The sequence below is a fragment of the Helianthus annuus genome, chromosome 8 (genome assembly GCF_002127325.2).
Source record: "Helianthus annuus cultivar XRQ/B chromosome 8, HanXRQr2.0-SUNRISE, whole genome shotgun sequence".
NCBI classification, from domain to species: Eukaryota; Viridiplantae; Streptophyta; class Magnoliopsida; order Asterales; family Asteraceae; genus Helianthus; species Helianthus annuus.
This window is the reverse complement of record NC_035440.2, coordinates 107376240-107448328: the sequence shown is the minus strand read 5'-3', so window position 1 is coordinate 107448328 and position 72089 is coordinate 107376240. Positions and strand designations below refer to the sequence as shown.

General features: G+C 38.3%; 5 protein-coding genes and 4 non-coding genes across 9 annotated transcripts; 2 read left to right on the top strand and 7 right to left on the bottom strand.

Annotated features, from left to right (window-relative positions):
* The first annotated feature begins 16974 nt into the window (after positions 1-16974).
* LOC110873593 (GDSL esterase/lipase At5g55050) lies at positions 16975-22875 on the top strand. Its single transcript, XM_022122543.2, has 4 exons — positions 16975-17309; positions 18271-18416; positions 21750-22236; positions 22357-22875. The coding sequence occupies exons 1-4, from the start codon at positions 17060-17062 to the stop codon at positions 22545-22547; spliced, it is 1074 nt and encodes a 357-aa protein (XP_021978235.1). The 5' UTR covers positions 16975-17059; the 3' UTR covers positions 22548-22875.
* TRNAF-GAA lies at positions 21633-21705 on the bottom strand. Its single transcript has one exon. It is a non-coding gene; the product is annotated as a tRNA-Phe (tRNA).
* A 1658-nt stretch (positions 22876-24533) lies between the features above and the next one.
* Positions 24534-24606, bottom strand: TRNAF-GAA. The gene has a single exon. It is a non-coding gene; the product is annotated as a tRNA-Phe (tRNA).
* Positions 24607-24714: 108 nt separating this feature from the next.
* On the bottom strand, positions 24715-24787 carry TRNAF-GAA. The gene has a single exon. It is a non-coding gene; the product is annotated as a tRNA-Phe (tRNA).
* A 1319-nt stretch (positions 24788-26106) lies between these two features.
* On the bottom strand, positions 26107-26179 carry TRNAF-GAA. The gene has a single exon. It is a non-coding gene; the product is annotated as a tRNA-Phe (tRNA).
* A 12474-nt stretch (positions 26180-38653) lies between these two features.
* LOC110870470 lies at positions 38654-40325 on the bottom strand. The gene is made up of 3 exons (XM_022119651.1): positions 40015-40325; positions 39290-39931; positions 38654-38693 (listed from the first exon to the last, which is right to left on the bottom strand). Exons 1-3 carry the CDS (start codon positions 40323-40325, stop codon positions 38654-38656), a joined length of 993 nt encoding a protein of 330 aa, XP_021975343.1.
* Positions 40326-43209: 2884 nt separating this feature from the next.
* Positions 43210-45691, bottom strand: LOC110870471. The gene is made up of 7 exons (XM_022119652.1): positions 45623-45691; positions 45480-45533; positions 44109-44177; positions 43839-44029; positions 43611-43746; positions 43339-43518; positions 43210-43257 (listed from the first exon to the last, which is right to left on the bottom strand). The coding sequence occupies exons 1-7, from the start codon at positions 45689-45691 to the stop codon at positions 43210-43212; spliced, it is 747 nt and encodes a 248-aa protein (XP_021975344.1).
* A 3481-nt stretch (positions 45692-49172) lies between these two features.
* LOC110870472 (ATP-dependent DNA helicase PIF1-like) lies at positions 49173-53494 on the bottom strand. Its single transcript, XM_022119653.1, has 3 exons — positions 53446-53494; positions 50051-50511; positions 49173-49952 (listed from the first exon to the last, which is right to left on the bottom strand). The coding sequence occupies exons 1-3, from the start codon at positions 53492-53494 to the stop codon at positions 49173-49175; spliced, it is 1290 nt and encodes a 429-aa protein (XP_021975345.1).
* A 124-nt stretch (positions 53495-53618) lies between these two features.
* LOC110870473 lies at positions 53619-55532 on the top strand. The gene has a single exon (XM_022119654.1). The coding sequence runs from the start codon at positions 53619-53621 to the stop codon at positions 55530-55532; it is 1914 nt and encodes a 637-aa protein (XP_021975346.1).
* The last annotated feature ends 16557 nt before the right edge of the window (positions 55533-72089 follow it).

Below are 72089 nucleotides of genomic sequence, written 5' to 3'. Positions count from 1 at the left end.
AGAGGACGGAGACAACTGTCCCACGATCTCCACTTGTCTGCTGATGACAGAAGGACAACAAGGCCGACAACAATGACACGTGGCTCCAATCAAGGTGCGCCAGCGCCGATGAACGTCTAGAAGCCACTAAGCGGTCGACGCCAGTGAGGCAAAGAGCATATCCGTTTTGTTGTCCGCTTCTGGCCCAAGGCCCATCAGCCCATAACCCCTTACACCTCTCCGGCTATAAATAGAGACCTCATTCCACAGGTTGAACATTCCATTCCCTCTACTCTCACTCTTTACATTTAATTACTCTAAAAGCGGTCGCTTATTCTCACGCCGGAGCCTGGTTAAGAGGGAAACCCCCACATTCCCCTCTTAACGAGTAACAGTGTTTTGTTTTGCAGGATTGTTTACCAAGTCGGAGCTCAAATATCCTTAAGAAGATTAACCATCATGAAAGGAACATAGACCAATCTAATTAACTCCCTAATTAGATTACTGTTTCTTCATTGGCGCCCACCGATTTTTTCTATAACCAACCTCATCTTCTTTTATTTGAGCCTTTGACATCTTTTTCTTCCTTCGACTATGACTGGTCAAGGAACCATTCCAGAGTTCGGTTTCGGAACCAACTCTAACATGGCGTTGGGTGAAGGAATCCAAAACTTCCAAGCCCAACAAATCGAAGAAATCGGCGAAGTTGAAATTACCAATACTGGGGGTCCGCGCGAAAGCATTAACCGCATCACCCAAGTGGTCACCCCAGGGAACAACGGTGAAGGACCATCGAACACAGCGCCACCTCAAAATGTATCTGCATTACTAGGCTTACCAGAAGGCGAAACCCCAGCCTCGTGGTATGCCAAGAACATCGCCACCATCAATGCAGCATACCAATCGCTGATCGCGCAGCAAGCAGTTTTGACGGCAGAACCGTCCTTGGTCACCCCTCAGAGTCAGGGGGCGCGCCAAATGCCTCCGCCAGCCAATCTACAAGGCAGAATCAACAGGCCTCCCCCTACAAGACGTTTAAGCGTACAAGACACGCGCGATACAAGAGGGGAAACGGATAGTTACTACGACTATCCGTCGAACCTTCAACGAGGCCCTGTTCACAGCCGGCTCACGCCGCGCAACATGAACAACGAATGGGAAGAAACGGACCCGTATGATCCCACATGGGAAGGTGACGAGGAATCGTCAGTCTTTAATTGTCTACCAAAAAACCATGAGTACTACAAGCCAAGACAACACATTGGCTACACAGAAGAAGCTGAAAGAGATTTCCGCCTGGCATACAGACCAGCGGAAGCTGCGGAACACTCCAAGTTTATCTTGAAAATTGCACTCGCGCCGCTTTCACGAGAGAAGCTACCCCCAACTGTCGGGAAATTCAATGGGTTGACTGACCCAAACGATCACGTCAGAACTTTCACGAGTGTGGGCTGCATGGGAGGTTGGAACATGCCCATGTGGTGCCACCTGTTCATTCAAACTCTTACCGGAGCGGCTCGCGCCTGGTTTGACAGCCTTCCACCTGGGAAGATTAAATCATGGACAGATTTCAAGACGCAATTCTTAAGCTACTTTAGCCAACAACGTCGCTACCAACGCGACACAGCCGAGGTAGAAGATATTTGGCGAAGAGATGGTGAAGGTCTGGAGGACTTCATCACGCGTTTTAACAAAGAATGTCTGGAAATAGGCGGCGTCAGTGAGCAACTCATGCGCTGCCACTTCAAAAAGGCTATACGATGCGATAGTCTCATTAGAACCATCACAGGCAAAGATGGAATGCCAAAGGAGTGGGATAAACTAATGGAAGCCGCAAAAATCGTCGCGCAAACTGAGGAGTCCCTTGCTGGTGGAAAGGGCTACTACCCAGAAGCTCGATTTTCAAGAGGAAGTACGCGCGACAACAACAACAAGCGTAACAAATACAAGAGTCATGACTGGAAGTCTGAGAGACCAAGAGGCCGTGACGACAGGCCACGCTACAGAGAAGATGCGCGAGAAACGATTGACCGAATCGGCTATAAGAAGGCGGTCAGAGACGACAATCGCGACAAACACTGGACTCCGCTCACAAAAACGCCAAAGAAAGTATTGATGACGGAGAATGTCGATTTCAAGGCGCCCAGACCAATGACAAACAAGAAAGGGCAAGACCCCAACTTGTACTTCGATTTTCACAAAGATTCAGGGCACCTGACCGACGACTGTTATAGCTTGCGACAAGAAATCGAGAGATCGCTCAAAAGCGGTAAGCTAAGCCATTTAGTGAAGAATGTACGCAAGGAAACCCGTCAACTCCAGCGCCACGACGAAGGGAACCACAAAAAGGTCCGACGACTAGAGACTCACATGGTCAACGGAACCAGGTATAGCGCGAAAGAGAAAGGCAAACGCCCTTACGAACCTTCTTGGCAAGAGCAGCAAGTTATATTTCCGGTACTGCGCGGCGGACCTCGCGCCACACGTCCCGTGGTCATTACCGGCATAATCGGGCATTATGAAACTGACTACATATTCATAGACCCGGGAAGTACTGCCGACATCATTTACGAACAGTGTTTCAATCAGTTGGATGAGGAGGATAAAGCGCGACTCGAACCAGTTGATTATCCTTTGTCTGGATTTTGCAACGAGATGGTTTTTCCTCTCGGACAGATCAGTTTCCCCGTCACGCTCTCTGACGGGAAACACTCAAGAACAACAAAGGTGAACTTCATGGTAATGCCAGTGAAATCGAGGCATGATGTGCTTATTGGGAGGGAAACGCAAGGCGAGCTAAACATGGTGACTTCAACGCCTCATTCTGCGATAGGTTTCCCAACCAAGACAGGAGTAGCAATCATATATGCCAAGAAAGAAGTAATGTCAACTGAAGAGCTGCGCCCAACAAAGGCGGCGAAGGTCTCCACGACCGAGCCAGAGAAATGGGTTTTAAACCGAAAATACCCTGAGCAGACTGTGACAATTGGCCACGCCATTTCGTCAGGCATCAGAACACGTCTAAAGCAACTGCTGTTTCGAAACATGGATATATTTGCCTGGACACCGGCAGACATGACCGGTGTCCCGCGCAACATCACCGAGCATTGCTTAAACACGTACCCATCGGTCGAGCCAAAGGTCCAAAGAAGGCGCAGCCTAGGGGCAGACAAGACAAAAGCAATGAACGAGCAGGTATGTGAGCTGCTCAAAGCCGGGATCTTGCGAGAGGTAAGATACCAGAGTTGGGTGGCAAACCCCGTGATGGTCGAAAAATCAAACGGCGGATGGCGCATGTGCGTAGACTACACTGATCTCAACAAGGCGTGCCCAAAGGATTGCTATTCCTTGCCTGAGATCGATAAAAAAATAGATTCTCTCGCGCCATACCGATGGAAGTGCTTTTTGGATTGCTACAAAGGATACCATCAAGTTCAGATGAAGCTAGAAGATGAAGACAAGACAGCGTTCAGAACAGATCTTGGAATCTTCTGCTACACAAAGATGCCTTTTGGCCTGAAGAATGCAGGCGCGACATATCAACGCTTGATGGACAAGACCTTTGCAGGTGACATCGGAAAGCATATTGAAGTTTATATCGATGATCTAGTGGTTAAAAGTCCTGAGGAGGACCAAATGTTGAAAGATATCGAGAAAACGTTCAACTCATTGCGCAGCGTAAATATGAAGCTAAATCCAGCCAAGTGTTCCTTTGGCATGGAAGAAGGGAAGTTTCTAGGCTTCATTGTCACGAACGGCGGTTTCAAGGTGAATCCAGAGAAAGTACAAGCTATAGAACGAATGTCCTCACCGCGAAACATCAAGGAAATGCAACGAATGGCCGGCCGGCTGGCCGCGCTTAATCGTTTTCTCTCCAATCACGCCGCAAAGTCGTATCCCTTCATTAGCACGTTGCGCAACTGTGTGAAGAAACAAGAGTTCAAATGGACCCCGGAAGCCGAAACAGCTTTTCAACAAATGAAAGCGTGTCTGATCGAACTCCCTACCCTGACTGCACCATTTGAGAAGGAGCCCCTCGTACTGTACTTGTCCTCCTCGGATAAGGCAGTAGGGTCAGTATTATTGGTCGACAGAAACGGGGTACAAACCCCGATCTACTATGTCAGCAGGGTACTCACTGACCCAGAAACAAGATATTCCACAATGGAAAAGCTGGTTCTTGCGCTATTACACGCCTCCCGAAGGCTGCGCCGATACTTCACAGGCCATGTGATAACCGTGCTTACAAACTTCCACATTGGCACTATACTACAGAAGCCTGAGACATCAGGAAGGTTGGCAAAATGGGCCATTGAACTGGGAGGCCATAACATCTTGTACAGGCCGCGCCCGGCCATTAAGGGTCAGGTCCTAGCCGACTTCATCACAGAAGTGCCGGCCGATAAAATCAAGGAGTGCGAGCTGATAGAGACTCCCGAAAAAGATGCAACAGATGAAACTTGGATGCTTTACACCGACGGGGCATCAAATGAAGATGGCGCGGGAGCAGGATTGCGCCTGGTGAGCCCAGAGAATCACGAGTTTACTTACGCCATTAAGTTGGACTTCAAAAACACCAACAACGAGGCTGAGTACGAAGCATTTCTGGCAGGCTTACGCCTCGCCATCAAGATGGGAGCTAAAAGCTTGCGCGCACATGTTGACTCACTCCTAATAGCCAGTCAAGTAAATGGCATATACGACGCAAAGGGAGAAGTCATGGCTTTGTATCTGGAACAAGCGAAAGAATTGCTCCAACAATTCAAATCTCACAAAGTTATACACATCAATCGCTCCGAAAACAAGCCAGCTGATGCCTTGAGCAAGCTTGCCTCGACTTCCTTTCAACATCTTGCCAAGGATGTAAGGATAGAGGTACTCAAGAATCCATCGGTGCTGCTGCGACAAGTGAATGTGATCGAAACGGGCCAACCTTCATGGATGACTCCGATAATCCAATACTTGCAAGAAGGGGTACTCCCTGAAAACAGAGCGGAAGCGAGGAAGATCCAAAACAAAGCCCTACAATATGAAATGAACGACGGTATTTTGTATCGAAAGTCCTTCCTGGGGCCACTACTGCGCTGTGTGGACCCCCAGGATGCGAACTACCTGATAAGGGAGATCCACGAGGGGATCTGCGGCATTCACTCCGGGTCACGGATGGTTGTCGCAAAGATCATGAGCGCCGGTTACTACTGGCCTGGTATGCACGTAGACGCGCTGAAGGAGATTCGCAAATGTGACTCTTGCAAGAGGCATTCTCCAAAAACACTGCGCCCAAAGAACGATCTTATCCCCGTATCCACTGCATGGCCCTTCCAGCAGTGGGGAATTGACATGGTGGGACCCTTCTCGGATGCTCCCGGCGCCGTAAAATTCATCATTGTGGCTGTTGATTACTTCACAAAGTGGGTGGAGGCCAAAGCCCTTGCATCCACCATAGCTATGATTGTGCGCAAGTTCATCTGGGAGCACATCATATGCAGATTTGGCCTCCCGCTCAAGATTGTAACAGACAATGGCACCAACTTTGCATCAGAAGATCTCAAGAAGTGGATGAAGGAGATGAAAATTGAACACACTTTCACATCCGTTGCGCACCCCCAAGGCAACGGACAAGTGGAAAGCGTGAACAAATGCATTGTCGAGGGGATAAGGGCCAGATTGGGGACAAGGCGACGAGGATGGGTTGATGAGCTCCCAAGCATCTTATGGGCTCATCGAACCATGCCAAAAACAAGTACCGGCGAGACCCCTTTTAGTTTGGTTTATGGCTCGGAGGCGGTTATCCCGGCGGAGATTGGCCTACCCTCACCACGCATGACAGCGGTCAACACAGTTGACAATGAAGCGGAAAGACGCCTTGACTTGGACTTGTTAGAAGAAAGACGCGAAATCGCGCGAATCAAAGAAGCCAAGTACAAGACCCAGCTAGAAAGGTACTACAACACAAGGGTCCGTATCTGTACCTTCACCCCAGGGGAATACGTCTTCCGCGACAATGAAGCGTCAAATGCGGAACGTCCAGGAAAGTTGGCACCTAAATGGGAAGGCCCGTACCTGATCCACGAGGTCCTGGGCAAAGGAGCCTACAAGTTACGCACCCTAGATGGCCACATCTTACCACGAACATGGAACGCGCAACAACTGCGCAAATGTTATATGTAACTTACTTCGGCCTTGCGCCCGTTTTTACTTTCCTATGACGGCTAAACGCCATTACAATTAATGTATGAAGGCCTATGCGCCCATTCCAGACTTAATGAAAACATACGACATGTTCTTCTACGACATTTTTTCGTTACAAATGCACGCTAAACTTTTGATTAGCGCGAAACCACTCCAGCATTTTAAAAAGTTGCTGACGAACCGCCTCCAAGGTCCTCCGCGAACAAAGCGCGAGACCGGGCGGTCACCTTTTACTTAAAAAATACTTCCATTTATTCGAGCTAATTTAACCTAAGTTTTGACAGCAATGCAATAATTGCAACGGAAAAAACGAAAACGGTTCATATAATAAACTTGCGCAACAGCGCAGCATTCACAATCAAGTTGCAAAAGACAATTATAAGGCACAAACGCCTATCAACAACCTATTTAACAACCTATTCTATTCACCACGTCGATCACCATCATCATCTCCGGCATCCTCACCATCGTCATCGTCGCCATCATCATCTCCATCTCCACCATCATCACCAGCTGGGTCTTCATCGGATAGTTCGACGGTAACTGGTGGGTCGAGGACTGCTTTAAGACGCTGGCACCAGTCGTCTTTTTTCAAAGATTCCACAACCAGATCCATGATAGGCAAGCTAAGGTTGTCATACGAGTTTTCAGCATGTGCAAGCGCAGCATCAGCACGATCAGTCACCGAGCAATGGCTTACATCAAATTCTTGCCCTAGTATCTGCTCAACGTGACTGGCACATTCCAAGTAACCTCCTCGATGACCCACCGCACGCGCCGCATCCGTGAGAGCAGCAACGGCGCGATCAAGCTCGCCAGCATTTAAGATGGAATTGGCAACCTTCAACAAAAGGGAAGCGTTAAGAACAACCCTTAACCAGATGGAATCATAAAAAACAGAAGTACAAACTTACAAGCGCTACTCCACGAGTGCGCATCCATTCAACCTCCGAGACAAGCGTATCAACGATTCCTTGGGCCTCGGAGTAGTTGGTTTGAGCCACGTTAAGCGCGGCAGTGCTGACAGCACGCGCCTCCTCAGCCGTAGCAGCCTTAACCCTCTCAGCCTCCAGGTCGATCTCCAACGACTCACATCTGTCGATTTGCTCGTTCAAGCGACGTTTGAGCTCCGCAATCTCAACGTCCTTGGCGTGGAGATCTCTGTCCTTGCTAGACAGCTGCACCTTGACCTCAAACAACTCAACCTGGAGACCGACAAAACAACTTAGGCTGGTTTGTTAACAACATAGCGAGAATAAAGGAAAACAAATAAACTAACCTCCATCTGCTGCTTGGCAGCCTTCTCTCCTTGCGCATCCTCTACCTTCGATGTCAAGTCAGCAACTTTAGCCTCAAGATCAACAATCTTCTGTCGAGCCGCGTAGGCGCGCTCGTTGTCTTGGGAGCAAATACGTTTAAACTCGGCCTTCTCTTTGGCCAGTTGCTCCTCGACATTGTGGAGTTTCTTTTGCAAGCCCTCGCGCCCCCATTCTTCGGCCTTCTTATCGGCTTCAAATTTGGCTCTCTCCTCACCAAGAGCAGCCTTGGACTTTTCAAACTCAGCAATACGTTTTAACGAGCGCTCACGATAAGCCTCCCAGTCGGCGCGCTCTCTAACCATTGTTTGCCATTCACGAACTATTTGGTGATTGGCAGCACGAGCGTTGGCCTCCCCAAGTATAAAGGTGCGATATAACATTTCATGGGGTTTCGCCCTTTGCCGGTTAACTTCTGCAGGGGTAAACGAATTCAAAAACCACTCGCGGCAAGGGGCAAATTCATGAAATGTATCTTTTTGCTTTAAGCTCCAAGGGGCTTGGTGAGGAGCATCGCCGCGTTCTTCTTCATTATAAGTTTTATAGTAGATATCGCCGACGGTATCCTTCGCCCCGATCACGTTCGGGTTAAAACCCCCTGCACCACCAGAGCTCGCACTGCTTGAAGCATATCGACCCGCACCCTTAGAAGTAACAACATGCGCGGAGTGGGTAGGGTTTGTAACCTCAGGCCCTTGAGCATTAACAGGCTGCTCCATAGCCTTCTTCTTTTCTAACTCCTCCAGGGCCCTCTTCTTCGCCGCTTCGGCCGCCCTCTCCTCCTCCGCCTTCCTTTTTCTCTCCTCCTCCTCCTTCCTCTTTCTCTCCTCCTCCTTCCCTTTTCTCTCTTCCTCATCCTTCCTCCTCTTCTCCTCCTCAATCTTCTTCATCCTTTCTTCCTCTCTCTTCTGATTCTCCTGCGCCTTTCGCTGAGCCTCAGCAGCCTTCGCGGCGTCCTGAGCAGCAGCATCAGAAGATTTGATGGTAATCTTCGGCCTCTTTGACGCAGCCTCACTGAACGTGACACCCTTCTCAGGGGTCTTCTTCTTGATCTCTGCAAAAATAATGCAAGTACATTTAATCAAAGAGAAAAGTATTGAGGAAGGGAAGCAAAGAACATACCCGGAGAATTTATACAAGGATCGCAAGTTGCTCGTTTTCCCGACCACGGGAAGCACAACAGCAGTAGGCGCGGAAGCCACACCAGCTGTGGTTTCGCTCCTACCTCTCTTCCTACTAATCAGTTGGGCAGCAACATCTTCTTCTTCCGCTTCATCATCCTCAGGGGTCGCGCCAGCATCAGGGTTACGAGAACCCGCGCTCCCAGAGCTTTTTGAGCCACCTGCACCAGTTTTTGCCTTAGCTGTACGCGACAAGCCTTCAAATGAATCGCTGATTATCACATAATCATCTAAGTCACTTTGACGAAGGCGGAGAGTACCTTTGACAGCAGCAGTAGTTGCGCGACTCGGGCCAGTACCCTTGCTGGTCACTTCCGGATCACCCTTGGTCTTCTTCTTCTTCAGAGGTTTCTTCTTCTTCTCCTCTGGGTCAATCCCCAGGTTGCGCAACACACCTGCAAAGATTTTAGACCACGAACTTAGCTCGCCGTTGGAAGACCCTACTGACTCCTCGCTGGAAAGATAGAGAATCTCTTTCCCAGCAGAAGTCACAGAGCGCAAAGGACGAGGTTTAGGATATTGCGCACCTTCAGTAGCGGTTGGCGGCGAAGCAAAGGCACCTTCAACCGGAAACATGAGGTTGCCCTTAATCTGGTCATACCAGCTTTCTTCATCATCACGCAAGGGGCGCACGCCCATGGAACCACCAAAGGTGGAGAAGGCAGCTTGATAGAGTCGCGCCTCTAAACATGAACATAAGTAAGTAACAATTAAATCAAGCTACTTCAAAAAAGAACAAAGAGATAACAAACCTTGATCACCGATCTTCAACACCGGAACCTCCCTGCTGTTGGGCGACCACTGGTCACTCATCTTAGCCGCGACCAAAACGTTTTCCCCAAACACTCGATTTGGGGTTGGGGTCAGCTGTTGATACCACTGGGCCTTCTTTGGAATCGGAAGGTCTTCCTTCGGTATAGCCTCAGTCCAATCCCTAAAGGGCATGGCAATTGGCAAAACCTCTTCCCGGATAAAGAAGAACTTGGGTTTCCAATCATGGAAACTCTTCGGTGGGTTTAACAGAATCTTCTTAGCCGCACCACGGCTTGCGAAGGAGAAGAACCCCATCGTCCTTTGCAACTGATAGAAGGCCCGGAATTTCTCTACAGATGGCTCAATGCCATGAGAATGGCACAAAAACTCGAAGTGTCGTACCCTAACCATGCCGGGTGGGCTCATCTGCGATAGATGGAAGTTGTAGTAATGGAGAATAGATCCCAAGAAATTTGTAGCCGGTAATCTGAAATTACCCTGAAGAAAGAAATCTTCATATAGGGTTATGTACCCAGGTGGTGCATCAGCCGCGGTCTGGCCCTGAGCCGGATACCGGGCATCCCACTCCGGTGGGAATCGAAAGCTCCGAACGATCTGTTCAAAGAGCCCTAGATCCCACTTGAGGACAGGAACTGGTCCTTCCTCAGCAGCAACTACTTCCTGATGTTCTTCACTCATCGTCTCAGAAAAGAAATCTGGAAAAAGCTCGAAGAAAAACTTGAAGATTTGAAGGAATCTTGAAGATATTTTGAAGATCCAAAGATGGAAGTTGAGAGAGAATAAGGTAACGAAGAGAAGTGAGAACCTCTCACCTCTCTTCGGCTATATATACCCATCGCATTTAATGCGATGGGTAACCGTGCCGCTTTCGCCGCTAGGCTAACCAACGAGAGGTTGCCACGTCAAGCGGGAAACCAGGGGTGACGGTTACCACGCGCACGTGGGCCTCACTCTCCTGACACGAAGTGCAACCGCCGCAGACGGCATGATGACACCCGTGCCAGAGGTCAACTCAAACGTCGCACTCAACGACTTATCCCACCAACTTGTCAGAAGTTCAAATTTCGAAGTTTCCCGCCATAAAATTACAAGTAACTTCATGCAAAAGTTACATGAGCCGCGCAAGCTACATGTCACCTCCAACAACCCTGCGCGACTGATCAGACAAACAACAATTCCTAAAAGACCTGCATGGGTACCTGCGCAATTGAAAACAACATTTTCCACATGCGCCACACCAATCAAGATCAAAAGAACATTTCACCTATTACACTTATTTCTCTTATTTTTATTAAGTCCAGAGCTCCAACCACTTGCGTTGCGCATGGTGCAGCACTGGACTGGGGGGACTTGAAGGGGTATGGTCCCAAAAAGCCGCGCAAACCTCCGCCCAGGTTGCGCGTGGAACCATACTCCTCATTTCAGAAAGCTTATTAATACTATCCACGCGCGGCCTACACGCATTGTAATTTACCCCGCGCGAAGCAAGGCCCACAAGAGGCTCACATATCAGCACTTAGCATAAAACAATGGAATAAATGAGCATACTAACCCCGCGCGGATTAGTTTGCGGTCCAACAAGAGCCACTCAGTAGGGAAGCGCACAGCTACCCACAGTGGTACATAAGGTACAAGTGGCAGTAAAAGGAGCCAATGAGCGTCTAGCAGGCTCTGGACAATCGTGCGCCACGATCGCCTGACGAGAAGTACACAAGGACGCCTACGTGGCACCAATCAGAGGACGGAGACAACTGTCCCACGATCTCCACTTGTCTGCTGATGACAGAAGGACAACAAGGCCGACAACAATGACACGTGGCTCCAATCAAGGTGCGCCAGCGCCGATGAACGTCTAGAAGCCACTAAGCGGTCGACGCCAGTGAGGCAAAGAGCATATCTGTTTTGTTGTCCGCTTCTGGCCCAAGGCCCATCAGCCCATAACCCCTTACACCTCTCCGGCTATAAATAGAGACCTCATTCCACAGGTTGAACATTCCATTCCCTCTACTCTCACTCTTTACATTTAATTACTCTAAAAGCGGTCGCTTATTCTCACGCCGGAGCCTGGTTAAGAGGGAAACCCCCACATTCCCCTCTTAACGAGTAACGGTGTTTTGTTTTGCAGGATTGTTTACCAAGTCGGAGCTCAAATATCCTTAAGAAGATTAACCATCATGAAAGGAACATAGACCAATCTAATTAACTCCCTAATTAGATTACTGTTTCTTCAAAGGCTGAATGTGGCATGAGTCTAAACTTATACTTGTGTCCGCAAAGTTTGTTTTTGGAAGTTGCACAACTCACAGTAATCGCATTTGTTTTTGGAGTCTAAACTTATACTTGTGGACACTACAACTTCCATAATCACACTTTAAAACTTAAAACATTTGTTTGCATGCTTGTGGTACCGTACAAACCATGGATGCTAATGTTTTACTTAGTAGTGCTACTGATGGATTTTTAGCTTCAAGGAAAGCATCGAATTATCTCAAATGAAAAAACCTGTGCTACATCAAAAATGCTTCGAACTCACTTTTGGGGACCACAAGTCCATTTTCCAAAGATGAAAGAAGCTAAAACTTTTTGGTCTGCAACATTTGTTGAAGTTCACGTTTCAAACTCGCTTTTGGGGACCACAAGTCCATTTTTCAAATATGCACCACATCTTATAATAGTGCCCCTTGCATTCTTGCAAACATTTCAAACACACTCGTAATCCCCTAGTATTTATCTAATTGAGACATACTCAGTTTTGCATTCGGGTGCATTTAGTGTGTATGACTTGTGCATATGTTATTAGCTACCATGGAATATTTTAAGATGGCACTGATAGAATTATTTAAGAATATTTAAGAACCACTGGCACAAAAGGGTCTCAAAAATTTATTTATTTGAATTCCCATAAATAAATTCCAATACAAGCCAAGGTCATAATTTTTCTTGCCATGACGTTGACGTTTTGGACAAAATATTAACACTTGAAGTTTTCAAATAAAATATGTCGCGAGGAAAAAACATAGAGATGAGATTTCAATGCTACTATACAGACCTGAGTTGTCTTTGTTTTAGCAATCACAGGACACACGCGTCGCATTTAATGTATGAGCAAATAGTTGTATCATTGCTTATTATTATTCTAGTTTAATGCTACTAACATCTATTTAGCAGCAATAAACCGATATCCGCATGGTGCAAATTGCTTCACATATTACGGAGTAGGGATGTATAGAACGAGCACCTACTAAGGACAGCGTTCTAGTACAATGTTTCCCATATATCAGACTCCTTATTATGACTTACCTTGTCAACTTATTTTCAGGATTGGCAATACATTCAATCGGGAAAACGTGACGAGTGATCCTCACGCACACCAATGAAAGCCTAAAAAGCTGCCCTACATACGAGCGAGCACACATGCGTTTGGCACGCATGCTCCTCTATTTATGAGCACGTAGGTCGGCATACGCGCCTGCTCCTTCTACATACGAGTGAGCACACATGTGTTTTGCACGCATGCTCCTCTATTTATGAGCACGTAAGTCGCCATACGCGCCTGCTCCTTCTACATACGAGCGAGCACACATGCGTTTTGCACGAATGCTCCTCTATTTATGAGCACGTAAGTCGCCATACGCGCCTGCTCCTTCTACATACGAGCGAGCACACATGCGTTTTGCACGAATGCTCCTCTATTTATGAGCACGTAAGTCGCCATACGCGCCTGCTCCTTCTACATACGAGCGAGCACACATGCGTTTTGCACGCATGCTCCTCTACATATGAGCACGTAAGTCGCTATCCGCGCATGCTCCTCTACATATGAGCACGTAAGTCGCCATCCGCGCATGCTCCTTTACATACGAGCACGCTAGTCTCCGTGCGAGACTTCTGCTCTACATATGAGCACGTAAGTCGCCATCCGCGCATGCTCCTCTACTTCGAGCACGTAAGTCGCGCACGCGCGCATGCTCCTCTACATACAAGCACGTAAGTCGTCATCCACGCATGCTCCTTTACATACGAGCACGCTAGTCTCCGTGCGAGACTTCTGCTCTACATATGAGCACGTAAGTCGCCATCCGCGCATGCTCCTCTACTTCGAGCACGTAAGTCGCGCACGCGCACATGCTCCTCTACATACAAGCACGTAAGTCGCCATCCACGCATGCTCCTTTACATACGAGCACGCTAGTCTCCGTGCGAGACTTCTGCTCTACATATGAGCACGTAAGTCGCCATCCGCGCATGTTCCTCTACTTTGAGCACGTAAGTCGCGCACGCGCGCATGCTCCTATACTTATGAGCATTTAAATCACTCACGCGCATGTTTAGCCATAGACGAAAACGCTTACAAAACGTAAACTAAGCTACAAATGCACGCACCACTTTGGGTATACGCAAAAACACATTGGCTAAAATAAAGTTTCGTTTACACCTACATTCTTCAAGACAAGCCACATCTCCTTGCCTCACGCCACATTGTTGTTATGGCATAGCGGAGGATTAGCGCATGCTAGGGTTTCCACTTCATTAACCTGACACAACTTTATGCCAATTCTCATTCGCGATAACCTGACTCAAAGTGGATTAACACGTGCAAATATTGTAGACAACAGTTTACAAAGATTTAAACACCAGGTATACATATTCCATAAGGATAAACACGCGCGCATCATGCGCCAACCAACATAGTCATACAAAAGGTTGAATATTTTATAGTGACTCACACGCCGTTTTGGCTCAGTTCCATACGCCATCCTATGCGCCATGCGCCGTTTTGGCTTACATCTGTACGCCAACTCCATGCGCCATGCGCTGTTTTGGCTCACTTCTGTACGCCATCTCCATGTGCTATGTGCCATTTTGATTCAAAATTCCACACAATCAGCAATACGATTCAAACATACACACCAAATCTATATACAACAAAGTCAACATTACCTCAATCCTTATGAGTCCAGAATCCCTTCAGGCTGATAAACTCACCCCAAAGGTACACTGGACTGGGGGGACCTGAAGAGGTATGGTCCCAGATGCTACATAAGTTATATGCGCGTACGGGCCATACCCACACTCAACAACCAAAAAACACTCACCCAGTTCCAAAGTCCATGCGCGGGATATATACGCATACGTGTAACCTTGGCAGCTCATGAGAGCGAGCCAGTACAAAAGGCAGCAACCAGCCTTTGCCTAGCCAATTACCACGATGAACTATCGTGCACATTTCACCGTTCCATTGTCTTTACTCACAACGAAAGACAGACGCAATAAACCTGGCCAACAAAGCTCTCACGCCTCGGCGACAGGTAAACATAGAATTAATAATCCTCACTTCCTGACGTGCTTGTCGTGGTACACGCAAATTTAATCCAATTACAACTAATTAGCTAGCGGTAAGTGGGTATCGAACACAGGGAGTTTGTGGAATATGTGCTATCTCGATGTGTGTCTAAATTAACTAAAGTAAACTAAGTTGCAAGAAAAGTAAATTCACTGATTTGGTTGTTTGGTTTTAATTATCTAAATTGAACTAAATTAGATTACAAATCAAAGGTAAGTTTTGTAACAGGATAAGAAGGTAGCGATCATCCCGAGTTTCAGGTTTTAAGTGACAATCAAGGGGTATATGTTCAACTGGAAAGAACTACATAGACATAGGTCATGCAAGATCAATTGTTTGTGATGAAAGGGAACTAAGTACTCGGATTCCTAGAACGCGAGGTTGTTACCCGATGACCAATCAACATATATCCAACCCTAATCCCTCCCATGATATCTCGATTGCCAACGGCACCAAGAACGTATGGTTTAGAACTATTATCAAACACACATTAACAATTTACAAACAATCATTCAAACACCATAATAAACTAAACAACACATGCAAAGTCTATTATTCCAGAAATTAAAGAACAAAACATAATTGTCACAAGTAAACCTTACATTCGGGATGATCACCAAGCAAACCTAGCCGCTCATAGTGTGGTGAATCATCATCACAATCAAACCTTTGTTCATTCGAATCCAAAACAAAGTCCTCATGTTTAGACCACTCAAGAACACAAGAAGATAGCCAAAAATCGCCCCTAAACTGCTCCAAAACCGTCCACAATGATTGGCATTGAAAAGACACAATAAAACATCATAAAATAGGGCAGTTACACATTTCTCGCTGGCCTCCACCGTAAATTACGGTACCACCGTAACTTACGGTGGCTTGGAATGGCTTAGGTGGGTCTCTACTGCCTTACGGTGGAAGAAAAATGCCGGGGTCTACCGTAATTTACGGTAGCTACCGTAAATGTAAATTACGGTAGGCTTCAGCATGCAATTTTGTTTTCAGCATAACTTTTTCGTTTTAACTCCATTTTCTTCACCGTTTTCGCCTACATTCTCATAATTTCGTCCTTTATAATGCTATCCTCTTAATTCTTCCATAACAATAATTGATTTTTTTCATATACTCTCCATCTTTCAATCTCCAATCTAGTTGCGCCTATTCGAAGCTTCATTTCCACACTTTTAAGCCCCAAATGTACCTGAAACACAAGCAACCGTAGTTATCTAATTCTAGACAATTACCCAATTAAATGTGGGATTTTAATATCATTTATAACACTTAAGGGTTGTCTTACGGACTACCCGTCACTTCCCAACACTCCTAATAAGTCTAGTGCTCCTCCCAGCGCTTGCACTCGTGAGCAACACTAGACTGGGGGACTTGTAGAGGTATGGTATTGGACCCGACCTGAGCGGTCAGACCTTCCCGTTACTTATTGCTTTTATATTAATTATTTATTATTGTGCTGACTAACCCAACCGCGAGGCCCAACGCGTTGTAGTATATACTACATTGGGCTAGGGACTTGTAGAGATAACCCCTAACTGGGCCTGGCCCATTGAGGTTAGGGGAGGCCCATGTCCCCTATATAAGGAGGTGTTCACCTCATTATTAGGGTTAGACAAGATGGAGCCGCCACACTTTTGTTACTGGAAACAGGGGATTCTTTCCCCTACCGGTCATCTCTACGGTTCCACCTTTGTTTTCTCTTATGCAGATCTGGAGACGGGAGGAGGAAAAAGGTGTGATTACCAAACCTCGGGGAAAGCGGATCAAACTCCCTCTTCAGGTGAATCCGTGTTTCAACAGTTTGTTAAACAATGTTTACGTTTTAATGTTTGAGAACGTTTTTTATTTGATATTAATGTTTGACCCGACCTGACCCGAATCACCGATATCCGACCCGAACATACACCTCGAAACTACGCGATATAATTTTTTTTTTAGGTCTGTTACCTTCCGAACCCCCAAAGTTTTTTTTTCAAGTTTCACCACTGCTACCAGCAACTCAAAAAAGTTCTAAATCCTCGTTAATAATATATTTTCACATGTTATGCTTTTAAAAAAACGAATGAAAAAAAAAACCCACCCGATAAAGCACGTACACGCTAACCGTATAACTCAAGAATCTAATCGTAAGTTGGGTTTTTTTTTCTTCCCCTTCGTTCACACTTCTATTTTAGCATCATTTCACCACTATATAAACCCCTATCACCCCACCCCTTCGCCATCATCTATTAACACACACACTTCACACAAATCACACACTAGCCATGACTACCAGACCCCCACTTAGCTTCATTACGTCGTCGTTTTTCAGCGTTTTGCTCTTCGCAGCTCGCGGTTTGTGTCAATCGGTTCCAGCAATGTACATATTCGGTGACTCATTAGTCGACGTCGGAAACAACAATTACTTGTCTCTGTCCATTGCCAGAGCTAACTTTGCTCACAACGGCATCGATTTCCCTACCGGAAAACCCACCGGCCGGTTTAGCAACGGAAAAAACGCGGCAGACTTTTTTGGTACGTTTTTTTATTCCGGTTCATGCAGTTCACCAAAATACGTGGTATCTTTTTATTGGCCTTTAGAAAAAAAAAAAAAAAAAAAAAAAAACGGTCTGTCAAGACTGCATTTAGCCGTCGTTTTATTCAAAACTAAAAGAGTCGGAAAACTGTAAAAAAAATGGTCCCAGTGATTTGGTAACTTTTGTCACTTTAGTCCAAAACTCAAATGTTTTGAATCTGTGTTCCTGTAGTTTCAAATTTGTTGCTATTTTCATACAAAATCAAAATATAATCAGATTTTTCAGTTAAAATCCAACTTTTCTGTCACTTTCCTCCCTATTAATGAAGGACAAAATGTTAGGTTTATTTAATTTGTTACGATAAAACGTTAAAAGACCATTTTGCCCTTCGTTAAAAGGGAGGAAAAAGATTGAAAAGTTGGATTTTAAGAGAAAAATCTGATTATATTTTAATTTTGGATGAAAATAATAACAAAATTGAAATCCCAAGACCCAGATTCAAAAGATTTGAGTTTTGAGATAATGTGGTAAAAGTGATCAAACCTTAGGGACCGGTTTACTCAAACTAAAATTTAGCAGGCGTTTTTTTATACTAAAATTTAGGCTGCGGTTTTTTAAATGACTTTTAGCAAAATAAACCTTAAATATATAATACGGTAAAAAAAACCAATCGACTAAATTTTAGTTGCTACACTATTTCGATTGGTTTTTTTTGGACGGTATTGTATATTTAAGGTTTATTTTGCTAACTAAAATTTAACCCACGTTTTACGGTGTTATTATTTGTCCTATGTTGATTGGTTTTCTTTAGTATATATCTATTTTTGCAAATGTTAAAATTCAAATTTTACTTTGTTAACTTTTGTTTGTTCAAACTTGTGTATTTTCGTGTAATTTCCAACATGTTAGGGTTTGTGTTCGGAATTAATATTGTTATTATTATATGCGTGATTTGACAGCGGAAAAGGTCGGATTACCATCGCCAGCACCGTATCTGTCTCTGGTGTCGAAATTTAAGAAGTTGAGTAGCAGTAACGCGACGGTTACCGGAGTGAGTTTTGCATCTGGAGGTGCCGGAATCTTAAACGGAACAGATGAACTTTTTGTAAGAATACTTATAATATATCTCAAAAGCTGATAATATTCATTCATACAATACAATTAATTTGAACCCATAAAAAGCACCTGGTCAGTGGTGAAGTCCAGAAAGGCTTAAACCACTGAGATTCGCCTTTGCATGGATTTGGATTTTTATATTATTTTATAAAAGATATACTGAATATTTTCTTTTAAATAATATGACGAAAAGGAAAGTTATGTAACATATAACAAAACTATGAGAGTCACGTAAACACTTACATTATATGTATTGCTTTAGACATCCATACTATATAATAAAAAAAACCATTTTGGAGACACTTGTCATCATATTAGGCCATGTTTTATAGATAAGTATTATTTTAGTTTAATCTTTTCTAATTAATTATATATAATCCTCCTACTAAATATTATTAAGTAAAATTTCTTATGGATAATTTTTATTTAGTTTAATCTCCTTCTCATTTATAATATTATTTATTTAACTAATAGAGTAAATTGCGATTTTGACCCCTGTGGTTATATCACTTTTACTCTTTTAGCCCAAAAAAAATTTTTAACATCTGAGCCCCCAACGTCTTTTTTTCTAATCTTTTTGACCCCTAACGTCTTTTTTCTAACCCTTTTGGCCCATAACATTTAATGGATGAGGTTAGTGTTAGGGGCAAAAGGGTTAGAAAAAAAGACATTGGGGGCTCAGATGTTAAAAAATTCTTTTTTGGGCTAAAAGGGTAAAAGTGATATAACCAGAGGGGCTAAAATCGTAATTTACTCTAACTGATATTATTTATCATTTATACATTTATGGAGTTTTAAATAATGGGTTAAATTTATTGAGACTTTGTTAACAAATTTTGCTACAAGAAAATAATCTATTTATATCAATCTAAATTTTTATCTATACTATACTATTTAATAAAACATTAATGTGTGACACATGTCGTACATTGTAGGTATTTATTTTATGATTTTCTCGCCTCACTTACAAACTTATTTTATATTAATTAAATAAATAAATGAATATTGAGCTAATATTAAATTTTATCCTGCTTTAAATTTCGAATACCATTCTTCTATTTTTCTAATAAAATATTATCCGAAATTGTAAATTGTTAATTTAAAACATTTTAAATAAAACAAATTATTTATCACGAAAACCAAACATTGTATTAATATATTAAATATTTCTATTTTCACTATACAAAATTACAATTACTAACTTTTTTTTATTTGGTATATAAAATTACATTTATTTAACTCGTGTAATAAAGGAGGCTTTTTAAAGATGTATTATTTTATTATTTGGTAAACAATATTACATTTATTCAACCCGTGTAATACATGTGGTTTTAAAGATATAATTTTTTATTATTTAGTATATAAATTTATTTACTCAACCCGTGTAATACACGGGGTTATAACCTAGTAAATTATATATAAAATTGGCATTGTGTTGAAACTTGAATGTGCTTATACATATTTATTATACATATATAGTGTTTCGATACAAACAAATAAGTTTTATTGTGTGAACAGTACAAATTAATTAAACATTTAACCATTGAACTAGCTTCATTTTTTGTTATTGAACTCATTTATTAAACATTTAACATAACGGCACTCACTTAAAAATCTAGGCCTTGAAAATTTGTCGGGCCCTATAAACCCTTTGGGCCTTGGCATCTGCCCGGGCTGCCCAGGCCTAAAACCGAGCCTGCCCCGGGCCTATATAAAGTTGGGCCTCTACATGCTATAACAAAATGATACTAAAGTAATAATAATTACGATACAACTTACATGTTGTGTAATTATTAAGACTCTATAGTACAATTTTGTTATAGAAGAATTATCTGATTAATAACATATCTATAATAACTGCGAAATTGCTATTGTTTCCTTTTTTTTCTATAATAACTACGAAATTGATACCGATTCCACCCCACATGTATATTACATGTTTATGGATTACATGTATAGAGTTAAGTTCACGTGAAAATAAATTAAACGTACGAAACGTACGAAGTGTAAGAAAAGTAAAAAAAGTGGCGGTGTCATTTTGGTAATTATCACCAACTTCAAAATTACTCTAGTAGAGTAATTTTGAGCTTCTGTAGAGTAATTTTGTAAATGTTTAGGTAGAGTAATTTTGGTCGTGTAGGGTAATTATCAAAATTGTAGTGTAATTATCAAAATTACACTAACCCCCCCCCCCCCCCCAAAAAAAAAAAAAGAACCTAAAAAAATCTAAACCATTGTAAATGTTCAGGTAGAGTAATTTTGGTCGTATAGGGTAATTATCAAAATTGTAGGGTAATTATCAAAATCACACTACCCCCCCTCCCCCCCCCCCAAAAAAAAAAAAAAAAAAAAAAAAAAAAAAACCTAAACCACCCCCCAAAAACCTAAACCACCCCCCCCCCTCCACCCCTCAAAAACCTAAAAGAACCTAACCCCCCCCCCCCCCCCCCCCCCCAAACTAAAAGCTAAAAACTAAACCATAAAGTTAAACCCCATAATTAAATGCTAACAAAATTACTCTACAAGACATTTTCCAAAATTACTCTATAGAAGTCAAAATTACTCTACTAGAGTAATTTGATAATTACCCTACATTTCCCAAAATTACTCTACAGATGCTCAAAATTACTCTACAAGACACATTTTGCTTTTTCCCCAGTTATTTGGAAGTTGCTCATAATTACCAAAATGACACCGCCGCTTTTTGCTTTTTCCCTCAATGCGTACATTTCCTACATTAATTTTGTTTTTATTTGACCCTTTAGCTACATGTATATTACATGTTTATGTATTCCGTAAGCTATATAATGTATTTACCTATTAGTTTATACGACAAAGGAAATTGTATCTAATTAATTTCATTAGATCACTCGTATTAAAATTAATTTACAACAATACTTACATGTACATATTTATTTTGTTTATACTAAATTCGATAAAATAACATGTAACATAATGAAAAAGGTATATTTTTTTTCAATTTTCTTCAACAAGCTTGTTTTTATCAGAATTCAATGACATAAATTTAACTTCTGGAATTCGATGAAAGAGTTGCATTTATTTTATCAACAAGAAAGTAGTTTTTTACCGATAAAAGAGTTGCATTTATTTTATCAACAAGAAAGTAGTTTTTTACATGAAAAGAAAAAATAAAAGTCAAAAAGCTTAGTCACGTGCGTATGGAAGCACCAATACAACACAAAAATGCGGTGAACGTGGATCGAACACGTGACCTTCAGATCTTCAGTCTGACGCTCTCCCAACTGAGCTATCCCCGCTTTTGATCAAACGATATTTTATTTTTCTTTTCTTTTCTTTGTAGAGACAATCAATTCCATTAACAAAGCAAGTGGGCTACTACTCTCTAGTCCATGAACAACTAGTTCAACAATTGGGCCCAGATGAAGCCCAGGCCCATTTATCCAAGTCCCTATTTCTAGTTATCATTGGAAGCAATGATCTATTTGGCTACTTCAACAAAAACTCCAAAGCCTCTAAGGAATACACCCCACAACAATATGTTGATCTCATGGCCTCAACCCTCAAAGGACTCTTACAAAGATTATATGAGTTGGGAGCGCGTAAATTTGTGGTAAGTGGAGTTGGAGTGATAGGTTGTTGTCCAGCACAAAGAAAGCGGAGCACCACTAGTGATTGCAACGTCGAAGTAAATACTTGGTCAGTGAAGTACAACGATGGTTTAAAAGCTTTGCTACAAGAATTAAAGACAGAATCATCGGATATCCAATACTCTTATTGTGAAACTTATGATGTTATGAATAACTTCATCGAACACCCTGAAGCTTACGGTACTTAATTCTTGACTATCTTTGTTTCGTCCTCCACGATAACAGATATTTCTTGAGTTCAATCATGAAACTACCACATATAGGTTACAAAAGTTTTAACCTATTTATTTTGGTTTACAGGATTTACAGAGATAAAAGAAGCTTGTTGCGGACGTGGTTACCTAAAAGCTGAATTCCCTTGCACCCCGATTTCAACTTATTGCTCGAACCGGAAAAATCATATTTTTTGGGATCTTTACCATCCTACTGAATACACATCTAGTATCTTTGCTGACTCGGTGTATAATGCATCACAGCCGCTTTTGAACTAGTGAATACAAAACAACTTGTTAATGTAAAAGGCATGAATGCGAAGTACTTATACATTCAACACGCGGGTAAGTTAAAAGGTATATTGAGTTAAATTCGTAAGTATACGAATAAGTGTCAAACCAAATGCTTTCGATTTCTTGTGATATTGTTTGTTGATCCACTTCTTGTAAGTTAGTTATGGTGGTTGATTGATTCATGTTTTTAGTTGTGTCTAAAAAGATCATTCATGTGAACTGAAGTTCAAATAAAATATGAAATACATGTATGTTCAAATAAGGTTGTATATTGTGAAAAACATACCAAGAATGGATAAAAATGTTTTTAAACTCCTAGTTGTGAAAATGCCTAGTGATACCTTTGAGTGCTTTTAACTGAACTTAACTTAGCGTTAGAGAGCATAAATTGATTTTGAGAAAATTATGATTCAGAGCAAAACCTGGCTACGCCTGCCCTTCCGATTTCCTATCTACATGTCGCGAGTGTGCACAAGTTCGAAGAATTTATTGGCCATTCGAACCAAAATTTGCCCAAGCGTACGAGTTGGAGTGAAATACAACTAACCTTGTTTACCAGACATGTTAAGTTCTTACTTATAAACCACTTCAAGGTTTATACAACCTTCTATAAGACCATGGATGGTTTACATTTGGGGTGTGCGTGGGTCGGTTTGGGTCGGTTTTTGGCCAAAACCATAACCGCGATGTCGGTTAATGGATGATCATAACCATAACCGATCGGTTATGGTGGTTATGGTTAATCGGTTTTCAAGGTTATAGTGGGTCGGTTATGGGTGGTTAACCACTAATTTAGTCCTAGCTAAAAATAGCTTATTTAAAAAAAATAAAAAAATAAATTGTTATCACATATTTCATTATATTAGCATATTACCTAGTATAAATATACATATAATCTATAATATTAATATAGATTATTACCGAATATTCAAACAAAGTGATATGATATATTCCACAAATTCATATAAACATTCAACCAAAATGATATAAAATAACCAATAACCACTAAAAACATTTAACCAAAACGATATGAAATAACCAATAACTACTAAAAACATTCAACCAAAAACATCAAGTATTTAAAAAAAATGTTGAAAAGTCCTAAATCTGACAAAGATTTTACTACATGTCAGTTTGGTTATAGTGCGTATGTAAACATTGATAACCATAACCGACCTACTACTTTCGGTTTTCAGAAAAACCATTAACCGACCCACCGGTTTTTTATTTGGTTCGGTTTTTTCAGTTCAGTTTTATTGGTTAATTCAGTTATGATTCGGTTATTTCGGTTTTTTGCACACCCCTAGTTTACATGATGAAGGAGCGTGTTCCGCTATGTGGTGCCCACGTCAACATGGGTGAAATTACTCCTAAAATGGCGTAGTGGTTTACTCTCCTCCTCATTAATTACCTAATGATAATTATTATTTTTTTAAATAATGTTTCAACAATAAATAAAAACATAAAATAAATTCATTAAAATTAGTACTAAACAACTAGAAAATAAAAAAAAATGTTCATCTTCGTTATCTTTGTCATCTTGTCGTCTCCTTCAAGCGTGCTTGACCAAATCCGCTATTAGAGCTTGATGTGAACAGGAGTTACACATATGCGCAACATTTTGTGGTCTTTGTTCCATAGTTGCCCGAGGTTGTTCTGCTTCTATGAATTCCGTATCATAAGCTTGACAAATCGCGTCGCCCTCGTCTTCCGTTGTTGAAGAACACCGTACCCTTTCGATATCTTTTCTTGCGGATTCTTGAACCTTTTTAAAATGAGATATTTTTTTCTTAATAGGGAACCTTTACCACAATTGGGTCAATACCATTGGCCAACAAGTAGCCGTGTAGATATTTACGTCCTGAAAGACTTGCTATCCTCATTCATGGTTGTATAACTTTTATTACCAGAATTTATCTGATACATGTATTTTACTACGTGGAAATGGAAAGATAAAAAGAGCACAAAAAATGCGGTGAACGTGGATCGAACACGTGACCTTCAGATCTTCAGTCTGACGCTCTCCCAACTGAGCTATCCCCGCTTTTGATCGAACAGTATTTTATTTTTCTTTTCTCTTTTTGGTAGAGACAATCAAAGACCAGACCCAACAACCCAGCAAATACGAAAACATCAAGCAATGAAAAAAATATGCGGTGAACGTGGATCGAACACGTGACCTTAAGATCTTCAGTCTGACGCTCTCCCAACTGAGCTATCCCCGCAATGTGATACTGTGGTTACTTTGTATAATAAATATTTTGTATGTGATTATACAAATTACACAAGTGAAAAAAACGAATTTGGGTTATAGTTTGATAAAGGAAGAAACAATTAAAAGGCCGAATATACGAGAAAGGTAGAACAAACATTAGTCTGTTTCACGACACGAAATGAACTAACGTGAAATTTTTACGGGTTTATATTTTTGGGCAAACTCTCACGTTAGTCGAGTCATGTTCTCGTCAACTTGGCGTTTCAAGGGTTTGGCATGTTTATTTAGAGTAGAACCTCTATAATTTAATACTCGTCAACTTGAGTCTACCTTGATCCGCCTAGTTATCCAGCAAGCAAGAGATATATGGTATCTCCTCTACCCGCGACTCCCTCTGTCGACTCGTTTTCCATCTCCAGGCCAATGTTCACAAGTACATTTTTACATACACTAGCCAAACAACCTTTGATTTTGGTCGACACCAACCTCGTATACTTTGCTCTTGTTGTAGTACGCTTCAAGGCCGTAAGCGGGGTAGAAACACCTTACAAGATTCAAGATTGGACCATACTATACCGACAACCTCGCTTTGTAATCTCACACCGTTCCTCATAATCGAAAGGCTCTTCAACGACGAGGAAATGATCATTCGAAATTCAAAATTCAAGGGCGTGTGGTTTGACACATACACAAACGGCCTTTTGAATTCAAGGGCAATAATTTGCCATAAAGTACCCCAAATGGCAATTTGATTCAAGCTAATCAAATGGGCGTGAGGGTCAGAGGGGCGGACCTACTCACAATCGTGGGCAGGTGGGCGCACCCCTTGATAAAAAACATAGTGTATATTTCAGACAAAAAACTCGACCGCACCCTTTGAAAATATGGCAGAACGTCTCATCCACACCCCCAACAAATAATTTCTGGGTCCGCCCACTATGAGGGTGTGGGTATAACCAGTGGCGGATCCAGGAATGTTTTCCACCAGGTTCCTTTTGGTAGATTTTCACTAATTCTCAGTATTTTTTTCTAAATCATACAAGGTTTCCACAAATTTTTTCTATTTTTTCCAAACCGAGGGGGTTCCTGGGAACCCCCAAAACACCCCTGGATCCGCCACTGGGTATAACACACACCTTATATGGTCAGACTCTAGTTGGGTAAAAAGTGAAAATCATGATAAAATTAAAAGAGACTGGTGGTGTTAAAACTTAAATCCTATAAATTAAAATGGGGAACAAACTAAATGAAAATGAGGATAGTGCAGCTTGAACCAAGCCTAGAGCAAAAGCCTAGCAGGTACAAAAACATCAAGCAGTAAAAAAACTATGCGGTGAACGTGGATCGAACACGTGACCTTCAGATCTTCAGTCTGGCGCTCTCCCAACTGAGCTATCCCCGCTTTTGTCCTATTAACTTTACACTATTTTTATTATTCATATGAAACGATGAGCTTAGATAGAGCACAAGCCCATTTATCCAAGTCCCTATTTCTAGTTGTCATTGAAAGCAATGATCTATTCCGCTACTACAACAACGTTTCTAACACTAAAGCAAATAATTGGTCAATGAAGTACGACGAAGGTCTAAAAGCTTTGCTACAAGAGTTGAAGACATAATCACCGGATTTTCACTACTCTTTCTTTGATACGTACAATGTTATGGATAAAACGCCCTGAAGCATACGATACTAAATCCTTGACTTCTTCGCTTCCTTCTACATGTAGTTTTTGAGTTCAATCATGATTTTTTGATAGCATGATTTTTTTTTTGGTTTCCAAACATACTAAAAGAAAAATAAATAAATAACAACGGCGTAAGTCTGCGTTTTTTTCCTACGTTTGACGTCAAGTGGCGGTATATATTCGTGTTTTTGTTTACGATTTTCCGGGTTTTCATCAGTGTTTATCAATTCGTGTTTTTGTTTACGATTTTCTAGGTTTTTGTTGGTGTTTGCTTACTACTTGGCATGGTTTTACGACTTACACTCCTCCTGCAACGCGGGGGTTAAATACTAGTTAAAATAAATTCGAATTTTCTTTAAACCTAAATTATGCATAACAAGGTGACAGCCAACAAGGTTACCGGACGTGTGGGCAAGATCTTTCAGTCCGCAGCCAATACAAAAAGATATTGCCAGCTTATTTTTAAAAACCAGTCCTCCAACTTTTACATTACTACAACTATGGTCCCTCAACTAGTTACAAAACATGCGAGCATATTATTTCAGACATATTTTTCAAGACTAAGATGACAATGAATGTTAATCCATGCTATGAAATTATAAATACACTAATAAAAAATAATTATAATCCATATTGATCAACAATTTTGTTTTGCATTAAAGTTTGAGTATTGCTGGCAGGGACGTACCCACTTTAAGCCGTGGGTGGGCATGCGCACCCTTTGAAAAAATAAATTTTAGTGTCATTTTTCGTCGGAAATTCCGACCGCACCCCTTGGGAATTTTCACCCGCACCCCTTGAAAATTTTCAACCACCCCACTTAGAAAAAAATATTATGATTACATAAAAAAATTAAACACTAATTATTATTTAGTATAGGGTAAATTACACTTTTCGTCCTTTATTTTGTATCGGATTGCAATGGATAGCCTTTAACTTCAATAATTACAGTCATAATTCTTTATTTGTAAAACTCGTTACACCTTAGGTCCTTTGACCCTAACCTGGTTAATTTTTTTAGTTAAATATGACCTGTGTCTTGCACATGAGGGTAGATTAGTAATTTACTAATATATTTAAATTAAACAAATAAACAAAACACAACTCTTTGTTTCAGACCTCTCTCCCCTCTCTATCTCTCCCCAACCAATCCCCACCCCACCATCACTGTGAGAGCTACCACCACCACCGTTTCCGGCAAGGTTTATCACCACAACTGTAACACCCCAAAAACGAGTTTGGTAAATTAAAACCCGGTTGATAAAAAGAAATGAGTTTTAATCCTTCATATAACCAAAATGAAACTAGAGGGACCAAAACCGTTAAGTGGGAAACATGAATCTATAAATTAAAATTAAAACACGTGTGTGTGTGTGTGTCGATGGTCAGGAAGGAGAAAAAGGGGTTAAACCCTAGTCTCACTAAAATCATCAAATTGAAAGGGAAATTCAGCTCGGATCTAATGCATGTACATGAATTCATGATCATCTAGCCCTATAAATCACTTGGTAAGTTGTAATTTATGATTTGGTGATTTTGATATGAAGTGGGTTATGATCAATCCACGAATTTGTATGAAATTAAGCATGAATAGGTGTTAGAATCATCTTAGGAAACATGTGTTAGGCATAATTTTGACTAATTGATGTTTAAAGATGGAAACCCACTAAGTTGAGTGATGAAGATGACATGGGTATTTCACCATGATCAATTCTTGTTCAATGTCGATGTGCCATGTTGAAAATGATGGAAACTTGTTAGATGAGTTGAAAGGAATGTGTTGTTTGTTATGTTTGATGAATATGTGTTAATAGTATTGGTGATTAGTAGGAAGATTTGATGAACTATGAATGAACTTGGAAGATTATGCATGAATTAGTTGTACATTGTGCATTAAATGGTGAACGCACACCAAGTGTTTGATGAAATGCCTCTTATAAGCTAGTATGTGAAATTGTATGCTAAACATCGAATGAACATGTGTAGAGGTTGATAATGACATGATTGATGATAAATAATCATAAGAAGATAAATTGTAGAGGGATTTCATAAGAAAATGTAGTTGATGAAATGATTGGATGAAATTACGCATTAGAACTTATATTCTAGGTTTGAATGATGATGTGCACATCATATGTCAAATTACTAGCTTTGAATATGGTTGTCAACTATAGAATCATGAATATGGTAGTATGTGTTAAATTGACGATACGTGTACACATATGTAGTTAGTTGATCATGTGCATAGGTATGTGTGTGTCCTACACCACGATTATGAAACGTAAATGGTATATTGTGTATGTGATTAGATGATCATGTAGTCGTTAGTGTCATACAACATTACGTATGAAACGAATATCATGTCATTAATATGGTCTACTATATCAACATGAATGCGTGTTCATAAGTTGGATGTTATATGCTAGAAGGTTGACTTTCTGAAAGTCAACCGAGAATTTATAACATGGTTAGACATTTTGACACAAATATAAGAATCGAGAGATCATGGAGTATGTGTTAGACCAATTATGTGTTATGTGTGATAACGAATTTGGATTTCGAAGACATAGAACTATGTGGTTGGCAAATCATGTCGTATGCGTGTTAGTGAAAGTCAATATAGATAAAAGTTGAAAAATGTGTGTTAATATGAATGAGCATGAATACTAACATAATTATGGCATGACGACATGAAAGAATAGGAACCACACTAGCACGGACCAAGCATGGAAGGCTAACGTGTCAAGATGAGGCAAGGAAGCGGTTACGAACACGGATGCACAACGTAAGTGACTTTCGACTCACTTCTTAGTATACATAAGGACTTTCTTGTTTGTAAATGGAGGGAAGCTATGTACGGTATGGAATAATTGAAAGTATTGAGATAAGTAATGATATAGATAGTTGAAGGTAGTTTGTGGGACTAAACGGGTCGAATAATTATGTATAAGTAAGATAGCGGTAATGAAATTCGTAAAGAATATGGACCCGAGGCAAGGATTCTTAGTAAAAAATGCAGGGAAAGGTTTTACGGACAATTGGAAACAAGTTATGTTGATATATGCATAAACGGGTCAAAATTTGGTAAAAGGGTAATAAGCCGAAGGCTTAAAAGTCATAAAGTTAAGTAGTCCATATATTGGATTTTTACTCTATGTGATGGAGAATTAAATTACGGTCGCGTAGGAAAAAGAATCGGGTAAAACGGATCAAAAACGTACAAGTTATGCGAATTTTAGTGTGAAAGTGGGGTGCTGATCTGGGCACCACCTTACGGTGCCACCGTAAGTTACGGTGGGAGCTGGAACCTTATTTCTGCCGTAAGGCAGTCTAGAGCTACCGTAAAGCTTTGGGGGCCACCGTGAGCTACGGTAGCCACCGTAGCTTACGGTGGAGGTCTGATGTAATTGTAAAGTTGAGGATTTCTTTGTTTTTCCTTCGAATTCGGACCCCGTGGACACATTCCAAGCCTCGCTAAGTCCTTATAAGGTTCCTCAACCCTATTGAAAGGCTTAGTAAGTTACGGATGAGTTCGGAACTCATTCTTAAGATCCAAAACATATCCGAAAGATATTTTAAAAGCGTTTATGACATGTGATTAAGTTCGGGATGTGTGAGCGAGTACACGGGGTAATGAATTAAGTATGTGAGCAGGTATAATTGTATGTATTAATGTATGCATGTATGTATGTATGTATGTATGTATGTATGTATGTATGTATGTATGTATGTATGTATGTATGTATGTATGTATGTATGTATGTATGTATGTATGTATGTATGTATGTATGTATGTATGTATGTATGTATGTATGTATGTATGTATGTATGTATGTATGTATGTATGTATGTATGTATGTATGTATGTATGTATGTATGTATGTATGTATGTATGTATGTATGTATGTATGTATGTATGTATGTATGTATGTATGTATGTATGTATGTATGTATGTATGTATGTATGTATGTATGTATGTATGTATGTATGTATGTATGTATGTATGTATGTATGTATGTATGTATGTATGTATGTATGTATGTATGTATGTATGTATGTATGTATGTATGTATGTATGTATGTATGTATGTATGTATGTATGTATGTATGTATGTATGTATGTATGTATGTATGTATGTATGTATGTATGTATGTATGTATGTATGTATGTATGTATGTATGTATGTATGTATGTATGTATGTATGTATGTATGTATGTATGTATGTATGTATGTATGCATGTATGTATGTATGTATGTATGTATGTATGTATGTATGTATGTATGTATGTATGTATGTATGTATGTATGTATGTATGTATGTATGTATGTATGTATGTATGTATGTATGTATGTATGTATGTATGTATGTATGTATGTATGTATGTATGTATGTATGTATGTATGTATGTATGTATGTATGTATGTATGTATGTATGTATGTATGTATGTATGTATGTATGTATGTATGTATGTATGTATGTATGTATGTATGTAAGTATGTATCTAAGCATGTAAGTAGGTATGTTTGTACGCCGTAATGTATGTATGTAGATAAGAATGTGAGTAGGTATGTTGGTAAGTAGCAATGTATGTATGTATATAAGAATGTGAGTAGGTATGTTCGTAAGTAGTAATGTATGTATGTATGTATGTAAGCATGTAAGTAGGTATGTTTGTACGCCGTAATGTATGTATGAATGTAAGTATGTGAGCAGGTATATTTGTATGAAGTAATGTATGTATGAATGTGTGTAGGTATGTATGTACGTAGTCATGTATGTAATGCATACGTGGTTTCAATACACTTAAGTAATGACGTTATTAACAGTGTGCCTCGAGAATGAAATGTAGTGCAGGTACTCCATCGAGGTTTCGCTAAGGATTAGACACCCGGATGGAATGACCAAATCTAGAAAGATAACGGGTTGGAAAGAATATGTGGATAGAACATATCGAGACTACACGATTAAGAATCTTGTTTGTATATAATGTATGCTAATGTTTCGATTGTATGTGGTGGGTGCAGGTTGTACGAATGACAGATTATCATCATGAGGTGTAGCGATCAAAGACCGAGTCACAAGATAGATTGTACGGGGATTCTGGAGTATGTAAATTGCTAGACATAAGTTAGACTTTCATTTTGTAAATGAGTACGAAGGACGCGTATATTGTAAAAAGGTTATTTTATAATGAACTTTCAAGTAGGATAAAACGTTTTAATGAAAGAAATTTTATGGTACGTAATTCCGCTGTGTCTTTTCAGTTAAAGCGTGTTAGGGCGTTACAAGTTGGTATCAGAGCCCTGGTTTGAGAGAAATCAAGTAGAAGGAGGTATATACTTGAACTCAAACCTGTGTGCTCTTGTGACAAGGAACCCGTACAATCCAAGACTCGATCAAGGCCTAAAGTTGAAAGCGAATGGTAAGCACAAATGCTTGGAAAGGATGATTTGTGGATGTGGTCTAGGACCGACACCAAGGCACATAGTAAGATAATTTGGTTCCAGGTACGCATATTTAATATATGTAAGCACACGGAATGGTAAAACCTATTAGTGAAAGGAAAATTTTAAATGAAAGATAAGAATGGAAAAGTAATGAAATTTGGAAAAGGTTACACGTACTGAAAACTAATTTTTCGGACATAAGGTGACGGTTACACGAAGACACGAAACTAGTATGTGGAGTGTGTACCTGGCCAGTACACAAGAAACGTACGACGTTCGTGAGACCGTGATAGTTGTTACAGGTATGTCCGTTACAATTAGGGAGTAGGTGGACGTGAGGGTGAATGGAAGATGTAAGACTCTCAAGAAATTGAAAGTATTGTATAAGAAAGAGAAAGTATGAATAATATGATTGAATCCGCAGAACGGATTCAAAACAAAGAAGTAATGGAAAAATGTGAATGATATGTTCGAATCCGTGAGAAGGATTCGAAACATAGAAGGAATGAAGAATGTGAATGATACGTTCGAAACCGCGAGACAGGTTCGAAACATAAAGGAAGGAACGGTATGAATGCTATGTTAGAAACCACGAGACGGATTCGAAGCATAGAAGGGAATGAATTATAGAATGAAAGGTTTAAATCCGTAAGTAATTACGGACCAAACAAGTAAATATTCGTTAAAAGCGGATAATTACCCAAGTTATGTTTTAAACTATTATTTATATAAATATTTATGTGAATACGTTGTATGCAAGGTGGTTGAAAGGACAAATGAGTTATGCGGGTGTAACGGATTGCCATTTGAACCCGGTATGGAATGTTTTGAATGGTCAAGGCATATATTTGTAGGTAAACATAATGTATGATCATGTAATGTCATAAACTGGAATGAAACAGTCAACACAAGGCATGGATTTGGCTCGCGCCAGGTATGTATAAAGGTTATGCTATGATAGGAGCTTATAGCCCAACTAGAGGAGGGTGTGTTAGTATTGGGTAATTAGTGAATATAGATCGGAATGTGATTACGATTTTTGCTTCCGAAAGGTCAAACTGTATAGGTTGACGAAATAAGTAACCAGAATAAAGAATTGTTTGTATGAGACGAAATGTGGAATGTGTTAAAGTTTGTACGTAGGACGTTGAAAAAGGAATTACAGGTGAGTAATCACCTAGTATAATGAATGCTTGAATGAAATGTGCTAACCGCTAAAATTGTAGATGATAATGTTAGGAACTCTTGATGTGATGAAACCAACCGAATTGGTGGAAGGATGTGCACGGGCGAAAGCGCATTACGCGGATGAATGAAATCTAGCTTGGTATGGCTAGTACTCGTGAAGAAGGCGGATCGATCTGGGTTACGGATCGTCGATTGATGATATGAGATGAGGTCAGTAAAAAGTTTAACTTATGTTAGATAAGTACGAATTGGTTAATTGGGTACAACCTACGAAATGAATGATGTAATAGGTATGGTATAGTATGGGAAGTTTCATTTTTTTCAGTTGACATAAGAAGAAAACTATGTCATCAAGAAGCGAATCTCAAAGGTTTTGAGTGAAAAGTTTGAGTATTGGTTAAACTCTCATGAAATGAATTGCACGACACGTTTGCTTATGCAAATTAAGTAATGCATGAAACACGAGGAATGGTAATGTAGAATGAATGGGGTGAGTTGAAGGTAACGTAAGGCTACGTATAGTACAAATAACTATAGGAAACATAGGATGACGTTAACTTTGGAATTTAGCGTGTACATGTGACTATGAAATAGTAGTTTTGTTGTGATAACAAAACAAGGACTGAATGTTATATGATGTATATGAATAGAATGTAAATCTTAAAAGATGAGATGGAGACATTAAGTCTTTTATAATCCGGTCAATGAAATGAGGATGGTAGGTGAAAGTATGGACTTGTTAGAAAGAAGTCGGTAATGTGAATAATATATGAGTAAAGAATGGATAGTTACCTATTATTATGATGTACCTATCAAATTAAGCATAGAAGATGTATGTGTAAATGATGAATTTAGATCGCATAGTCAACAAGATAATATGAAATCTGAAATAAACAGGAAGGAATGTTATTATTAGGATGCTGGAATTGTTTCAAGCGAACAAAATGATATATGGCACATGATATACGAGTATTAGAATGATGAATGAACCCTTAGTTAAGAAGTATGTTAGAAGCTAGCATTTTTTAGTGAAAGCGACACTAATAAGAGCTCTGGGGCGGGTTCTTGGAGATATAAGATTGTCAATGAGATGGGCTGGTGGTCGTGTCGATGAACTGGAAGACAAAGTGATTAGTATCAAACGAAAGTGAGGAAGGTAACTGGTGTTCGATGGAAATGAGAAAGGTTTCGGGGACGAAACCTCATTTAAGGGGCGTAGACTTGTAACACCCCAAAAACGGGTTTGGTAAATTAAAACCCGGTTGATAAAAAGAAATGAGTTTTAATCCCTCATATAACCAAAATGAAACTAGAGGGACCAAAACCGTTAAGTGGGAAACATGAATCTATAAATTAAAATTAAAACACCCCACACACACATAGTGTGTGTGTGTGTGTGTCGATGGTCAGGAAGGAGAAAAAGGGGTTAAACCCTAGTCTCACTAAAATCATCAAATTGAAAGGGAAATTCAGCTCGGATCTAATGCATGTACATGAATTCATGATCATCTAGCCCTATAAATCACTTGGTAAGTTGTAATTTATGATTTGGTGATTTTGATATGAAGTGGGTTATGATCAATCCACGAATTTGTATGAAATTAAGCATGAATAGGTGTTAGAATCATCTTAGGAAACATGTGTTAGGCATAATTTTGACTAATTGATGTTTAAAGATGGAAACCCACTAAGTTGAGTGATGAAGATGACATGGGTATTTCACCATGATCAATTCTTGTTCAATGTCGACGTGCCATGTTGAAAATGATGGAAACTTGTTAGATGAGTTGAAAGGAATGTGTTGTTTGTTATGTTTGATGAATATGTGTTAATAGTATTGGTGATTAGTAGGAAGATTTGATGAACTATGAATGAACTTGGAAGATTATGCATGAATTAGTTGTACATTGTGCATTAAATGGTGAACGCACACCAAGTGTTTGATGAAATGCCTCTTATAAGCTAGTATGTGAAATTGTATGCTAAACATCGAATGAACATGTGTAGAGGTTGATAATGACATGATTGATGATAAATAATCATAAGAAGATAAATTGTAGAGGGATTTCATAAGAAAGTGTAGTTGATGAAATGATTGGATGAAATTACGCATTAGAACTTATATTCTAGGTTTGAATGATGATGTGCACATCATATGTCAAATTACTAGCTTTGAATATGGTTGTCAACTATAGAATCATGAATATGGTAGTATGTGTTAAATTGACGATACGTGTACACATATGTAGTTAGTTGATCATGTGCATAGGTATGTGTGTGTCCTACACCACGGTTATGAAACGTAAATGGTATATTGTGTATGTGATTAGATGATCATGTAGTCGTTAGTGTCATACAACATTACGTATGAAACGAATATCATGTCATTAATATGGTCTACTATATCAACATGAATGCGTGTTCATAAGTTGGATGTTATATGCTAGAAGGTTGACTTTCTGAAAGTCAACCGAGAATTTATAACATGGTTAGACATTTTGACACAAATATAAGAATCGAGAGATCATGGAGTATGTGTTAGACCAATTATGTGTTATGTGTGATAACGAATTTGGATTTCCAAGACATAGAACTATGTGGTTGGCAAATCATGTCGTATGCGTGTTAGTGAAAGTCAATATAGATAAAAGTTGGAAAATGTGTGTTAATATGAATAAGCATGAATACTAACATAATTATGGCATGACGACATGAAAGAATAGGAACCACACTAGCACGGACCAAGCATGGAAGGCTAACGGGTCAAGATGAGGCAAGGAAGCGGTTACGAACACGGATGCACAAGGTAAGTGACTTTTGACTCACTTCTTAGTATACATAAGGACTTTCTTGTTTGTAAATGGAGGGAAGCTATGTACGGTATGGAATAATTGAAAGTATTGAGATAAGTAATGATATAGATAGTTGAAGGTAGTTTGTGGGACTAAACGGGTCGAATAATTATGTATAAGTAAGATAGCGGTAATGAAATTCGTAAAGAATATGGACCCGAGGCAAGGATTCTTAGTAAAAAATGTAGGGAAAGGTTTTACGGACAATTGGAAACAAGTTATGTTGATATATGCATAAACGGGTCAAAATTTGGTAAAAGGGTAATAAGCCAAAGGCTTAAAAGTCATAAAGTTAAGTAGTCCATATATTGGATTTTTACTCTATGTGATGGAGAATTAAATTACGGTCGCGTAGGAAAAAGAATCGGGTAAAACGGATCAAAAACGTGCAAGTTATGCGAATTTTAGTGTGAAAGTGGGGTGCTGATCTGGGCACCACCGTAGCTTACGGTGCCACCGTAAGTTACAGTGGGAGCTGGAACCTTATTTCTGCCGTAAGGCAGTCTAGAGCTACCGTAAAGCTTTGGGGGCCACCGTAAGCTACGGTAGCCACCGTAGCTTACGGTGGAGGTCTGATGTAATTGTAAAGTTGAGGATTTCTTTGTTTTTCCTTCGAATTCGGACCCCGTGGACACATTCCAAGCCTCGCTAAGTCTTTATAAGGTTCCTCAACCCTATTGAAAGGCTTAGTTAGTTACGGGTGAGTTCGGAACTCATTCTTAAGATCCAAAACATATCCGAAAGATATTTTAAAAGCGTTTATGACATGTGATTAAGTTCGGGATGTGTGAGCGAGTACACGGGGTAATGAATTAAGTATGTGAGCAGGTATAATTGTATGTATGTATGCATGTATGTATGTATGTATGTATGTATGTATGTATGTATGTATGTATGTATGTATGTATGTATGTATGTATGTATGTATGTATGTATGTATGTATGTATGTATGTATGTATGTATGTATGTATGTATGTATGTATGTATGTATGTATGTATGTATGTATGTATGTATGTATGTATGTATGTATGTATGTATGTATGTATGTATGTATGTATGTATGTATGTATGTATGTATGTATGTATGTATGTATGTATGTATGTATGTATGTATGTATGTATGTATGTATGTATGTATGTATGTATGTATGTATGTATGTATGTATGTATGTATGTATGTATGTATGTATGTATGTATGTATGTATGTATGTATGTATGTATGTATGTATGTATGTATGTATGTATGTATGTATGTATGTATGTATGTATGTATGTATGTATGTATGTATGTATGTATGTATGTATGTATGTATGTATGTATGTATGTATGTATGTATGTATGTATGTATGTATGTATGTATGTATGTATGTATGTATGTATGTATGTATGTATGTATGTATGTATGTATGTATGTATGTATGTATGTATGTATGTATGTATGTATGTATGTATGTATGTATGTATGTATGTATGTATGTATGTATGTATGTATGCATGCATGCATGCATGCATGCATGCATGCATGTATGTATGTATGTATGTATGTATGTATGTATGTATGTATGTATGTATGTATGTATGTATGTATGTATGTATGTATGTATGTATGTATGTATGTATGTATGTATGTATGTATGTATGTATGTATGTATGTATGTATGTATGTATGTATGTATGTATGTATGTATGTATGTATGTATGTATGTATGTATGTATGTATGTATGTATGTAAGCATGTAAGTAGGTATGTTTGTACGCCGTAATGTATGTATGTAGATAAGAATGTGAGTAGGTATGTTGGTAAGTAGCAATGTATGTATGTATATAAGAATGTGAGTAGGTATGTTCGTAAGTAGTAATGTATGTGTGTATGTATGTATGTAAGCATGTAAGTAGGTATGTTTGTACGTCGTAATGTATGTATGAATGTAAGTATGTGAGCAGGTATATTTGTATGAAGTAATGTATGTATGAATGTGTGTAGGTATGTATGTACGTAGTCATGTATGTAATGCATACGTGGTTTCAATACACTTAAGTAATGACGTTATTAACAGTGTGCCTCGAGAATGAAATGTAGTGCAGGTACTCCATCGAGGTTTCGTTAAGGATTAGACACCCGGATGGAATGACCAAATCTAGAAAGATAACGGGTTGGAAAGAATATGTGGATAGAACATATCGAGACTTCACAATTAAGAATCTTGTTTGTATATAATGTATGCTAATGTTTCGATTGTATGTGGTGGGTGCAGGTTGTACGAATGACAGATTATCATCATGAGGTGTAGCGATCAAAGACCGAGTCACAAGATAGATTGTACGGGGATTCTGGAGTATGTAAATTGCTAGACATAAGTTAGACTTTCATTTTGTAAATGAGTACGAAGGATGCGTATATTGTAAAAAGGTTATTTTATAATGAACTTTCAAGTAGGATAAAACGTTTTAATGAAAGAAATTTTATGGTACGTAATTCCGCTGCGTCTTTTCAGTTAAAGTGTGTTAGGGCGTTACAACAACCCCTACCGTCCACAACTACGGTAGTCATTACACGTCAGATCCCATTGTGGTTTGACACGTGAGACTCAATAAGTTAAGCCTAGTGATGTTGTAGGGATTAAGGTTTCAGAGAAAAAAAATTAAAACTAGTTTCGACAACCTGTAGTGTAATTAGTCTTAAATCAACGAAAAATTAATTAGTGACTGGCCGATTAGTCGGGATTTTTACAACACTGATTTTAACCATTAATATAAATTTAGATTTAAAAAGAAATTAAAAACCCAAATTACAAGAAAAACTATCATCTATCAAGAGATGATGGTTAATGTTATGTATGGGGTAATAAAGTTAATTAAGTCACAAATAAAATATTTCTTATGATATTGTGTTTGTAAAATAAAAAGAAATAATGATGGACCCGACACTACTTCTCTAAGACCATGTGTAGTCGTTAGCCAAATAATGCCCCCACCCTAGGGCGTTTTCTGTCATGTGGCAGTCTAGTCAGCATGGGGGCATTACTGGGTGTTATTGCAAAAGTGCCGTAGTGGGAATAATGCCTAATAACGCCCATGCAATCATTACACAATTATTTATTTTTTTAATTTAAAACTAAAAATACTTCATTAATTTTAAAAAAAAATTACACTACTAGAAATAAAAAAAACATAAAAAACGGAAATAAAAAAAATAAAGTTAAAAGAAAGATGATCTAGAGTTCGTATTTTTCTCGAATTTTTTGGCGATGCATTTGCGCAAGGATCAACGCGTCGCCTTGGAGGTGGTCGATCGGTTTTGGACAAAAACTCAATGTCCTTTTCCATTTGCCTCGCCGCTTGCATCTCATTAAACTTTTTGGTTTCGGCGACACGTTCTTTCATAGTCTCTAAACGTTGGTGGCCGAGGTCTCGAATATCTTGGAGATGACGACGGTTCATCTCCTCGAAATCTTCCTTCAACTCCAGATCGGAAGACGACTCAACCAGTTTTTTCTTGGTTCGCTTATCTTTTTTTACACCAGGCGGTCGGGCCAACTCTTCTTCAAATTGCTCCTCAACATCCACAACAACATTTAGATTAACATTGCGGGCATCGGAAGTCGGTGTTTCAGGGTCAACGAAGGATGATGTTTTTGATCGTTTAGCTTGACATCTACTACTCGACGTCATGGTCACTACGCTCGCCCACTTTGGACTTTTTCGTAGTAGTTCCCAACACTTATAGTACGGGAAATCGTTTTTCGTTCTCTCGTACTCTTCCATAGCCCTCGTTAAAACCCCGACGTCACCTTCTCCGCTAGGGCGATTATCGTAGTTACGTTGATACACTTCTTGGAAGGAGTGACACGTGTTGTTGATGTCGGTCCATTTGCTAGAAATGGAATCTTTGTCACGATGTTCAGCCTTACCCCACGTGCTATAAAAGAGTGCACGGATCCTATTCCAAAAGTCGGGCCCGTTTGAAAGTTTGCTACAAATTGAAAAATAAAGTTGTACGTTAAAAATAAAATAAAATCGACGTGTAGGAAAAAAAAAGTAAAAAAAATATAAAACTTACCAATATCGGGGTCCTCCGAAACATCGACCCACGCCCGAACCAACGTGTATTCCTTCTCCTTCGTCCAACTAACGTAAGAATGCTTACGTTGAGGTTCGTTCGCTTCCTTCTTCTTATGCGACCTTTTGCCGCGTTTCGATGTCTCTCGCTCCGGTTCGGGTTGCGTCTCCAACACGATATCCACATCGGGTTCGGGTTGTTGTTGTGAAGGTTGCGAGCCGCTGGCTTGACCAAAGCCGAAAGTGGGTTGCACGAATGGAGTAGCGCCACTCAAGAAAGCCGCGTACGATAACATGTTCGGGTCCATGTCTTGAAGGTTAAAGGGTTGTTGCGGTTGGGTTGTGTTCGGGTTCCTAGGTCTTGAGGGGACACCAAATGGGGGCCGGAATGGGTTCATATTTTTATAAATTGTAGAAGTAGTAGAGAGAAAGTTTGATGGTGTGTGAGTTTTTTATAAAAAAAAGCGTATGATTAGTGGGTATTTTATAGTGTGTTATATTGGATTTAAAAAAAATTAAAGAAACTTACCGTTGCCAACGGTCAACTCGTCCCCCAAAGCAAAATTTAGGCGTGTTTTCAAAAACTCCGGTGGCCTTTTTTTTGTCGAATATCGCACAATAACTCCCAAGGGGGCGGAAGCCAGGCGTTTTCCGACGTGTTTGGTGATTTTTTTTTTACAAAAATGCCCCATTACAGGCGGTCTAAACAAGTAAAAAAAATAATGATCCGTCCAAGTGTGCATCATAACAACGTGTAGATTTAGCTTTAAAATTTGTAAAAAAGGTTGAATAGTTATAGTAAGTTTACCTCACAAAGGAAAGTTGTAAATTAATATATAGTAATATATAGTAATAATTTGTATGTCAATAGGATGCTTAGGATGCTGTTTACAAGTTAATCAAGGTTCTAGTTCGAACCAATAGTGGCTTTCGTTCTATATAGTCAACTAGGCTATTATCCGGGAACATCCCGGGTTAGGAAAATTTAGTTGTTAATACTAAAAGATACATAAACAAAATTTTGAAAGTCGTGACTATCTTATTTGCCTTGACACAATAATTTATTTGTTCCGTTTAATCAGTATCCTAACTTTGTCTCTATGTGTATTCATAGTTTTCGTGTTAAGTTTACTATCTTTTAATTCTTATTGAGATCTCAGTTAAAAAATGTTTAGTAAACTGATACAAAATGTTATATTGTTTGTTTTTAAATTATATTATATTATTCTTTTAGTTGAATTTTCAACTAATAAAAATATATAACATATTATAAAAGTGTTATTTTTATACATAACCAGTAAATATTCATGATTTCTTTCTAAAAAAAATTAATCGATATCGTCAAAATAGTTTTAATATCGTTATCAAACATAAATTCTAATAAATAAAAACATAAAACTTTACATAATTTAAACATGTAGCATAACACAACATGTCTACACCCATCCACCATCTAAAATACTCCCACTTTGACAAATATGAAAAGTCTTTTATACTCTTAACCCCTTAATATCTACCCTTATGAGATATGAAGATCATATCAGTTTATCACACTTCTCAACAAAATCTCTCCCAACTTCCAACACCTTCATCGAACAGCGAACATATCATCATCTTCATCGACATCGCTAAGTAGACAATTTTCATCGGTGAACACACCAACATCTTCATCGCTGAACAGATAATCTTCATCTTCAGGGAACAGATCTTCTTCATCAACTTAATAATCATCTTCATCGGGTACATCTTCAAAACAGAGGTTTGGTTTTGTTTGATTCTATAGTTTCAGATATCATGTGATCATTTGGTTGATTAGAGTACAGATCTATGTTGTTTTTTGTTGAAAGTATAAAACTTGTGTGTATTTATTTCTGAATCAAATGAGAAGAAACAACTTTGTAGTTATTTGCACACATCAAGATTGATACTTGAAATGTGAAAACAGATTTTTGGTAAATTTCGAATAATTTTGGTTGGTTGTTTGAGAACTGTTCGGATCAGTTTCGGATTGATGTGTTCTTCATATTGATTTTTGGTTTGATTAAATGATTTGAATGTGTTATTTGGGTATTTTTGATTTGATTCGATTATTTGAATGTGTTCATCATTTTGATTTTTGGTTTTGGTTTGATTGGATGATAATCATGTATTTGGGTATTTTGGGTTCTTCATGTTTGTTTTACTTGTGAAAAAACAGTGTTGTTAATGTTTGTTTTGCTTTGAAAAAACAGAATGTCTTTATTGGTCATTTGAATGTATTTGATTCGATGATAATCAGTTATTTGGGTATTTTGGGTTATTCATGTTTGTTTTGCTTTGAAAAAACATAATGTGTTTATTGGTCATTTAAATTTCATTGTGTTTGATTTGATGAAAATCGGTTATCTGGGTATTTTGGGTTCTTATTGTTTCTAATGCTTGTGAAAAAACCTAGGGTTCTTCATTTTTGTTTTGGTTTGTTCAGGTTTGGTTTTGATGTTTTTTGTGAAAATATTGTACAGAATGGCTGAGGATGTAAAGATACGCAAAACACCAAGTACAAAGGCGAGAACACTTGACAACCTCCTAGAAGATGGTGCAGTGCACATAAGGAAGTGATTGATATGAATGATTATAACCCCAGTGTAGCTCTTGGATTTTCCTTGAAATTCCAGAGCTCGCTAATTACATATCTGCCACCGGGGTTATATTTATTCATATCTGCTACATTCCAAAGTGCACCCAACAGAAAAGATCCACAATTGTTTGTTTTTGTATTGTATGTTACGGTTTTTTGTTATCGAGTATGTAACGTTTTGTCTCTGTATTGTATGTAGCAGATATGAATGAATATAAAATTTAGGCTTTAATAATTTGTTATATATAATATACATTTTATTATTAGATTGCATTTGTTTATTCATGATTAAAAAGCTAAGATTTAAATCACATCTTTATATTATAGATAACATATTAAAAAAAATATAAAACTCAAATAACCACATCAATCATACTATAAAATTAAAAATACCATTGATAAAAACGTAAAAATGATAACGATTGATTTAAGTTCATAGAAATATGAAATAACTTTATTTCTTGCGAATTTTCTCCAAATCCTTGAAACTACTTGAACTTGAAGACTTGTAGACGTCACCCAATCTACGTTTGAAGATTTTAGTGCTATCAGAACTGGTGTTAAAGTCATCATCTTTAACACTTGGAATGTGAATTTTCTTTTTGATAAACTTTATCGTTGACCTAAAATAAATGTAAAAATTAATTAAATATGATGTAAATAATAATGTATTAATATGAATCATGTATTGAAATAAAAAATACCTCAGTAATTTTCATTTGTTCTTTGAGCTCATTGATAATTACCTCATCATCAGTCATGTTTGTGACAAAATACATCTCATCAAAGTTAGTCAGATTATAATTTGTTATCTCAATTTTAAAAGCAAACATCTTTCCAGTTAACTTGTTTAAATCCACAGGAAACATTACTTCTTCAACATCCTATCAATAAAAATATTTTATACAATTAATACAATATTTTTAGAAATATAATGAAAAAAAATATATGAGAAGTAAAAATTATTTATACATACAGGTGTTGTATTTTCTTGAAACAATTGTTCAGCCGACTTGAGAACAACTTTTTCGATGATTTCATCAACCAGAGGATGAAATAATATTAGTGGAACATCATCACTATTGTCTTCGACTTGAACTTTTATTTTGAATCTAATTAAATTAAATATAAACATACATATATAAAAATCGATTATTTTACAAAACATATAAATATTTAAATAGATAAAAATAGCTCATATTACCTAGGAACTGGATATATAACACTTTCATCACAATCAGGGTTTTTGCACACATGAAAAAAATGTTCCTCCAAACTGACGCAGTCTATAAAATCTGTAGACGCCTCCGTTAAACATTTAGGACACTCCATATAGTGCCAACCAAAATGCTTATCTATAGCCTTAATAGTACCAAGTATGATAACAACTTGAGGCTGTTTAAATTTAAAATTACGAAAATCATTAATTTAAAAAAAAAATTATACTTATCGCATTATACAAATATATACAAACCTTCATAATTTGCCAAAGGTCATATATGTTTCTCAAAGGATTCTTTAGGATAAATTCATGACTTAACCTCTACAAAATATAAACGAACAGTTATTTTTATAAGCAATCCTCATGCCTGAAAGCCGGCTAAAGAGGAAAAGTCACAGAGAAAGCTGAATAAAAGAAACTAAAAATTAGAATGAATAAAATAATAAACTTCTTGTAGATTACAGTAAAAAAAATATAAATTCATACCTTGTTAAATTCAAACTCAAATAAAAATTTTTGTCTTCAAATGTATGAATTTCTAACAACTTTGAACATCTATTTATAATAAAGTTTTAATTTAGGAAGTTGTTTAATTTAAATTGATATATTAGGATATAATACATAAAATAAATACTAAGATGATTGTATTTATGTTTGGATTTCGAAAATTGATATTTAATATTAATTTTAAAATTAAATTAATGAACGATGGATTTTATAAGTATTGAAAGTATCTTTTCGTATTTTTTTTTTGAAATTTAAAACCTATATTATAATAATTAACAAACTGTAACTCAATATTTTAAACATTGTAAAATTTTTTTAACCTACATTTAATAAATACCGTATATATTTAAAAAACCCAAATTTACATTTTGTACTCTGACTAAATATACGGCCGGATTTTAGTTTTATCTTATAACTAAAATATATATGAATATATTTAAATATTTAAATACTTATAATAAAATTTTAATTTTGGAAGTTGTTTAATTTAAATTGATATATTAGGATATAATACATAATATAAATAGTAAGATGATTTTATTTATGTTTCGATTTGGAAAATTTATATTAAATATATATTTTTAAGGAAATAGTTTGACAATTCTGTTAACATACGTATTCATACCCTTAATTTATAAATTTTTGAAAAAAAATTATTTTTTCGAAGTAATCCAATCATCAAAATATGATATTAATTATATATTTAAATAACCGAAATTTAAATTCAATATTAACTAAATTTACGTCCGGATATTACTTTTATGTTATCACTAAAGTATATATGGATATATTTAATTAATTATAATGACGTTTTAATTTTAAAATTTGATTAATTTAAATTGATATATTAAGATATAATATAAAAATATATATCAAGATGATAGTATTTATGTTTCGATTTTGAAAATTTATATTCAATCGGTTGACTAATTATTTTTTAAATGAATCCTTGAAAGCATGTTACAAATGTTTGTGTTGAATACAAAAAACATAAAAACTAAAATTTTATTCAAATAAAAGAAACAATAATTATTCCAAATAAATAACCCATCACTCAAATTTTTGAAAAAACTAATTGTCTTAAATTTCAGGAGAAAAATCTTCTTCATAAACTACATTACTCAACGACGGGCTATCATCCAACAACGGGCTATCCTCCAATAGTTTTTCCTGCGTTAATAAAAGACAAATAATTTTGAATTAATAAGAACAATGTTTAATATTATTTTAATTTAAAGATAACTAAAACACAACAATACTATATTACCAGATAATTTTGACAATAGTGTCGCCACACGAACTCCCATGATGATAGCCCGTGACGCCATTCTCTACATACACATTTGCAGCAATGAATAGATCTATCATTGAGCCTCGTTAAAATTTCAAAAAGTATAATATCAAAAGGAAGAGAAACCATTATGTAAAAAAGTTGAAATCTATAATTTAATATGATATACAAAGCATTTGTTTATATGATCGAATATGGCCTATTTGATGAAATATAAATAAGTCAATTCAATATTAAATATGGTAATATCACCATAATAGATGTTAATGTGTAAAAAAAAGCCAATTCAATATTTTGTATTTTAAAATTCAACTTTGAATTGTGTAATTACAAGTAAGTCAGATGTAAAATCGTCGTTTATTAATGGAATATTGATTATATTTCTATGATTTGATTTCTTTAAATAATCAAATCTCTAACTAATTCTAAATATATGCCATGAAAAAACGATTTAATAATACAAATGCATATCAATTTCTCGCGGATCCTTGTTTTTAATATACCGACCCGAAAAATATGGATAGTATATAATTGTTTTATTATTTTTTCAACCAAATCTTCTAAATCATTTACCTTCTCTATCTTCAAAATATCCTCTCACCCTTCCCAATAACCTCCATCATCTTCATCAATTACATCAACATCTTCATCTTCTTCTACTAATCAGATCATAAAGGTATGAATAAATAACTTCAATTTTGAACTTTGTTTACTCTGAATTTCTTAAATCTTGGAATCCATTGTTGATTTTGAAGTTCTCTTGTTTCCAATGTCGATTTTATGTACTATTAATGATTTTAAATCTGTTTATTATAGTCGGCTGTTTGTTTATGTGTTTAGTTCAAAGATTTGTGTTATTTTGATGTATTACATGCAATATATGATAATAGACATGTTAAAGCTATGATTCAACAATTCTGATGTTGAAGATTTTTTATTATCTTTTGGTTAAATGTTGAAATCCATTTGTCAATTTTGTTTTGATTCTTACTATTAAATAAGAAGTTAGATTTTTATGGCACAAATGTTTGTAATGTTTTTAAATCCATTTATTATAGGTCACTGTGTTTTTTATGTGTTATTTTAAATAATTTTTCTTATTTCATGTCTTAGAATAATCGATTACTTTGTGTTATTCATATGGAAGATGTTATCTTCGTAAGTGTATGTTAGATTTGAATTATTATATAGTCCATGTTAATGGTATTAGGTTTAAGTTTGTAGATATATTCATTTAATTTTTTTATGCATCTTCATTATTTTTGCATTATGATTATTGTTTTATATAATTTTGTTATGTGAATGTTTTATTTGGATTATGGTCATTACATTGATTATGTTCTTTATTAAGCGGAGATCCTAATCTAATTACTACATGTTTGTTCAAACTCAGATCACTATGACGTCTTTTGTCAAATATTTTCCTCCAATTCTTCTCAATATCTAGTAAGTTTATTAATCTTATTAGTACAACAATTTTTCCTGATTTATTTATTTTAATACATGTTATTTTTTTCAAGGAAATACCATATGAATATAGCAACAGATTCCTAATAAATGCTGAACCAAACAATCAAGCCGTTATCAAATGTGTTAATGGTAAGGAGTTTGAAGTTCTCTTGACTAAGCATAAAGGTGCGTTTGTGTTCATGGATGGTTGGGAAAGTATTGTAGCTAAACTATCATTTACGGACGGTTGTTTTCTGATGTTTAAGCAAATTGAATTATATTCGTATTTGTTAACACCCTTTAAGAAGATGCAACCCCATCCAATATTGGGAACTAATGTCCCTTTATTTACTTCAATGTCTACGGAGAAAACGATAAGCAATGTCGAGTACTTCTGCCAACGCTTCACAGAAGAGTCCAATGATAATTTGGTAAGTATATAAAGTTTACTATTTAATGCTTTTCATTAACAAATTTAACTTATATCGCCACGATAAATATTATACGCAGATCATTCTTGCTGATTTCGTTGAAGAAACAATATGTTTACCATCTATTCGGAAGTTAACATTCAAGGTCCATGTTAATTTGTGGGACAGTTTTGATGTGATGATTGAGAAAGACCGGGATACTAAGGCGTATTTTCTTTACGATTCATGGGACAATGTTGTTTCTTACGTACCTATATACCCGGATTATTACGTTGTGATGAGGTACATCTTTAAACAAAATTTCCAGCTGATTGTTTATGACTTGAATGGTTGTGAGGTTCTTGTGCGAAAGAGAGTATACACGCTTGCTGCTATAAACATACCTAAACCAGGTCCTTCAAATATTGATATAAAAGACACGGATGTAGAAACCGATCATGAAAAGGATGAAGATGAATCTGATCCAGATTATAATGAATCCATGGACGATGATTCTGATGATGTTTCTTCCATTTTAACAAACTCTGATAGCGATGGAATGTCTGATGAGGAAGATGTTGAAGTTTCAGATTCTGAAGAAGATAAAAAGGTTGATCCAGACTACCATCCTATTGAGTTTGAATGGAAGTATGACAGGCGTTTTGTAAGTTCAGTTAGTATTAGCATTATTTATATCTAAAATAGTATAAAAACAATACTTTGTTTTTAGTATTTGATTTTGCAATGTTGTATATGTCATAATCTAATATTTTGCTTTAATTATTTATCGTAGCGTCTTAGTGTCGATCTTGCTGAAGCATCAAGAATTGACATGACTATGGAGATGTATGTGCAGAACTTGGCTGGAGTGGATACGTTGATTTCATTTCGTGGTGAGAAAGACGGTGGTGGTTTTCGATATGAGGCTTTGGAATGGCGTACGAAATTTACGAAACCAAATGGTATCAATCCTGCTGCTAAGTGCACGTTTGTTTATTGCCCAGTTCAAAACAAATTGATTCTGAAGAAGGTTGTCAAATAGTTGCTTTCAAACTTTTTAAACAATATAACTATAATTTAAGAATTTTGTTGGTTGGCTACTTTAGGTTCATCTCATTTTGCGTCTTTATCTTATAATCATTTTTTAATGTATTAACAGTTGATGATGTAAACCTTTTTAGACTACTAAATGAGATATAACTTATTTTATGTTGTTGTTGATACATGTTTAATGTTTAATCTTTAATATTTACTAACTGGTATTTAAATATGATTGTTCCTTATTCATTATAGTCAATATATTAAAAAAGTTAGGTATTTGAGGTAAGAATATACAATATATGTACACAACAGTTAATATATCCATTTCGGGCTTTCATCAAATGTTAAAAAATGAGTCCATATAACCGATGATTATGTATGTGTAGATAAAAAATATATGATTTAATGATAACCTTGTACTAAATTAATATATTGAAAATTAATAAACAACATCAAATAATTAAAGAATGTTCCTAATAATACATTACAATATCAAAAAATGCATCAACTTTTATTAAAATAATTATAATAAACAAAATTAATTAATAGACTTAACATAGGTGAGTGAAAACTTCTTTATAAACAACATTCGTTGTAGTATCTGTCGGTTTCCCTTCGTTATCTAGAATTAACATCTTCACCCCTCCTCTTGATTGATAAGGCTACATATAACTGACCATGTGTAAAAACTGGTTCTTTTAAAAAAAGTCCAACCTTAGACAAAGACTGCCCTTGACTCTTATTAATTGTCATAGCGAAACAGACAGCAACAGGAAACTGTTGTCGTTGAAAAGCAAAAGGTATTTTTTTGTCCGACGGTATCATGGTAATTCTTGGAATGAACGTTCTAGTTCCAACATTAGCACCTGATATAATTTCAGCTTCCATAACACGCTTTCCAAGAAATGTAACCTGCAACCTTGTACCATTACATAATCCATTTTGTTGGTCAATGTTCCTAAGAAGCATAATTGGAACACCGACTTTTAAAACCAGACGATGATTTGGTAAACCAGATATCTTTAAGCCATTCAGGACATCAGGTGAATACAACTCTTGCTGGAAGGAATCTATAACTTGTTCCGTTTGACATATACTATCAGAGCTTAGGTACTCTGTTGGTTCACCAGGAAACAACTCTAACAATCGATCATTTATTTCATGTACGACCTCATTTTTTGGTGTAAGAATCGCCCTTTCAGAAAAATAATCTCGATCCATATATCTTTCTAAAACTGATGGATATACAAATTGAATCAAGCTTTCAATGGGATCCAAACAATCTGTGATTAGAAGATCAGAAGGTATTTGTAAAGTTGCCACACCATCATTGTCGCCTCCTACTTTACCCTCACCAATATCGAGAAGCCATTTGGCAATTTGTGCGTCTCCTATAATCTAGATTTCTCAGCACCAATAGTCAATCTCATGTTTTTGGTCAAAGTAAGTAACTTACATTGGGACCATATATAAGATGAACTCAACGAAGCGTTGACAATTTCTTGCCTACTTCCGTTTGGAATAACTGGAAGAATCTGTCTAAAGTCACCACCAAAGACAATTACTTTACCTCCAAACAAACCATCAGAATGAAGATTGCTTTTATCAACCAACACATCTTTAAATGTTCTGTCTAAAGCTTCGAAAGCATGTCTGTGTACCATAGGTGCTTCATCCCATATGATCAACCTAGTATGCTTAAGTAAGTAAGCTACATCACCATCAGGCCTTATGTGACACATAGAACTCTCATCTAAATTTATGGGAATGTGAAATCTAGAATGGGCCGTTCTACCTCTAGACATTAGTAAAGAAGCAATACCACTGGAAGCAACACTTAGAACAATCTGCTCTCTAGACCTAACCGATAAGGCTAACGTCCTCCACAAAAATGTCTTACCTGTGCCTCCATAGCCGTAAACAAAAAATACACCTCCTTTATCACCTTCAACGGTTGCTGATATACGTTAAATTATACATATTTTTATATCCCAAAACACTTCGGTTTTAAGCATTTTTGACCGAAAACACGACGGATAGGTACCAAAATCGGTACTTTTATACTTTCAGGTCTTAAACAGAATATAATGGAAAAATCTGGTGAAAACGGACAAAATCTGATGCATTTCTGATGAAAATGGCAAAAATCTGATGGACTGCCAGGTGTGGCACGACCGTGCCAACGGCGGCACTACCGTGCCACTGCTACGATCTCGGAAGCACTGCTAGTGCAACCAGGAGTGCCAACTATTTCTCGGACCGCACTACCGTGCCACCGGCGGCACTACCGTGCCATTGCCAAACTAAGCCTTCTGACCAACATCTCAGAGGAGTGGCACTACTGTGCCGATCTGCTGATTCAGGCAACTTGTCCACTAGTCCACTTGGCTGACTTGGGATCGCTGAAACTGACGTCACACGACAACATCTGACCGCACGACCGTGCCAAATCCGCACGGCCGTGCCAATCTGGAAATCATCTATAAATAGCAGCATTCGCTACTGGTTCAAATGTTGGGTTTTTCTCCATGTTTCTGGGCGATTTCTGGGTTCCGAAGCAGTCCTGATCAGATCACTTTGAAGCCTAAAGACCGAATGGAAGCATAACCGATCCAACCCATCAATTCCTTGCTTGTTTATGGTTCGATTCCTTGTTCTTGAACATGTATTATGATCATTTTGCAAGTATTGAGCTGATGTTAGTTTATGTTTAATGTAGTTTATGTAATAATAGTTATAAACTTGTTTCTTGAATGAACTTTATGTTGTAATCTTGTTTGTATGAAACTTAAGTACTTTTTCTTGTTGAATCTTCATGATTATATAACGAACGTTTCATTGATGTTGAGTTCCTGATTATGTTTGATTATTTTGGATAATGAATCTGTGGTTAGTGGGATGGTAACTATTTCTTGATTAATCACTTGTTTGTAAACTTGTTTACACCATGAAACTCGAGAGGGGTATTGGTTTTATCCAAGATATATCTTATTTTGATTAGGAATACTTTCTTGCACGTAAGGGTTCTAACGAATTATATGGTGTTGATTACATGTTCTTGCATGCGGTTTATGATCCTTGTTTAGTAGTTTTGGTCTGAAATTGCTGACATGGTAGATTTGTATTCAAGACTTGTAAAGGTGAAATATGTTGTTATATGATCTACTTAAATGCTTATCCTCGTGGCTGTATTGTGACCATCGGTATTGCTTTCTTTGATAAGTGAGGTTAGAAAACTCCTAGCGGATGACTAATCTATCTTTAAAGGTTTACATGAATGAATATCAATAGCTCGCTAAAGAATGATTTTAGGTGGTTAACGTGTGTTTATCGCGTTAACTTTCCAAAGAATCATCATGTTAGAAAATTCCTAGCGGATGACTAACTGTCTTGAAATTGGAAAATTGATTAAGTACTTTTGTGACATATCTGATAGATAACATGTTTAGGTTATTTAGGAAATAAGATAATAGTATATTTTTGTTTTAGATGTAATTTAGATAACTTAGTTAAACAACCATTCACCTTTCTTTATATCTAGTAATCTAATGACAAAGATTTAGTACATTTAACGCCCGTGTTCAATGGATCGATATCTGGCTCTTACCAATACTTTACTGCATATATGACGGGATACACTTGTCCTTTGTTGTGTGTGTTTTAATGTTAAGGTATAAACCATTTTTATAAATTTAAAACGCACTTCGTCGCATGGGAACATACTGTAAATAAATACGTGTGTTCGCACCCACGTCAAGTTTTTGGCGCCGCTGCCGGGGACACGGCAAAATTAATGGAAAAATCCGAGTCACTATATTACCGGTGTACAAAATGTCAATAACTGTTAATATCTGTAAATTTTTGTATTTATTTATTCTCTTATACTTAACTGTTTAACTAACTTTTGTTTTCTTTAATTTACTTACTTATAAATACTAACTTTTGACTAACTTTTCTTTTCTGTTTTACTAACCACTAACCACTAACTTTACTAACCACTAACTTTACTAACCCACTAACATACTAACTTTTTATTTACTGTTCAACTAACATTTTTATTTCATTTATTGTACGTCATTTATTTCATTTATTTTAAGTCAAGTCATGTGTTCGGAATCGAACCATGTACTGGCAAGTATTCAATTCAGTAATTTCATTTCTGTACTTCATTCATTTATTTATTTCAGTTCAGTATTTCTAATTCAGTATTTTATTTATTTACGTTCAGTTATTTATTTATTTATTTATTTATTTATGTCCTTTTAATTTTCTATTCATTCATTAAAGTATTGTACTCATTTGTTTATTTATTTACTTCATAAAAATAAAATATAACTTTCTGATAAAATCATCAGATTTTCTGATAAATTCCAATGAATTTATCCGTTTTTCTGATGGATTCTGATAAAACCCATTAGATGGTCTAAAAACAATAGTTTCAATTCTGATGAAATTACCAGATTTTCTGGTGCTTCTGATGGATTTATCAGAATTTCTGGTGGAACGAAAGCTTTCATCAGTTATTTATCAGAATTTTATAAGATATATCAGATTTTCTGATATATATATATATATATATATAAGAGAGAGTTATCGGATGTAAATATGTAAATAAGCCAGTAAATATTTGTTTAAATTTGTTTTAATAGTCTGTATATATATTACATGTATATTAGATGTTAGTATTGTCATTATTATTTATTTCATATATATATTATGTTCTTTTTTCTGTATAATGCGTTCCTTTTTATGTCTAGGCTAATGTCCACGCCCCCTGCACCCGCTGACGCTGAGCTAGCCAACGAACCAGAAAATAACTTAAGAAGAAGTAGGCGGCTTCGCGAGATATCACTTGTTGTTGCACAAAGGATTGCGGCCGCAATCGACGAACCAGTGATTCTTTCTGATAGTGAGAGTTCAGAGGACGACACAGGAAGCATTATGGCAGAAGACGACTAGCCTCTGAATGAGACCGGACGTCCAGGAGGGGAGGGCTTGCTACCGAGCATTGCCCGACATACTATAGCAGCACCGAGTTTTGAAATTAAATCTAGTATTATTAACATGTTGCAAAATTCTGTGCAGTTTGATGGGAAGGATCACGAAGATCCAGGTCAGCACATCGCATCATTTCTCGAAGTGTGCTCGACTTTCAAAATTAGAGACGTTTCTGAAGACGCAATCCGTTTGCGGCTCTTTCCATTTTCTTTGCGAGACAAAGCCCGATCTTGGCTTTTGTCACTTCCAGCAGGTTCCATCACGACTTGGAACGAGATGGCCGATCTTTTTATGCAAAAATATTTCCCGCCGGAAAAGACAGCTAAGCTTAAAAACCGTATTATGACATTCAAACAGGACGAAGGCGAATCTCTACACGCAGCTTGGGAGAGGTCCAAAGATCTTTTGATCGATGTTCCACATCATGGGTTGTCCAAAAGACAACTTGTGTTGAATTTCTACCAAGGACTCAACTACGACTCACAAGAACGTTTAGATGTATATGCAGGAGGCGATCTTGGAACAAAAACACCCAACGAAGCCTATGCAATCATAGAAAAAGCTACCTTGAAGTCGAGTTCTCATCACGGTGGAGTGCGAACCAAAGCATCATCTATTCCTGGAGTTCATCAAGTGGATACATATACGGCTCTTGCAGCACAAATTGGAGCTTTGGCAGCAAGATTTGATCAAGCTCAGAACGTTTCGCAAGTACAATCATCATGTGAGCTGTGTGGAGTGTCACACGAGCCAGGTACATGTGAGCAGGGTGTTATGTTTACATGCCACGAAGAGGTGGACTATTTGGGCAATCAAATTAGCCCCCAAAATAACCCCTATAGCAACACGTACAATCCGGGTTGGAGGAATCACCCAAACTTTGGGTGGAAAGCCAATTCCAGTAACCAAAACCCACTCGGATATGCTCAACGCGCTCCCACACCACAACAGTCTCAGGGGCAATCTTTTCAGCCATCAGGGCGAACTTTTCAACCATGTTACAATAATTTAGGTTCAGGAAGCACTTCCCAGCCTCAAACCTCTCAAACCAACTCAAAACTAGAAGAGATGATGGCGCAGCTGTTAAACAACTCCAACAATGCCAATCAAATATCTGAAAAGCGATACAAGCAGCATGAGGAACGTTTCATGGCTCAAGAAGGGGAAATGCGGAGCCAGAAGGCTTCAATTCAAACCATAGAGAATCAAGTCGGCCAATTAGCCAAAATGTTGTCTGAAAGACCACAAGGTAGTCTTCCAGGTAACACAGAACCAAACCCGAGAGGGCACGTTAATGCAGTAATGACGAGGAGTGGTAAAGCCACGGGACCTGACAAATCGGACTCACCACCGATCACTGATACGGTCCAAACTGACGCTTCAGACGAGGTGCACGCTAGGCGAGTCCCAGCAAGTACAGCACAGTTTCAGGAGCCAGTTAAAGATTTCATTCCTCCTGTCCCATATCCAAGCAGATTGAAGAAGCAAAAGAACGCTGAGCAACATGGTAAGTTTTTAGAGATGTTTAAACAATTACACATAAACACACCATTTGTTGAGGCGTTGGCTCAAATGCCTAAATACGCAAGGTTCTTAAAAGACATCCTCACAAACAAGCAGAAGCTGGAAAGCTTGTCTTGTGTGTTGATGAACGAAAACTGTTCAGCCCTTCTCCAAAACCGTTTACCTGAAAAGATGGGAGATCCGGCCAGTTTTACTCTTCCCTGTCTCATTGGCAGTATGTCTGTCAGTCACGCATTATCCGATTTAGGAACTAGCATAAACCTTATGCCATATAAGGTCTTTGCTAAATTAGATCTGGGTGAACCTTCACCCACTAGAATGAGCATTCGACTTGCAGATCATTCGATCAAGTATCCACGTGGATTCGTTGAAAACATGCTTGTTAAAATAGATAAATTTGTTTTCCCGTGGATTTTGTTATTCTCGACATGGACGAAGACTCAAAAGTGCCATTAATACTTGGACGCCCGTTCCTCAATACTGCGAGGACGATCGTTGATGTGGCAGCTGGCCAGATCACGCTCCGAGTAAATGACGAGCACGTGACTTTTGATATTAAAAGATCAATCCAACATCCGCAGAGTCACGATGACATGCTTTACTATGTCGACATTGTCGATACTTGTGTAAGCTCTCATTTCGAAGGCACGAGTGAAGAAATTGATATGGACACACCTCTTTTGTGTGAGAACCAAAACGACATTTCACAGGAACAGCCAGTCTGCCAAATCGGTGAAGATGGTTCCCAAAGTCCAGATCAATTTGTGGAAATTGACCGTCAAGTTGAAGAAAAATCCAAACCATCGGTTGAAGACCCACCATCGTTGGAGTTAAAAGAACTCCCACCGCATCTTGAATACGTATTTCTAGACAAGGAGTGTCACTTGCCAGTCATAATTTCAGCATCCTTAGCAGAAGAAGAAAAGAGACAACTTCTCGAAGTGCTAAAGCTCCACAAGAAAGCTATGGCGTGGAAGATTATGGATATCAAAGGCATTAATCCTTCTTTTTGTACGCATAAGATTCTCATGGAAAACGATTACAAACCTAGTGCACAGCATCAAAGGCGTTTGAATCCTAATATGCAAGACGTGGTGAAGAAAGAAGTAATTAAGTTGTTAGATGCAGGGCTGATTTATCCTATATCTGATTCTGTTTGGGTAAGTCCGGTGCAAGTAGTACCCAAGAAAGGTGGTATTACTGTAGTTCCAAACGATAAAAATGAACTTATTCCTACCCGTACCGTCACCGGATGGCGAGTTTGCATCGATTATCACAAACTCAACGATGCCACCCGTAAGGACCACTTCCCGCTTCCATTCATCGACCAGATGTTGGAACGTCTGTCGGGGAAGTCATTTTTCTGTTTTCTGGATGGGTTCTCTGGATACTTCTAAATTCCTATCGCTCCTGAAGACCAGGAGAAGACTACTTTCACATGTCCTTTCGGCACATTCGCCTACCGGCGTATGCCTTTTGGGCTGTGTAATGCACCAGCCACATTTCAGCGCTGCATGGTAGCTATTTTTCATGACATGATCGAAGACTCCATGGAGGTATTCATGGATGATTTCTCTGTTTTCGGGAGTTCTTTCGATCAATGTCTTGGGAATCTGAAAAGAATGTTAATGAGATGTGAGGAAACTAATCTTGTGCTTAACTGAGAGAAGTGCCATTTCATGGTGAAGGAAGGGGTAGTTCTCGGACACAAAATCTCTGAAGCCGGGTTGGAAGTTGATCCAGCAAAAGTGGATATCATTTCTAAACTTCCTCCCCCAACCTCGGTCAGAGCAATTAGTATATTCCTGGGTCATGCAGGGTTCTATAGGCGATTCATAAAAGACTTTTCAAAAATCGCAAGACCTATGACCCGTTTGTTAGAAAAAGATGCTCCATTTGTGTTTTCAAACGAGTGCATGAAAGCGTTCAAGCAGCTTAAGAAAAGGCTTATCGAAGCCCCTATTTTAGTTGCACCCGATTGGGCGTTGCCATTTGAGATAATGTGTGATGCTAGTGATTACGTAATAGGAGCAGTCTTAGGACAACGAAGGGAGAAGCATTTTCATCCTATTTACTATGCCAGCAAAACTCTACACGATGCTCAGGAAAATTACACGACTACAGAGAAAGAGCTTTTGGCAGTGGTATATGCTTTTGACAAATTCAGGTCATACCTTGTGTTGTCCAAAACAATTGTGTATACGGATCATGCAGCAATCAAATACCTTTTTAGCAAACAGGACGCAAAACCGCGTCTGATCAGATGGATCTTGTTACTACAAGAATTTGATATTGAGATCCAAGATAAAAAGGGAGCTTTAAATGTTGCAGCCGACCATCTCTCGAGACTTGATCATGGAAATTCTGAAAATTCGTTGGAGGAACCAATAAATGACAATTTCCCCCACGAATCTCTGCTAAGTATCGAGATGAATGACGAGTCACCTTGGTTCGCAGACTTTGTAAACTACCTCGCATGTGGTGTCCTTATCAAAGGATTGTCATATCAGCAAAGAGGAAGTTCTTTGCAGATTTGAAATATTATATTTGGGATGAACCATACTTGTTTAGAATCGGAGCCAATCAGGTGATCCGAAGATGTGTGTTTGGAGAAGAGGCAGCTAGCATTCTGCGCCACTGTCACGAGGGGCCAACCGGAGGTCATCATGGAGCAAACTACACCGCAAGGAAAGTGTTAGACTCTGGATTTTACTAGCCCACAATTTTTCGTGATGCGCATGAATGGGTTAGAGCGTGTGATGCTTGCCAGAGGGCAACAAATATCTCCGCACGCAATGAAATGCCTCAGCATCCAATGCAAGTCTGTGAAGTCTTTGATATATGGGGTATCGACTTCATGGGACCATTTCCAGCCTCACGAGGTAACAAATACATCCTAGTTGCTGTAGACTATGTCTCAAAATGGACCGAAGCTCAAGCTTTGCCCATAAACGATGCTAGGGTAGTCGTGAGGTTCTTAAAAAGTTTATTCGCCCGATTTGGTGCTCCAAAAGCACTAATCAGTGACCGAGGAACGCATTTTTGTAATGCGCAATTAGAACGAGCCTTGTCCCGTTATGGTGTTCATCACAGATTGGCTACACCATATCACCCTCAAACCAGCGGGCAAGTTGAGGTCACAAATCGGGGTTTGAAAAGAATCCTTGAGCGGTCCATTAATAACAACCGCAAGGGTTGTTCAGACAAGCTAGATGACGCTCTGTGGGCTTTTAGAACAGCATTCAAGACACCTATTGGGACCACACCCTTTAGGTTGGTTTATGGAAAAGCCTGTCATCTACCTGTTGAGCTAGAACATAGGGCATATTGGGCCTTGAAAACGGCAAATATGGATTTGAAGAGCGGAGGTGAAGCCCGTTTTCTGCAGATTCACGAGCTCAAGGAGCTAAGAAACCATGCCTATGAAAGTTCTAGTAGGTACAAAGAGCGAGTCAAGAGGTTTCATGACAAAAGAATAAGAGAACGTAAAGATTTCCGTGTGGGAGATCTTGTTTTGTTGTACTCCTCGCGACTGCGTTTATTCCCCGGGAAATTGAGATCTCGATGGACGGGTCCTTACACGATCAAAAACATATTTCCATACGGAGCCGTTATCATCGAAAATTTAAGCGGGGAAGCATTTAAAGTCAACGATCATCGATTAAAACGTTACATCAGTGGACCGGTTGACCCGGTGGAGGAAATTCTCGAACTCCACGTCCCGCACACTTAAACAAGTGCGGGGAGAATGAGTCTAGCTATCGACTCGCTGACAAATTTAGCGAGGGTGTTTTCACACGCTAAAGGTAATTTTGTATATATTAGTTTTTAACCTTTATTAAGTAATTTGGTAATTTTTCGGTTTTAACCGTAGGTGCATACGGCCTTGATCCATAATTTTTGGATTTTTGAAGTTGAATAATTGTTAAAATATATGAAATAATGCAAAAATGGAAATTTTTGGTAAAATTTCGAAGTTATAAGCTTACTGTGAAAAATTACATAAAAAGGCCCAGGTGTTGCACGGTCATGCCAAATCGGCACGGTAGTGCAACCCTTAATCAAAACTGATCAGTAACTCAGACACAGGACAGTCATCGGGTCGCACCACCGTGCGACAGTTGCACTACCATGTTACCCAATAACACAGAGCGACCCAGTCCAGCGGTTTGGAATGGCACGACCGTGCCAAATCCGCACGACCGTGTGACCCGAAAACCGAACAGTAAAACCCAGGGTATTTAAACGAGTCTGCAGTAAAAATACCTCATTTTTACGAAACCCTAAGCGCCGCACGGGAGTTCCTGGTCGCCCAAACCCGAAAAACACCTAATTTTTGCCTAGATTTCGCTTTAATCATCCTCCAAGGTATGTTTCCTACTTATTTTGTGAATTAAACTTAGTTTCTGATGTAGATCTGACGCTTGAACCAAGAAACTTTGGGGTTTTCTTCATAAATGTCAAATAAACCCTAGTTCTTGGGTGATTAGTGTTAAATCGGTAGTTCTGATGCTTGATTCGAAGTTTGTTAACTGATTACAAGTCAAATTCTGAAAAATACATGTCAAAATCAGAAATATAAACTATTCTTGAGTAAAAGTTGCTCTCGCACGATCATGGCAAGACAGTGCCGGTTAAAAATCAAGCACAACTCACCGATTCAGAGCTGCGACGCCGAGTCGCACGACAGTGCCAATTTGGCACGGTAGTGCAACTTCGATTAGCGGTAACAAGCTGTTTAGCGATTAGGAAATGGCACGGCAGTGCCAAAGTGGCACAACCGTGCGACTGAGTAAACTGAAACAGAAGCTTGAAAACAGCCTGTTACGGTGGCAGCAATGAAATTTTTATGTTATGCTCTTATTTGATTACATTCCTATGTGCAGATGAATCACAGATTCCTCCAGTTCAGCGAGAACAAAGCTAGAGAACAGCCGTGTATTGCCAGACTAGAAGCATTATGAAATAGACGGGGACAAATCGGTGAACCGAGAAGGATCAACTGGGATACTCTGACAGCACTGAACCAAGAAGAGAGGCTATCTAATATGATGTCACATCCGATGTCAAGGTTGTTCAACATTGCACGACCCGTTTATCTTGAACTAACATTGGAATTCTTTGCTTCATACACTTATGAAAAGCCAAGAAGCGAGAACCCAGACTTCAAAAACAGGGAGACAATACAATTCAGGTTGGGGAAAAAGTGGCACAAATGGTCAGTTGCTAAACTTGGAAGAAGATTGGGGATATATTCATCCGAAGACATTGATTCAGAACTTTTAACCAATATCTACAAGTTTGCTAATGATCAACAAAGGGCCAACTTTTGGGCACAAGTGGCAGTTGGACCACCCTACGAAGCTAGGAAAGCTAAAGCTTCACGACTACGAGACCCGCTTCTGAGGGTCCTTCATCAGGTCATGAGTCACACCATCTGTGGACGCATGGACAGTGCAGGAAACTGTCCCACTCCAGATCTTCTGTTTATATATTCCTTAGTGACTGGAGTACATGTCAATCTCGCAACTAGAATGGCGGAATTCTTTATACACAGCGCAGGGAGAACCGCAAGCAGTGAGATCCATGGTGGTGAATATGTGACTCAGTTGGCATACAACTTGGGTATTATGACAGATGATGTAGTCAACGGACTTCACATGGTTCACACAGGAGGAGATGTGGATATGAGGTCTCTGCGAGCGATGGGTTTGGTAGTAGATACAGATAATGGCTCGCGACTGAGGGGTCTAAATGGGGAAATATGGGATCCACTACCGTTACCACCACAAAATGAAGACGTTAACATGGCAGAGATCGAGCCACCACCACATGACGAGCCACAACATGAAGAGCACCAGCATCAATATCAGCACCAACAAAACTGGCCTCCAGGTATACCTTCCTACCCTGAGTTATACCAGCAGTTCCAACATATGCAGGTTTCTCAAGATGCTATCAGGGCAACTCAAGACGCTATGAGAGCCGACCAGTTAGCTATACGGGCATCTCAACAGACCATGAGGGAGGAAGTGTATGCAGGATTTTCCTACATCTTTGGAGGGCTAGAAAGTGTCTATCCAGGCCATTTCGGCAACCCTCCACAGTTTCCATTTAGAGACACAGGTACCTATGGGGCAGGTTCATCTGGAACACGACGCCATGATGATAATGATGAGGAGTAGAAGGAGGTAGGGTCAAACGGTTCAGAAACTTATGTTTATGTTATTTTTATTTAGTACTTTGTTTGGGATATTTTTACTTTATGTCTGTTTTAAGTACTTTAGTATGTTTGCTTTGATTGAATAACGGATCTGGTTGAATTATCTAACATTTTGAACAATGGTAATGTTGGCTATTCTAGCGAGTGACATAATTGGCAGATTTGTAAAGAAATGCACACAGAGTTGAGACAACTTCAAACAAAAAGTCTACTCAAACAAGTCAACTCCAACTCTGAGGGAGTACATCTTTCCCTTTTCACATTATTAGTTTAGCTCTTCATAATTGCTTAACTAATATATATTTCACATTGGGGACAATGTGAAGTTCGAGTGTGGGGAAGGGTTTAAAAGATTTTAAGGTTTAAAAGATTTTAAACTTTGTTTGTCCTTAATTGTTATCGTTTCTGTAAATATTTTCGAAAATTAAAACAAAAATGGTCAATTTGTGTTCTTTAGGAAGCATCGAATTTGATAAAAATAGACAAGTCAAATTTATGTTAGAAAAAGATAACTAGAAAGCAGTGATAAAACAAAAACGAAAGACTTGCATGTTTATCTTTATATTTATACCCATTCCTTCCGTTTACGTGAGCATATTTTTGAGCCTTTAAAAGCTTTCTTAACAAATGCTTCTTTGTTTTTTCGGAAAAATGAGTGAGCCGGATGTCTTATGTAATTTAGAACTTGTCATCTGAATATTTTTCAAAATCATGAATATGTGAAATTACATAGAAATGATAGAGGCATTTAGGACACTCCTTTGTTAGCCTTTTTCTTTGTTTATATCCCGCACCCAACACTATCCATTAGTTCGCCTTGTTGAGCCTATTGTCCGTATTTTTCTTAAACTTTACCCAAATTTAAAACCCAAATATAACCTTTTCGTATTCACCTTTATTTTCGTTAAAAAGTTGGCCATAAGATAGAAGTTTCATTTCACTTTTTCAAAAAAAAAAAAAACCGTTTGTCAAAACTCTCTAAAGGAATTAAGGAAAGACTATCAAGAATGAAAAATAGAGAGTTGGCACACAAAAAGAATAAACTCTGAAGACCTACTCAAGTAGCTTAGCAACGTGTTCAGAGTAATAGAAAATAAAGCACCAAGTTTATGGCCAAAGTTTTAACCTCTCTTGCTACTTTCAAATACCCATTCCATACCCTTAACCTTAGCCTATCATTACAACCCATCAAAGACCTCTTGATTTATGCTTTTCACATATTAATTGGTGGAGATTAGATCTTTTGACAAGCATATGATATTGCATGATTCATTGACAAGGCACTGAGTGTTTAACATACACATTATATGTATGATTCAGAAATATAACCGAGTGTGTGTGAACATTGCGAGAAATATAAGGATTCGCATGCTAAAGTCATTCGAAAATTGAATCATTGCTTTATAATTATCATTTCATACATTTAACAAAGCTTGTTTGTTTTAAAACTTTGATGATGACTTTTTGAAAACCAAATTGACCACCAAACAAATCAGTAACTTTGTAAATAATCAGATTTGTTTCTGTATTTTATTTTAAGTTTGCTTGAGGACAAGCAAAGTTCAAGTGTAGGGATGTTTGATATACGTTAAATTATACATATTTTTATACCCCAAAACACTTCCGTTTTAAGCATTTTTGACCGAAAACACGAATGATAGGTACCAAAATCGGTACTTTTATACTTTCAGGTCTTAAACAGAATATAATGGAAAAATCTGGTGAAAACGGACAAAATCTGATGCATTTCTGATGAAAATGGCAAAAATCTGATGGACTGCCAGGTGTGGCACGACCGCGCCAACGGCGGCACTACCGTGCCACTGCTACGATCTCGGAAGCACTGCTAGTGCAACCAGGAGTGCCAACTATTTCTCGGACCGCACTACCGTGCCACCGGTGGCACTACCGTGCCATTGCCAAACCAAGCCTTCTGACCAACATCTCCGAGGAGTGGCACTACCGTGCCGATCTGCTGACTCAGGCAACTTGTCCACTAGTCCACTTGGCTGACTCGGGATCGCTGAAACTGACGTCACCTGACAACATCTGACCGCACGACCGTGCCAAATCCGCACGGCCGTGCCAATCTGGAAATCATCTATAAATAGCAGCATTCGCTACTGGTTCAAATGTTGGGTTTTTCTCCATGTTTCTGGGCGATTTCTGGGTTCCGAAGCAGTCCTGATCAGATCACTTTGAAGGCTAAAGACCGAATGGAAGCATAACCGATCCAACCCATCAATTCCTTGCTTGTTTATGGTTCGATTCCTTGTTCTTGAACATGTATTATGATCATTTTGCAAGTATTGAGCTGATGTTAGTTTATGTTTAATGTAGTTTATGTAATAATAGTTATAAACTTGTTTCTTGAATGAACTTTATGTTGTAATCTTGTTTGTATGAAACTTAAGTACTTTTTCTTGTTGAATCTTCATGATTATATAACGAACGTTTCATTGATGTTGAGTTCCTGATTATGTTTGATTATTTTGGATAATGAATCTGTGGTTAGTGGGATGGTAACTATTTCTTGATTAATCACTTGTTTGTAAACTTGTTTACACCATGAAACTCGAGAGGGGTATTGGTTTTATCCAAGATATATCTTATTTTGATTAGGAATACTTTCTTGCACGTAAGGGTTCTAACGAATTATATGGTGTTGATTACATGTTCTTGCATGCGGTTTATGATCCTTGTTTAGTAGTTTTGGTCTGAAATTGCTGACATGGTAGATTTGTATTCAAGACTTGTAAAGGTGAAATATGTTGTTATATGATCTACTTAAATGCTTATCCTCGTGGCTGTATTGTGACCATCGGTATTGCTTTCTTTGATAACTGAGGTTAGAAAACTCCAAGCGGATGACTAATCTATCTTTAAAGGTTTACATGAATGAATATCAATAGCTCGCTAAAGAATGATTTTAGGTGGTTAACGTGTGTTTATCGCGTTAACTTTCCAAAGAATCATCATGTTAGAAAACTCCTAGCGGATGACTAACTGTCTTGAAATTGGAAAATTGATTATGTACTTTTGTAACATATCTGATAGATAACATGTTTAGGTTATTTAGGAAATAAGATAATAGTATATTTTTGTTTTAGATGTAATTTAGATAACTTAGTTAAACAACTGTCACACCCTATTTTCCACGTGTCACCGGTGGGCCCGGTGGGGATTAACGTGACGTAGTTGATATCATCATAGTCAAACAACACAAATTATAATGCACAGCGGAAGCAAAGATAGATTCATTTCAACTTAAATTATTGTAATATTCGAGTATCACAAAATGTCGAAATAGAATCCACAGGCAGAATCAAATAAACAGGAAACTTCATTTCAACAGACTTCATGCATCCTAAGCTTGCGAGACTTCTATGGATGCTTAAGGAGTGACCAGCCTATTACGCGTAGTACCTGCACTTAGTCTTTTTGGAAAATACGTCAGTTTACACTGGTAAATACAATTCAACTGACTCATTTTGAAAATGTTTAAAATTGATTTAAATGCTCGTGGCATAAAACTTTTTATAACTTGGGATAATTATTTACTTAATAATCTTGTAAAAGAATTACATGTTCGTTCTGCGTTCGGTAGCCCGGGTCGTGCTGGGTTAAAGATTAATAGACACACCACTTAATATAATTCCGCCGCGAGACTTCTCTCGTACCGACGATTATACATGTTGTACAACACTACGGGTGTACGCCTACACCCGAGTGCTAAGGTCGTGGCCATTCTTTGAATGATGCCAAGGATATCCGGCACATGGTCATTAAGCCTCCAAAGGCGTTAAACAAACAAAACAGCATTTTCAAACGGGTTAATTTGACTGCACATAACCAAGACCGGTTAAGGTCAATTCCCCGACCAAGCGGTATTTTATATACCGTACCCCAAGCCCGTATAGGGAAAATAAGTTAAACGTATTTACCTGAGCAAAGTATAAACCAAATATAACGAGTGCAAGTAGCTTTTACTGGGCTCCTAGATCTGGAAATTAAGGTTTTAATAACCTATTAGAATCCTAACGGGTCTTAAGCTTAGACCGGTTAGTTTTATATAAAGATTACAGTTTTAAACGCACAATAAGGCGAAGACCGTTTAAGAATGTTGTTTTGACCCAACAAGCTTGCACACTTGTTTTATATGGGTAATATAATCACATTCTGAATTTTGAGACCAAAAAGATATGGTTTGACCCGTTTTGGCTAAAATGGCCAAACTAGTCACTTAAGCCGATCCGAACGCGTATAATGCGTAACGAGTAACCATAAGAGTCAAATACAAGTTTCTGAAGTCAATATGCTCAAAATATGTTGTGATATCAGAATGATATCTTCCATTATGCCCCAAATGATTATAAACCAAAATTATGCCTCAAAAGGGCGTTTTGGCCATTTTAAAAGGTGAAAAAGGATTAAAATGATAACCTGAGTTACAGGTCTGATTACATTAGTAAATATATTTAATTTATTAAGTTATAACAGTAGGGTATCAAAAATATGTGAAATTCATTGTCTTTAACCTTATTATGCACCGTAGGGGCATTTTGGTAATTTCACAAGTGCCTAAAAGGTCAATTCTGGAAATTCTGAGTTCAAAACATTTGCCTACTGTTTAAAATATAAAAATTTGCTAATTACATCAGTAGGTTCAAACCCTTAAGCTTAATAAGGCTCTAGTGCATACTTAAGCGTTAAAAATGCCTAAAAAGGCGATTTGGAGCCATTTCCGGGTTTTCTGTAAAAAGCTGATATTTGTAGTATTCCAGAAGGCTCAAAATAATTTATTTATCATAACAAATCAGTAGGAGTTGGTTTGAGGTCAAAAGGATTTGTAAAACTCAATTTATGGCTAAAAAGGGCAAAACCGGCATAAACCGAATTAATCTTAGAACACTAAGTTATGCTCAGCCTAAAAATAAATAAAAATCACCAAAAATCCCAAAATATTTTTCTATAACAGTGGGTAAAAAGTTTGGTATAAAAATTTGGGTTTTAATAGGCTACACGTAATTTACGCCATTTAATTAGTAAAGATGCTTCTAATTACGCTATTGAGCATAACTCTTAATCTAGACCTCAAACTGACTTCAAATTTTGGGTGCAAGTTTATAAATCAGTGGCTAAGGTGCCTACCCTTTTACATTTTCAAAAATCACGTTTTAAGGTCAAATGGGCATAATGGTCAACATATAAGCAATTAACGGAAACATGCATGTGAATAGGATATCTAATGAACCAAGTTGTATAAACTCAGAGAGTTATACTAATATGTAAATAGGTTCAAAAGAAGCTCTAAGGCAATCCTAATCTTGGCTTAAACGGGTCAGAACTGAAAGTCAAAGCAGAAGTCAAACTTTGCGACTTTCGGTTCCAAACCGAGCCTAAACTGAAAATTGTCGAGTTGAACATGTTGGAACATGTTCTTACATTAATTACCAAGTTATTTTACTGATCAAATAGGTTGCATGTAACCTACATTGCTAATTATGCATTAATTCGCAAATAACCTTTCTGTTGACTTTTTATAATAAGCTTTGACTCGACAATTAACATAGTTAGAGTGGGATTCTGGAAATACCCTTTTGAGGGTTTGTTACCCACATAATTACCTACTTAAAGGTATTTTTAATTCGGGATATTAGTGAGTAATTATGGACTAATCCCGAAGTCAAACCTTAATTACGATGGTTTGACTTTTAGCTAATTAACTAAGCTAAAAGTAATTAGAGGGGATTAAGGACACTTACAAGAGTCCTAAGAATGCTTATGAGGCCTAAGAAAGATTTGTTGTAGTCCAGGAGCTCCAGAGAAGTCTTGAACCAAAGTTGCAAATGAGCATAGCAAGTGTTCACAATATCAAGTTCTTATATAGTGAACCTTGAGGTCCAAGATGATGCCAAGGTAGTCTAGAGTGGTTACAAGATCACCCCAGGTGTCTCTATGATGCTATAAACTGCCTAGCAAGCCCCAGGTTTCGAAAACCATTCATTTAAGTCGGTTTAACAGGTTGAACAGGCAGCTGTCCATTTCCTGCTGCCAGCGACTGCCTTACGGACCGTAAGCTTAAGGCCTTGCGGTCCGTAAGCATCTCTTGCGGACCGTATGCTGAAACAGTTACGGTCCGTAACCGACCCTTGCTGAAATCGCCCAGGTACCCTCCTTACGGACCGTAAGCCAGGGGCCTTGCGGTCTGTAACCGATGGTCAGAGGACAAAAATTTTACAAACTTCAAGTCTTGACCATGCAATCTCGTGGATTCCGAACTTCATGCTACTTTCTCAGTTGTGGGACCTATTGGCTCAGCCATTGCATGCTTGTATGTCCCTTACATGTTTCTATAACTTTGGCATCTTGTAATTTCTTAAAGTGACGGACATTTCCAAGGATTTAAAATCTTGGATTCTCACAAGAGTTGGTTATGCTAGTTAACCATTATTAATTTTCTTTTTCACAAGAATTCTATTCAGCATTTTAGTAGCAACATTCCCAATAATCCAAATTCCATATAAAAGATGGAACTTTAGAAACGACCGGCTAATACATATATCTATAAGATGTTTATCAAACGATTTAAGGATCTTGGGATTTATAAATTTGGGTCGCTCAGAGGTATTTTAATAACATATCGCCCTTGGGTCGTTCAGAGGTATTTTGAAATAACATGACGCCCTTGCATTTAAAATCCTACCATACATCTTTATATTTATTCCGGTCTCCCTGACACGTTTGTCCCTCATGACACGTGTCTTTATTTTATTGGACAGGAATTTCCGAGGTGTTACATCCTCACCCCCTTAAAATAAATCTCGACCTCGAGATTTAAGGAAACAAATGACGGTATTTTTCCTGCATTTTTGACTCTAACTCCCAAGTATATTCAGGACCTCTGTGAGCGTCCCACTTTACCTTGACAATAGGTACAAGCTTTCTTCGAAGCTTTTTCACCTGTCGATCTTCAATCGACACAGGTTTTTCCACAAATTTTAAGCTCTCGTCTATATGCACATCCGTGTGTGGTATGACTAGCGACTCGTCAGCTAGACATTTCTTCAGATTGCAGACGTGGAATACATTATGAATACCGTCGAGCTTCTCAGGTAAGTTTAACTTATAAGCCACTGATCCTACACATTCGATGATCTTGAATGGTCCTATATACCTTGGGCTTAACTTACCTTTCTTGCCAAATCGCATCACCCCCTTCCAAGGTGATACTTTGAGCAAAACCTTATCGCCAACCTCAAACTTGAGAGGCTTTCGCCTTTCATCTGCATAGCTCTTCTGCCTATCTCGAGCAGCTTTCAGGCGGTCGCGAATTTGGACAATCTTGTCCGTTGTCTCGAAGACTAAGTCAGGACCTGATAATTGCGTATCTCCCACTTCTGCCCAGCAAATGGGCGTTCTGCACTTTCTACCATATAGTGCCTCAAAAGGCGCAACCTTAATACTAGTATGATAGCTATTATTGTAGGAGAACTCAACCAATGGTAAATGCCTGTCCCAACTTCCTCCTAGATCAATTACACATGCACGCAGCATGTCTTCCAACGTCTGAATGGTACGCTCACTCTGCCCATCCGTCTGAGGATGGTAAGTCGTACTGAAATTCAATTGAGTGCCCAGAGACTGTTGGAAACTCTTCCAGAAATGAGAGGTGTACCTAGTATCCCGATCTGAGATAATAGATACTGGTACGCCATGCAAGGCCACAATCTTATCCACGTACAGTTGGGCTAGCATGTCAGAGCTGAAGGTCTCTTTAATGGGTAGGAAATGTGCTGACTTAGTCAGTCTATCAACTATGACCCATATAGTATCATTTCCCTTCGACGTCTTAGGCAATTTGGTGATGAAGTCCATCGTCACCATTTCCCATTTCCAGGTGGGAATTTCAGGCTGTTGCAGTAAACCTGACGGCTTCTGATGTTTCGCTTTGACTTTAGCACACGTCAAGCATTTAGCTACGTAAGCAGCTATAGACTTTTTCAAGCCTATCCACCAATAATTCGCCTTTAAATCCTGGTACATCTTATCAGCTCCAGGATGGACGGAATACTTGGAACTGTGGGCTTCCTTGAGGTTAACATCTCGAAGTCCTCCATATACAGGAACCCATATTCGTCCATTTAATCTCAACATTCCGTCTTTATCGTAGGACAACTGTTCTTCAGTTACTCCTAATTTCTCCTCAGGATAGTTAGCTTCCAACACAACTTCCTTTTGTGCGGCTAACAACCTTTCATTCAAACTACTCTTGATCTCAATGCTCTTGGCATTGATCCTTATCGGCTTCACTCTTTCCTTCCTGCTCAAAGCATCTGCGACTACATTGGCCTTGCCTGGATGGTACCTTATTTCACAATCATAATCGTTCAAGGTTTCCATCCATCGTCGCTGCCTCATGTTCAAATCCTTTTGATTGAACAGGTGTTGAAGGCTCTTATGGTCGGAATAGATTACACACTTCGTCCCATACAAATAATGCCTCCAAAGCTTTAGTGCAAATACAACGGCACCCAACTCCAAGTCATGGGTGGTGTAATTTTTCTCGTGCACCTTTAGTTGACGTGAAGCATAGGCTATGACCTTGCCCTTTTGCATTAACACACAACCCATTCCGGTGTGTGATGCATCACAATACACCACAAATTCTTCAATGCCTTCTGGTAGAGTCAGCACTGGTGCGTTACTTAACTTCTGCTTTAAGATATCAAAAGATTCTTGCTGCTTAGGCCCCCAATTGAACTTAATGTTCTTACGTGTTAACGACGTCAAGGGTGCAGCGATTCTGGAGAAGTTCTCAATAAAACGCCTATAGTATCTAGCCAAACCTAGGAAGCTACGAATCTCTGAGGGTGTCTTTGGCTCTTGCCAGTTCATAATAGCTTCTATCTTCGCGGGATCCACTTGAATTCCACATTCACTCACAACATGTCCAAGGAACTGGACCTCGCGAAGCCAAAATTCGCACTTTGAAAACTTGGCATAGAGCTTCTCTTGATGGAGCAGCTTAAGAATGCACCGAAGATGCCTCTCATGGTCAGCTTGGTTCTTGGAGTAGATGAGGATGTTGTCGATGAAGACGATGACAAATTTATCCAGATAGGGCTTGCATACGCGATTCATGAGATCCATGAATGCGGCAGGTGCGTTAGTGAGCCCAAAAGGCATCACTAGGAACTCGTAGTGACCATAACGAGTCCTAAACGCGGTCTTATGAACATCCTCCTCCTTAACCTTCAATTGATGATAGCCTGACCTGAGATCTATCTTAGAAAAGTAACTCGCTCCCTGAAGCTGGTCGAATAGATCATCGATTCTAGGCAAAGGATATCTGTTCTTGATAGTAACCTTGTTTAGCTCACGGTAATCAATGCATAGACGCATTGATCCATCCTTCTTTTTAACAAACAGAATTGGCGCTCCTCATGGAGATGAACTAGGTCTAATAAAACCTTTAGCTAGTAAATCATCTAGCTGTGTCCTTAATTCCTTCATCTCTGTTGGTGCTAATCTATATGGTGCTCTGGCTACTGGTGCAGCTCCGGGGATGATGTCAATCCTAAATTCCACCTGCCTGTCTGGTGGCAAACCAGGCAGTTCCTCCGGAAAAACCTCGGGATAGTCAGAAATGACCGGTATGTCTTCGATCCTGGGCTTCTTCTCGTCAATGGTTACTCTTGCCATATAAATGACACAACCCCTACTCGTGCATCCGGATGCCTTAAGCATGGCCACACGCTCTGGCATTCTGTGTTGAGTATCTCCCTGAATAGTGAGTGGCTCACTAGATGGGGTCTTGATTACTACCTGCTTCTTGTTGCACACTATCTGGGCTTGGTTACGCGATAACCAATCCATTCCTATCACTACATCAAAGCCTGCTAGCTTAAAGGGTAACAAGGACAGAGGAAAAGAGTGGTTCCTAATGGATAAGACACATCCATCTAACACAGTCGAAACTGTTTCTATTGTTCCATCAGCTAATTACACTTCATATTTTATACTTAAAACTTTAACAGGTAATTTCAACAGTTCACAGAACTTATTATCTACAAAGGACCTATCCACCCCAGAGTCAAACAATACCCTTGCGTAGACATCATTAATGAGAAAAGTACCTGTTATGACATTATCGTCCTGAATAGCTTCCTTTGCATCCATGCGGAAGACTCTTGCATTAGTCTTCTTTCCTTCCTCCGTTTTCTTGGCAAGCTTCGGGCAGTTGGGTCTAATGTGTCCCTTCTCATTACAATTGTAGCAGGTGGCATCCTTAAGCTTCTTGCAGTCTAATGCCTTATGATCCGGGGACTTGCAAATCCCACATAATTTCTGCTGAGATTGGGATCTAGACTCCTGCCTGCATTTCCCGAAATGGTGCTTTTTACAAACTTTGCACCTAGGCTTTTCTCCCGACTGATGATCCCCCTTCTTGGATCCCGACCCTTTCTTGTGGTCGTCATTCCCCTTACGCTTCTTATCTGAGCGCCGCGAACCATCATCTTCGCGTTTTCGCTTCTCGGCATCTGCGGCTCTCATTGATCTCTGTCTAACTGCGTCTTTTGTAAGGGACAGAGATATGTCCGCCACTGATCGAAAAGTAGTGGGCCGAGAGGCCTTGACGCTTGCTTTCATTTCTGGGGCCAGACCCCCAATGAAACGGGCTATCCTCTTTGGTTCAGGTGTTACCAGGTAGGGAACTAGCCTTGACAAGGAATTGAAGGTTGTGAGGTAAGCCTGGCAGTCCAGGTTCTTCATCACCAGAGACAGAA

Bases quoted from the DNA above. Each gene is read 5' to 3' on its own strand.
- LOC110870470 (XM_022119651.1), bottom strand. From the start codon at position 40,325: ATGGACCCGAACATGTTATCGTACGCGGCTTTCTTGAGTGGCGCTACT. The intron at 39,932-40,014 runs GTTTTATATTTT...TTCAATTTGTAG, and splicing joins GAGGACCCCGATATTGGTAA to CAAACTTTCAAACGGGCCCG. The intron at 38,694-39,289 runs GCAAATGGAAAA...GGTTAAAATCAG, and splicing joins AATGAGATGCAAGCGGCGAG to TGTTGTAAAAATCCCGACTA.
- LOC110870472 (XM_022119653.1), bottom strand. From the start codon at position 53,494: ATGCTTCCTGTGTCGTCCTCTGAACTCTCACTATCAGAAAGAATCACT. The intron at 50,512-53,445 runs GTTCGTCGATTG...AACGTATATCAG, and splicing joins ACTATCAGAAAGAATCACTG to CAACCGTTGAAGGTGATAAA. The intron at 49,953-50,050 runs GTCAACGCTTCG...TGAGAAATCTAG, and splicing joins ACGGAAGTAGGCAAGAAATT to ATTATAGGAGACGCACAAAT.
- LOC110873593 (XM_022122543.2), top strand. From the start codon at position 17,060: ATGACTACCAGACCCCCACTTAGCTTCATTACGTCGTCGTTTTTCAGC. The intron at 17,310-18,270 runs GTACGTTTTTTT...GTGATTTGACAG, and splicing joins AAACGCGGCAGACTTTTTTG to CGGAAAAGGTCGGATTACCA. The intron at 18,417-21,749 runs GTAAGAATACTT...TTTTCTTTGTAG, and splicing joins ACGGAACAGATGAACTTTTT to AGACAATCAATTCCATTAAC.
- LOC110870471 (XM_022119652.1), bottom strand. From the start codon at position 45,691: ATGGCGTCACGGGCTATCATCATGGGAGTTCGTGTGGCGACACTATTG. The intron at 45,534-45,622 runs GTATTGTTGTGT...TTATTAACGCAG, and splicing joins CAAAATTATCTGGTAATATA to GAAAAACTATTGGAGGATAG. The intron at 43,258-43,338 runs GTATTTTTTATT...CATTTATTTTAG, and splicing joins AACAAATGAAAATTACTGAG to GTCAACGATAAAGTTTATCA.
- LOC110870473 (XM_022119654.1), top strand. From the start codon at position 53,619: ATGTTGCAAAATTCTGTGCAGTTTGATGGGAAGGATCACGAAGATCCA.